The 63,566-nt window shown below is 44.6% G+C and overlaps 3 protein-coding genes across 6 annotated transcripts; all 3 read right to left on the bottom strand.

The window, feature by feature from the left end:
• Positions 1–7,298: 7,298 nt before the first annotated feature.
• On the bottom strand, positions 7,299–19,616 carry reep2 (receptor accessory protein 2). Its single transcript, XM_086158437.1, has 8 exons — positions 19,317–19,616; positions 17,582–17,654; positions 15,359–15,435; positions 14,941–15,061; positions 14,667–14,780; positions 13,622–13,802; positions 11,519–11,682; positions 7,299–9,212 (listed from the first exon to the last, which is right to left on the bottom strand). Exons 1-8 carry the CDS (start codon positions 19,346–19,348, stop codon positions 9,150–9,152), a joined length of 825 nt encoding a protein of 274 aa, XP_086014563.1. The 5' UTR covers positions 19,349–19,616; the 3' UTR covers positions 7,299–9,149.
• Positions 19,617–20,966: 1,350 nt separating this feature from the next.
• On the bottom strand, positions 20,967–44,493 carry kdm3b (lysine (K)-specific demethylase 3B). Of its 4 annotated transcripts, none has more exons than XM_086158441.1 (26): positions 44,012–44,493; positions 37,105–37,269; positions 35,753–35,866; positions 35,178–35,283; positions 33,881–34,005; positions 33,702–33,761; positions 33,521–33,602; positions 32,898–33,124; positions 31,605–32,778; positions 31,299–31,515; positions 30,923–31,137; positions 30,667–30,819; positions 30,442–30,549; positions 30,199–30,326; positions 29,829–30,117; positions 29,060–29,313; positions 28,476–28,748; positions 28,197–28,368; positions 27,999–28,089; positions 27,745–27,875; positions 27,501–27,620; positions 27,059–27,082; positions 25,414–25,553; positions 24,755–24,931; positions 24,503–24,637; positions 20,967–21,931 (listed from the first exon to the last, which is right to left on the bottom strand). In XM_086158441.1, the coding sequence occupies exons 1-26, from the start codon at positions 44,240–44,242 to the stop codon at positions 21,851–21,853; spliced, it is 4,992 nt and encodes a 1,663-aa protein (XP_086014567.1). In that variant the 5' UTR covers positions 44,243–44,493; the 3' UTR covers positions 20,967–21,850. The 4 variants fall into 4 exon arrangements, with proteins under 4 accessions (XP_086014567.1, XP_086014566.1, XP_086014564.1 ...); XM_086158440.1 differs by having other exon boundaries at positions 32,898–33,427; positions 44,012–44,492; XM_086158438.1 differs by having other exon boundaries at positions 32,898–33,602.
• Positions 44,494–44,871: 378 nt separating this feature from the next.
• spon2a (spondin 2a, extracellular matrix protein) lies at positions 44,872–59,441 on the bottom strand. The gene is made up of 6 exons (XM_086158638.1): positions 59,289–59,441; positions 54,839–55,064; positions 53,115–53,335; positions 48,245–48,436; positions 47,291–47,462; positions 44,872–46,728 (listed from the first exon to the last, which is right to left on the bottom strand). Exons 2-6 carry the CDS (start codon positions 55,062–55,064, stop codon positions 46,541–46,543), a joined length of 999 nt encoding a protein of 332 aa, XP_086014764.1. The 5' UTR covers positions 59,289–59,441; the 3' UTR covers positions 44,872–46,540.
• Positions 59,442–63,566: the final 4,125 nt, after the last annotated feature.

Below are 63,566 nucleotides of genomic sequence, written 5' to 3' on the forward strand. Positions count from 1 at the left end.
CTCACTCTGATCCGAGAGGAATATCATCTAGTCGATTTGTCTGAAAGGAGAAAAAGTTATTTTTTAACCCTGTGATTTACCACAGACACTTAAATTCATGCGTTTGTCGCTGCACCACGCGGCTCTGAATAGCTGAGATCTGAACAGTACTGCTCTCAGACAAATAGAATGGCGCGCACGAATAAAATGAAACTGAAATATTCAACTTAAACACAAGTTCAAGTACTGTGATATGTACTTTGTAGAATAATTATCTGTAAAGCAGAGCACAGCCAGCAAATGCTTTTCACAATGTAAGGTCAAGCATCTGAGGGGAGCTTTTATTCACAATATATTTACAATAGTAGGTATTTATTTACCGGATGCAGCGCACCGATATTTGATTCCAGGGCAGCAGATTTTTTTTTTTTTTTTTTACAACATAACTTAGTTTCTGACATGAAGTTGACCATTTTTTTTAAACCAATGCCGGCCATAATGGGGAATGAAGGAAGCAAAGAAGCCGGGAGAAACAGCACCGCTTCCAAAATGCAATTTTTAGTCTCCTTCGGATGGGAATGTGCAGTTACGAAAAAAAAAAAAAAAAAAAAGAAAAAAGTTGGACATAGTTTTGTTTTTTAAAAACGTATCAGAAGAGGTCTGTTTCTTCAGAGCCACATCCCAAAATTGCTTCCGGCACGGAGAAGAGACGGGAACATCGGTGTGGCCCCTTGTTAAACCTCCCCATGTGTAAAGAACTCAAGGGAGGGAGGATATCCTCTTGTCTGCGTGCACACACACTCACACACACACACGTAAGTAGGCATTAAATCAGAACCCAACACCCCACACCACCTCAGCCCCATCACCCGTGGCCAACCTTCCCGAAACCCCCCTAAATCTGTGTCGGTTATGTAAAATGCAGGGTGAGGAGTATGGGAAAGGTCCCTGGAGAGCGACGCTGTCATCATACATTAAACAGCACCCCAGGTCTGACTAAACACCCGCTCATTAATAAATAATGAGTGGAGCGGTTAAAAATAGACCCTCCCTCCGCCCGTTTCTTCTGCTCTGACGGGAGTCTATCCATGTGGAGAGCAGAGTCGGGGCCTTTCCGCCCCCCTCACACACACACACACCCCCGCGCTGGGCTCGGCCATGTCGGGCTCAGCACCATGGAGAGCGCCGCCGTGTGTGTGTGTGTGTGTGTCCGTGTTGACAACTCACCAGGTGGCCTCTCAGCACGAGTTCCTCAGTAAACACAGGCCCCGCTGATGGTAATGATGTCAAGCCCACGTCTCACCTTATCTACCCCCTTCCAGCGCTCTCGTCGCTCCCTCCGTCCCTCCTCTAGTTCTGTGCTGCTTTTAAGTCTCACGCTCACTTTCCTCCCCCCCCCCAGCCCACCTTCCGTTTAGTTTCTGTCCGCCAGACATTTTTTTTTTTTTTTTTTAATCGAGCTCTGCCTTTTTCCCTTCTCCCCCCCATCGACGTGAAGCCAAATCACCAAACATTTAAGACTTCGGCACATCAGTCACCCGCTGAACGCTTTCTGTTTGCAGCGCCCGCTTCTTTCTTCCCTCCTCAGGACTTCTATTAGTTCTTCTGTCTGATTTAAGCTACGGGACTATTTTTTACGCTCTTCCCCTAAAGGGCAGATGGATTTCTTTTCATGAGCCTGGAGAAAAAGAAAGATGAGAGTTTCTCCCTGTTGAGGGATAACGGGGGGAGGGGGGCAGAGGAAGATGTGCAGAACGTATCAAAAACCCTGGCCGACCTCAAGCGAAGGCAGTGACAGCCTCACCTTAGCATGCAATATTTTAAAATCAATTTCATTCAATCAAATTATACATTTTTAAACAGATTTGTGTTTTCCGTTCATCCATTCAGTGGTCTTGCACACGGCGGGGTCACAGCGGGGTGAGCCCGATCCCGGATGGTGTTGGGCGAGAGCCAGGGTGCAGCCCGGATGCTTTGCCAGGAGATTATAGGGTATCGCAACTCTCGCTCACGGGTAACGTACCCCCCCCCCAAAAAAAAAAAACACTCCTCAACATCGCCTCTGTTACAAGTTGGCTAAATTAAATTACTATTATTTCCATCACGTAAACAAAGTAGCCGTTTTGAAATGAAAGCAAAGTACGCCAGTAATTCATCACTGCCACCTGAACGGCACAACGTTTTCCGTTCCTTTCCAGGTAAGCAATCAGATGGATTTGTAGGATCCTGGAGGCTGTGAAGGTCAAAAGCTCCGCCCCTGGTTCGCAGCCAGCTGTCGCTTTGCCCAATCAGGTGGAGCCGAGGGGGAGAGGGGGTCATTTATAATGCCTCTGTTAAAGACAACATGATAGGGAAGTTGCGATGGATGGCAGCAGTTAAGTCAAAGTGGCGGTAAAGAGGCTGACGGGAGGGTATGAAACAGAGAAAGTGCAGCAAAAGTGGGGAGAGGAGGAGGAGGATGACGGGCGGGTGAGACGCAGGGGTGAAGGTGGAGTGGCGGGAGAGGAAAGGAGAAAGGGATGGATGAGGAAGAGTGGCTGGTGGATGATGTTAGGAAGGTGAGCCAATTGTCCTGTTCACTTGACCCCTCCAATTACAACAGCGACGGTTAATTAGCACAGAGGTAAGCTCCGGTAATTACCACATTGTCTCGGACAAGTGGCTGCACGAATAGATCTCTAACAAACACACATATGCACACGCACACGCACACGCATGCATGCATGCATGCACATACACATGTGTGCATCTACAGACACATGCTGACAAGTGTGCACTCACACACAGATATGCACACAATCACTCTTACACTCACTCAGACACACACACACACACACACACTAAAACATGTTGCTATGGATACCTTCAATCCTCTCTATCTCCGTGCTGGAAAACAGACAGAAAGAAGATAGAAATAGATAAAAGAGTTGAGAGGAAATAACAAGAGCAGAAACCGGTAGAGAACAAACAAAAGCGCCACAAAGGCAAAGTAAAAAGTAACAATGTTTAGTTCAGACAGGGTGGTGTGTGTGTGTGTGTGTGTGTGTGTGTGTGTGTGTGTGTGTGGCTGCGTGTCAACCACTTTAACAGCCAACTCTCTGTCAAGGAATGACGGTTGAAAAGGAAAGTTCAGGATCAGTTATCAAGTGTATTAGAATTGAAAGCGGTTGAATGGGTTTCATGTTCCGACTCCAACTGAGCAGACTTTGGCACTTGAAGGTGCAAAACATGTCCAACGGGCTAAAGCAGGAAGCGTTAGCGAGTACAGCACAGTGATAAGTCCAGGTATCAAATATTCTATGACGGGTCCGGGCGGAGGTGAAGAAAAACATAATTCTAACGGAGTGATCCGACACCATCGGCGCCAGCGGTCTACTTGTCGTTTTCTCGGGACGGGCCTTCAGGAAGGCCCCGCTCTCACCTGCATATCCAGATTAAACACTCACACGCTCACTTTGTGTCCTAATGTAAAAAAAAATAAAATAAAATAAAAAATCACGTGGAGCGCTCACATGCAAAAGCAGGACAGATTGGAAGCGACACGCTGACCCAGCTCCTTGCCCCCGTCAACACGTTCCACTCTCGAATACAATACATGTCCTCAAACACACGTGTGCGCGGACACACAAATGTCTCCCCTGTTTAGCTGACATGTTACATAAGCTGTCGAAAAGAATATCTCTCAAAGAGCGAAAAAGAGGGTAGTGGGATGAGCAGCGGCCCCGCTGACACCGTATGTGGCCGTTCACCCCCTCCTCCCGACGAGGAAGCCTCAAGAACCATCGAGGCACGGGAGCGGACCGTGCGAGAGCACGCAACGGAGAGGTAAGATTTGAAAATGGGTAAAAATGCAGCCGCGTTTTCAGTCGGGAGACAATATGAAGGGTCCTCCACAGAGCGATGACACCCTCTTCAGGTCAAACCCGTTTGGCAGTATGTGACGAGGCTTGTGAAACTGTCTCGCCGTGCTTCCTTTTCAGCCTTGGCTGGGCAGATGGTGCCACCAAGTGTTGAAAGCGTGCACAATTTCGGTTTCATTCATACCCTCGTTCATGCATTCTCGATACCGCTTATCTTGCGAGTCAGGGAAGCAGGGGCGAGAGGTGGTGTTTACACCGACGTCTGTCAATCACAGGGTCACACGCAACCAGTCATACAGACATACAACTATCAAGCGCATTAATACTTCATGCCGCAAACTCAACCTCTTCGATGTGATACACGTTTGCTGTGTCACAGGCCTAAAACCAATGCTTGAAACGGATGCCAAAGCTAGCAGAGGGGAAAATAACAGCGATCAGACATGCACGGTTATGATCAAATTTTTTTTTTTTTTTTTTTTTTTCCAATTGATTGATTATCTTTACCTTCTGGTGACGCAGAAATGTGGGAGCCACAAAGGGAAAGTAAACACCAAAGAAATGTCAAATGTGCCTCCATGGGATTTACTGACATCTGGAGTAGAGAATCCTTCCAGACAGCTGGGCAGCTCAGTGGGTCCAGAGGATCCAGCTCGGGAAGGATTTCTGTGTGCACTTTGCATGATTTCATGGGAACCCTCGCCACATATGTGACAAAGGACTATCTTTCTTAGTTCAGTTTAGGCTTGATTTCATGAAAAGACCGAATACTACACACACTCGATACTGGCGACATTTCGGCGCAACCTCAGAGTATGAGGACACTCAAATTCACAAAAACATTACCTTCTAGTACTCTCCAGTGCTTTCCCCTTATTCTTTCCAGTGTCCTTGCCTTTACTGACTCACCATTCTTCCTTCCACATTAGAAATATTTAACGTTTAAAATGAATAGCGGTCGAGCTCAATAAAAGCATTTTCACCCTGAACCCACGAGGAATTCACTATTTGTAAAAATCCAAAGATTCCATTTCTAAGAAGTGATTTAATCACTGTCTAGTAAGCATATATAAATGCATACATTTTACCCCAAATAATTACAACTTATCATTATTACTAACGGTAGCGAGTGAATTACTACTTGTTTAACAATCAGTGGGACGTGAGAAATTGATTATAATAAAAGTTTTGTCGACTCACTGACCTATATGGTCTTTCCTATTCTGATATCCAACTTTTTTTTCTATTGCATTTCAACTCCCTTTATAAATCAAAATCAAACCTGAAAAGTATGAATTGTTAAGAAAAAATTGGTGGAAAGGAATTTCCACTCCAAGTGACATGGAAACCTCTGAGAATGAAAAAAAAAAAAAGAAAAAACAAATGTACCACTGCTTTAACACTAAATATTTTATCCAGAATATGTTGATTAATTTAAAAGCACTTAATTTTGACAGTACAAATCCTGAAATGTGGTGCTTTAAATTTGGATTAAGTTATAACCACTGGGACCAGTCACTTGTACGAACAAGGTTCCACCGGGTGCTCAATAATGAAGCCCGTTTACCGTCATGTTGTAAATTAAGCATCTGTCGCCGCCTTGGCGATGTAATAAAACAGCTACACCGAACACAAATCACAATTTGGACTAAACAAACCCTGTAGATGGGGGGGGGCAAACATACGGCCCCCGGGCCGGAACAGTCCCGCACAGAGGTTCGATCAGGCCCGCAGGCTCATTTGAAAGTGAAAAAATGCATAAAAGACAAGGATTTATGATTTTTAATGAAATGCAATTCAAGAATTTTCCACTAGGGGGCGCACTATTCCGCTTAGGATAGAAAAAAATCCGCATCGCTGAGACGGACCAATCGGCAGACGTTTTCAATGCGCCATCTGCTGCTTGTTACCACATTGTGTCTACGCTGTTCCCGCTACTCCCTCATTAGCCAAAAGGTCATTATCAAAAAAGTAGATAAAGAGTGCAGAATTTTCAAAGAAAAATGGACGACGTCCTATTTATTTACGCAGATGCATGGGAAACCTTTGTGCTTGGCGTGTTTGCAATAAGTTTCGGTATTGCGGCACTATGAGACTCATCACAGCGAAAAATATGACAGCTTGCAAGGACAACTGAGAAGAGATAAGATCAGCAAGTTGCTGGTGGGTCTGAGGAAACAGCGGTCCACTTTCACCCGTAGCTGAGAAATCGGTGAAGCAGCGGTAAAAGCCAGCGAGCTCATTGCTAGTGAAAATGTGCAATTTAATGTTAGTCACCAGCTCCACTACAAAAGATCATGGTGGAATTCTACTGTTCATGCAACTCCATACATTTTCAGTATGTATTGTATGTGTATGCATGTTTCATGGATGAAGTTTACACATTTACAGGACAGGTGAATACTTTCTTCCTTTCACATCTCATAGCGCTCTCTTTCATTTGTAAGGTGTAGGTAGGTATTCAATTTAGATTTCATATGCACATGTGTAAATGGTTTAGAAATCCCTTTCTTCATAAGTAAAGTGCATTACTATATGTTTCAATACCGAATACCAATGTTAAAGTTTTGTGCCTTTGTATGACCAGTGGGATCAGTTGCAATGCATCCATGTGAATGATAAAAGTAAATGACACATTTGTCTAAGGAAATATGTTTCATGAAATGTTTTATAAAAGGATTGTTCCTAATGTCCTTTACTTCTTAACCAAAATATCATGTCTGTCCTGTGTTCTGGTGTAATTTATTGCTGAGTATGCTATCATTTTAATGGTCCGGCCCACTTGACATCTACCAAGGTCGTATGTGGGCCGCCATGAGAAATGAGTTTGACACCCCTGCTGCAGATCATTGATTCTAGATCATCAACAGCACCGGACGTTCCTTTCCGTTTTGGAGATACCGATCCTCACGTCACGACATGTCAAACCGGCTGCTCCCGGCCAGATAATCACAAAACTGGCAGAGATGCCTTTGGCTGTGTTATCGAAATACAACGAGAGCTCTTTATTACTGCAAAATACATGAATCATCCGGATTGCGAGGTGCTTTTCTTAACCTGCGCTCGGAGTCCGGGCGGGTGGTCCGGGCCTGACCCATGTGACACCAGTTCACCTCTACAACCTCTATTTACATGTTAAATAGAGATACAACCGCTTGCTTTTTCATTCACACAGGTGGGCGATCTAGGGTCTTGAATAAACCTACTTCATGATTTGGACTTTGAGGAGACCACAGAACCCTGAGGAAACCCCTGTTGTAATCGAACCCACGAAACTTCTTGCTGTGAGGAGCAAACAACTGTGACACTGGAGCCGCCCGTAAACTTTGTGTGAGCGAAATGATCCTCACCGGATGGTAAACTGCAGGTATTCTACCTGGAGAGGACATACTCTTCTGATGTCTCACTACGTTGTATGATAATGTAAAATCCCTGCTGACGACTGAACAAAAGACATACTGATTTCATTTCCTTTATTAGTCGTTTTGTTACCGTTACATGACCGTGTTAGAAGCCTTTGTCCCAGCACACTCGCTGCTCTGCGTTTAGATGTCGAGGATTGGCACAAAATTACAAACATATCTATGTACAATACTGACTTTTTAACAGAAAGTAACGAAATATCCAAATGACATCAACACAAGATAAAACGCAGCGTTTCATGTAGTTTTGTGAATTTCAGCCAATGGAGAGGTGTGGAAATGTACTAGAACCAGTCTGGACATACTGTCTTAGAAGAGTTGTTAAAAGTAAGCATATTCATTAAAAGCAAAATTGATGTTTTTTTCCCTGGGTGCAAAACACGTGATTTGTCAGGGCAAGAATAAATTAAAAAAAAAAAAAAAAAAAAAAAAAAAACACACGCCAAGTTGGTGAAGAAAAACAAATAAAAGCCCAGCGACTGAATAAGGCAAGCAAGCTCATACTCTATATACACCAAGGTTGCTATTTACATTGTGGTTACATATTGTTACACTCCCGACCAACCAAGGTGGAGTTTGTCTCCCCCTCGCGGTTCACGCTAGCCGTACACTGCAGACATCGGCAGCGAGCTCTCAAGTAGTCTCATGCTTTCAAGTCTCTTTTGCAAAGCTCCAAGAGGAAATCAAACCCAACACAGTCGCTGGCAATTGATAAAGCTCATTCCAAACCAAACATCCAGTGTTTGTTTGCCCAGAAATACCCGCAATCTGTAATAACGCACTTCTGAAACACCGATCGGCTCAATAAATTATCTCTTCTGGTGATTTGGTTTAAAAATTGCGATATTTCACCTCTTTTGTGTGACAGGCGTCGGAGGGCCGAGTAGAATGTCGAGTACGAATACTGTTCGGAAGCCGCAGAAATTAAGAAGAAGAAAAAAAAAAACCAACTCTCAAATCATCTAAGAAACCTGTACTGCATCTACCGGGACAGAGAGCGACCGTCGGTCGGTTTACAGCGTTACCCGAAGAACTCCAACCTCTGCGGATTATTCATATGAGATCGGTGTTGCCAAAGAGATAATGGTTAAGTACAACCTAAAAAGGAAACCTAAAATGACACAATCCACTCCATGCACAGCACCGAGCATGACTTCATCGTCACGTCGAAGCAGCTGCTGTAAGTGGGTCCTGAACTTGGCAGAGCCAGACTCACTCAGAGGTACGTGGAACCAGCTGGACAGTAGTTTCACTCGGAACTTTTCCAGCGGCCTAAATAGTGTTGTCTAAGTAGTGTAAAACAAAAGAGCGCAACAGCTTTGATCAGAAACGTCTCCTTAAGTAAACATGGACTTTGTAATAGAGTAAAAAGGATACAGACCTTTATTACTTAGCAAAGGCCTCACAGGTAACCTCAACCTCGCTGTTATTACCGGGAGCACGTGAGGTAGCCCAGAAGACACGAATGAGACCCAGATCTAGGGAGCTAGGAGCGAAGGTATATTTGTTCGACAATACTTCACCGCTAATCAGCCTAGAGAGGTTGTTTTTTTTTATCTACTATAGACAACATAGCGCACATGCCTGGGGGTTAAAATAACACGTGACTTAAGAACAGTCTAAGCAATATTCCCAAATGCCTAATTTGAGATGAGCTTGCTGTACAGTTGACAAAAAAAAACAAACAAACCCCAGTGCATGTCAAAAAGGAAGATGCAACATATAGCTAAAAATAATTCTTCTCTTTGCTCTAAAATAATCAGTGACACACGTTCAGTGCTTGATATGGAGCGGTTACTTGTGTTTTTGTGGAGACCAAACACAGGAAAGGGGGGCCAGCAGACTGAGGGTGAAGAAAGTGTCGGCAAACGGATGCGGAAAGTTGCCCTCACGGTGGCGTCTCGGCATTAGTCTTTCTCTTTGCTGGCTTCTTCACAGCCTTGGTTTGGGTCTGCGAGAGGAGGGAAACAGACGGGGTGGGGAGAGAAATCAAAAGAGGGGATAAGGAGGAAGAAGAAGGAGAGATGCAGCAGCGAACTTGGTAAATGAAAAATGACTAAAATAGGTAGAGCTGGAAAACTACGCGGGGGGGAAAAAAAATAGCAAGTCGGAAGCCCGTTTTTACCACGCGTGACGTAAATAATAGGGTAGAGAAGCAAACGGCACCTTGAATTTACAACATTTGTGTTCCGCTTTCAATTGAAAAATTCTCAAGATGCTTCTCACAGGCATTTAGTCCGCCACAGTACTACTCCTCACAACTTCAAGGTATTCGAGGGATTAAAAAGCCCATTTTCTAAAATGTTGTTTTTCCCTAATTTCCACTCTTCCTGGCCATTTTCCTGTAACTGTTTTACAAACTTTTCTGATTTCAGGGTGAATTATTTCTGTGGTCAGAAAATCTGTTTCCTACACGGATAACTAAGATGACATTTTGATGATCTCACAGGCAATTATTTCTCAATTCACGTCTCACATTTTCACATACATTCACCAAAAGTACAACAAAAAAAAAAGGCAGTGGAAGTAGAAAGTAGTATTACAGTTTCAATGTCTTGAACATATTTAAAACAACTCATTCTATAATTGTATACGTTTAAGAATGAACTAGGGCTGGGCAGTATATAAGCTTTTACGCAAACAACGATCTCCTCTCGGACGATGGAGACAGCGGCAGATTGATGTCAGATGAATTATCGTGCGCCAAACCCGTGGTTCTTCTTCAAGGCTCTATTGTAGAAGAGAAAACTTCTTTGTCCTCTGTAACGCCCTGAGAGTTCTGACTGCTGTTGAAGGTTTCCATTAAATATTTACTGTCGCATGCATCATATCATTTTTATGGTGGGATGGTATCAACTATGTTTTGAATATATGACCGGGGCAGTCTTAGTTTAATTCCGCCACCATGAATCATGAAATTATCATCATTACAAAGGAAAGACACACATTCTCTTTGTCTCTCTCACACGGACACATGCAAATTCATCAAAACAAAATGTACAATGATGATGTGGAGTATGAGATTAAAAAGAAACTGATTTGCGATCACTGAGAGAAACCACTGAAACCCTCTGAGGTTGCAAATTCAACTGTGGTTCACTCCCTCGCCTGCCAGGACGCATGTGGCTCTGAAATTGTGATTGGCTGTTTCATGACAGACTCGAGGCGCTGTACGAATGTCAAAAAAAAAGTTTTCAGGCAAACATTACGCAGCATGGAGATACTGAGCAGAGACCCACTGGTCCCACAGGGAGGTGTTTCCGCAAAGGTATGGAAGTAGAGAGAAGGCCTCAGCTGCGAAAACCACAAATAGCACTGGGACCACAGGGTGTTGGAACAACCAGCAATCCAGCCGGCTTTAAACAATGATAAGAGTTGGCCAAGATGACCCTGTCGCTACTTCAGCATCCAGCGGGGCAAGGAGAACCCCGAGAGGTCGCTGGGTTCAGTTTGAAGAACGCAACCATCGCAAACGTGGAACAGGCGTGTCTTTCGTGGAATCCATATTTGCACTGCCACAGTATTTCAGAGGGCTGATGGGTATTCCACATCTCGGTTACTTTTCGCACTTGATGGTTTAAGAGTGAGAGAACTACTATTTCCCCTTCTATTTGCGAAACAGCAAGCTGATGAAAAGCATGATTTGTAAACCGCTAGAGACCTCAATGTGTCAAAAATAACTTCAATATAAAACCTGTCTACTTTAACAGACAATGATCCGTGACTGGATAATTCCACCGAAATTTTGCATCATATTAAAAAAATGAATCGAGACAAGAAAGCTGGGAATATATGATAATAATGCCGACGCGACCTCTGTTTCACATGCAAAACAGACGGCGGTGAATTGGAAATGGAACAATGGTCTAAATTGCATTTACAGAGCGCACAGTGTGAGGGGAAGGTGAGGCATTACGCAACCAGTTACAATAACATGTCTCTGGGTTTTTTCTGTTTCAGATCAGAGAGAAACTGTTGGTTTGTTAATGCGCTTATGAAACTCTTATTACTGCAAAGAAAAAACATATCCATGACCTATTAAATGCACTGAACATTATACAGTACTTTGGCGATATTTTCTAAGTGAGCTGTCGATTTTGAAACCATTACTTTTCCACATTTGAGCTTAATTGTTTTTACATATACATATATATATGTATGTATATACACATATATGCATATATGTATATCCCATACAAGGTGTATCAAATTAATGAATCAGCATTCACTCTTTCCATGTGTGTTTACTGGTTCTACCTCCATCTTCGCAGCAGTTTTCTTAGTGGTCTTGACGCTGGTCGCCCTCTTGAGCGCCTTATCCCCCACATCATCGTCAGAATGCTCAGTTCTTGTGTCCGATTGGTCCGAGCTGAGCTGAGATGAGGTTTCGTCGGCGAGAGATGTGGCCGCCATGGAGCGAGCTGGGAGATTAAAGAAAAAAAACAACGTCAGTTGATAAAATGAAAATGTTCCCATTCTGACCTGTAAGAAGTCGCTTTCATCGCTGTTGGAAGACATAATAAGAGCTTTACTGGCAGTCCGGAGCGTTTTTTTACAGTTACCTCATTTGCAATCTTTTAAAAATACAGTTTGTGCTTCCAATAATTTCCTATCTGATTTTTATTCATGAGAAACCCTTGGGCTTACAATAAAAGTCAGATGAAAATGACATGTCGTCCATCAAAGTATAATTACCTAGTCTGGGTAATAAATACTCAGGCAAGACTGCCAGTATGCTATAAACCTCATGGACCTTGGTAAACATTTCGGACTCATTCGAGGAAAGCGAAGAGCAAGAGTAACAGGTCTTCTTCTTTTCCTTTGGGCTGCAAAACATCTCCCTCCACCTAACCCTCTCCACTGCATCCTCTTCTCTCACACCATCTAACATCATGTCCTCTTTCACACCAGCCATCAATCCATCTGGTATTCATCTAGGCTTCGGAATCCTCCACTCAAAATGTTCACTCGCCTTCCTCTGTGCATGTCCAGACCATCTCAATCTGACTTCACAGCCAAAATCATAATAATAATTTATACTTTATTAATCCCTTGTGGGGATATTCGTTCTCCGCAATGAACCCATTATGGATGAACCATGAGCAGTAGGCTGCCGTCCATCAGCGCCAGGGGAGCGGTTAGGGGTTCAGACATTGAGCCTGCGCTGTCCCTCTGATGGACTCATTCCTGGTCCAAGGCATCCTCATTACTGCCAAGGAGAACCTCAAGCTCTTCATCTGTGCTGCTTCCAGCTCTGCGTCCCGTATTCTTCTCAGACAACCAGTGTTTTGGACACCTTTCCTTTCGTCCTGGCTGATACTCTTTCAAATGGGACACTTTTCTCCACCCGTTCTAACCTGCTTGCACATGTTCTTCTCCTCCACACCCTCCAGTGCTCTGGACTGCTGACCTTGGCTACTTGAAATCCTCCACCTTCTTTATCTCCTCTCCCTGGAACCTCACCATTCTACTCGAGTCCCTTTCATTCACACGCCCGTATTGTCTTTCTGCGGCTAACCTTCATTGCCCTCTTTGCGAAGGCATATCTCCGCTTCTAAAGTTTCCTCCGGCTCCTCCCTGTTCTCACCACAGAAGCAAGAATAACAAGTACCATCATAACAAAAAGGAATTGGAATATAAAAATTAAGAAAAGGGACTAAGCCTCTAATATCTGAAAAACATAACCACGAGGATTTACAGGCACAAATGTGAACCCCTGAAAGCAGGACTTAAACTCCGGGCATTTAATGTTGATAAGTCCTAAAAAGCTATCACTAAAACCAAAGTTTTTTTGTGTCTTCCATTTTAAAATTGCCCAGGGTGCAAAATTAAAAATGTGCAACAAACCGAATACAATCAACAATGGTTTTTCTACATTTGCTGGGGTTTTTTGCGAGTGTGTTGGCTTGGCATGGATGGAAATTTGAAATGGGTATTTGAGAGCACCCTCACTGTATATTTTACTCACCCACAAACAAATCAAATAAAAAAAACCTCTTTCACTTCAGCCTGGTCTTCAAAGGTTTCCTTGAATGAACTTTACAAGTTAAAAGAAATGAAACTGTGCCACCCATTGTTCTGCTGGCTCTCTGTATTCAGTTCACAGCTTGTCAGGCCCACACAGCCAGACAGGCAGCAGAGCAGTGAGACACAGAATCCCTCTGAGCCTCTCCTTGAATCACATGCTGCCCGCCCCTTCGCTGTCATCCTGCAGTGCTGTAAATCACATGACTCCGCTCGGCCAAAGCGATAGCGCACAAGGTAGTTATTCATGGATATGTGTTTGAATTCGGGCTCCGGCCACGTGAAAACGTCAGTTAGATAATGTGACGCGTGCGAGTGCATTATCTGTGGCCATACTCTGCCTCGCCGCCATGGTCTTGGCCCTTGGCAATGTGCTGGCCCCCGAGGTCATCTCGTCCATGGGGTCTCGTCTCATGCGGGCCTCTGACGCGTGCAGAGCCAGGTCATCCTCCGCATTAATGAGAGTCAGGTCCTGCATGCTAAAACTCCGTAGCTTGTCTGACAGCACACCCTGTCCCTGAGCATCAAAACAAATCAAATGCGAGACAATGTCAAATCTGTGTCTCGTGAAAGTGAGCGACAAGAAGATAAATCACGCTGGGGGAAATATTACTGATGTTCACTTATATGGGATGGGCACAAGATAAAATATGTTTAATGGAAACATTTACTTTGTTACTTTGTTTACTATGTGGGGATTGACGTTGCGCCAAAACTTTCGAGTCCAGGACCTGCATTTCAATCACTCAAATCCTCTGAGGCCTGTTCTTCCAGGAGTTTTCACCCAACTCCTCCCATCAGGCAGTATTGTGAAGAAATGTCAGTATTACTTTCTGCATGCACACACTCCCGTTGATACGAGAAATAGAACAATCTGAAAAAGGGAAGTGTTGAATAAACTGAACACAATTTTAAAGTGGAATCGAAAAACATTTCCACGGCTGCTTCCCAGAGTTCTGATGAAACCATAGAGTCTAAATTAAAAATGCACGAATAGGAAATTGCAGCATAGGAGACTCTATGCTAATGATTATCTGTGGTAAGATTTAAAGTTCCTCTTTAACCTATATGTTGCTATTGCCCTTTGTTTAAAGGGTAATAAAGGGTTCTTCTCATACATTATTTCTCATACTGCAGCGGTAGCCATATATGACACATATACACCGCAGCAAATTACAGCAAGGTGTTTTATGCATAATTCAAAAAAATATCAACAGCCAGAGTACACACAATTAAAGACCTTGTTTGAATACCAGGATCATCATCATGTTTCTTCATCAACTCTGTGACAGCGGTAAAGATGAGATGAGAAGATGAGAACAACTTTATTTATCCCGAAGGAAATTGTTGTGTTAAATAGAGTTAAAGCGATAAAGCTCACCTTAGTGGCTGCGGTGACGGCAGCATTGGCAGCCAGGTTGAGTCCCCTCTTTCCAAACCTCATCATGGCCTCATAACTTCTGTCTTTGGCCTGTGCTATGTACTCATCTATCTCCTGTGGGTCGGGAGGACAGGACAGTGTTGGGTGAAATGTAAACAATCCATAGAAAACAAGGAAAATAAAGAGTGAGCGGGCTCCTCATATTTCGGCCTTCACAAGCAGCTCAGTTGACGTGGAGAAACTGAGTAAAGGTCTTTAAATTTCATAATTGTACCTTCTCTTTGTTGGACAGGGTTGGGTGGACAAACTTGCGATAGAGAACGCTGGAGCCCTTGGTGTATGGGGACAGGAGCCAGATCACAAAGGCGATCTTCAGCTCAAAATAAAAAGGAAACCTGGGTGAAAAAAGCAGCGTAACAATCAGCGGAGAAAACTGAAAACCACTGAGGTAAACAAAGATGTTATGTCTTTCAATAGAAATACAATATTGTAGAAATACAATAAAGCTACTGAAGCAAACGTTGCGAGACAATACGACATTTAAGACACGACTTTTTTTGTTTTCAATCATAATAATAAGATGAACTGACAAAAACATACTGTGATCTGGAATCACTCATGAATGCTATCGTTGACATTTTACGAGCTGTCGCATATTCTGTTCGGTTGAGCATTGATGGGGCGGATCTTACCAAGATAAAAGCAGGTCTGTGACTGTCTCTGCCGTGGAGAACAGCGCAAATACTATCCAGTACATCATCCACTTCACCTGGAAGCACATGGAAAACAAATGCGACATACACAGAAGGTGAGGAGGGAAAGTATCCCATCTGGTAGGAGCATCCACTCTGTCGTGGCGATAAACGAGAGCTACGCGAACCAATGTAACATATGTTCGAGCCCTGCTAGGATATCAGTTCATATGGATAATTTCCCTGGTTACAATGGAAATGTAGGGCATCGTGTTATGTCAGAAAATTGCTGGAGATAAAGGAAAATCATTTGCGATGATATGAAATGTCACTGATTGAAAAACATCAGTAATCACACAACTTGGCGTACGGGATTTTACCAAATTAGAGAAAAAGGGTGCATGGTGTTGTTTATATATACTAAACAGGTACGTTTTAAACACATGATGTTAGATCCACTGACTCACACAACACGGCAGGAAAAGGGAATGAAAACATCAGTTCTAAAAATGGCGTCCTTCGCTCTCTCCTCTTCTCTCTTACTCGCTCACTGTTTCGGTCACTGTCTACTTGAGTAAAGATGGGGGGGGGGGGGTTGCTATGGTAACCTGTCAGGAGACTATTCTCCAGTGTAAAAACTAGGCGGCAGGCCAGAGCACTGCTATCTGCTCCTCCTTCTGGAGCCCTTGTTTCTCGTCATTGGCAGCGATGAGGTAAGCAAGGGAGGACCCTGTTTATCCAAAGTGAGTCAGACAATGACAGAACGTGGTGTATTTTTAATGAAATTCAAGAGGGGCGAGAGTGGATACACCCCATTTTAGCCAGTTTAGCAAAACGGCCTATGATTTTTAGCTGGGAACACGACCCCGCCACAAACCAGACAAACACCTTGGTGCTTGCGAGTTGCACTTCACGACAGCTTTTCATCATACTGCATTTAATCGGATTTCATAAAAGCGCTTGTATATATGTATTGTCTTTATCTATCTAGATTAAAGATTTTAGCAATTTGGGGAGCATATTTCCATGTTTATAATTTCATTTTAGGGGCTAAAACGTTTAAGTTCCCCTTTACGTAGTAAAACTATGTAATTATCATTTCTATCATCAGTACATAGTCCTAAAAGGGGCTACGGAGATCACGTCAACCTAAACCGGTTACCAAGGGGTGTTTTTAATCGAGGGAAATTCACTTGATTTTGCCAAATATATTGGATGAGTGACATTTTAGTCATTGTGGCGTCACGGGATCCAGTGGGAGTTTGTCTCAGACCACACAGCCCTTGTCCCGATGCGGATTCGGCAGGATGCGTTTGTTGGTACCGAAAAATTGCCGCCTCCACGAAATCTTCGAAGATCATGGGTTATCAATCTGCTGACCTATTTTATGCCCCTTTTGAGTTTGTTTCTAAATCACAAAGTCATCTTTTTAAACACAAGATTTCAACTCAGATTGAGCTTTTCAGATTCATTTGAAATGGGGATTTAAGGACCTGTTTGCATTAATGATGATTTAATCACACGGTGGTTTTAACGCTTTAAAAGCAGTATATGGTGTCGTGAAAGACAAAATTAAAATGTAGATCCACCGGATTTAGACACTTGAACTCAGGAATGGTAGACATTTTCTAATTAAACGATAAAATTCTTTGGATCATCTTACTGCTCTTGGGGAAGCACATAATGCCCATGTAGAATGACGAATGATTACAGCACAAACACTCGCAGGAACCAATTTTTTTTCTATAAGGCTCATTATAATGCCTCAGCGACACAGATTCACGAAAGGTCGTTCTGCTTAAAATAAACCGCGGTTCTCCTGACTTTGCGGGGCAGATTCTGAGCATGGATGATGCCGTCTTTTCTCAGACCACATTATATTTGCATTGAATTACATGCAACTTTAACAAAGGAAATCTTTTGTAAAAGGCAGTGAGCATTTATGCAACTGTTGGTTCAAAGAAAGGCATTTTTTTATGTCTTAAACTAAACTGCATTCTCTCCTGAGACATACAGTATGTCTCCACCAGGTTCTTGGCATGGCATATTATGCTCACAGACAGAGAAATAAACAAATAAATGCAGGTGAAACTATTACCTCCTTGGTGGAGGAAAGAAAAAAAATTGGTGACAAAATCCCAGGGGGGCGGAGAGTCTTAATTTTGAAACCGAGAGGGGGCGAGAAAAATAATATGTGATTTCAAATTACGAGCTGATACTCACATATTCCTTCACATTCTTCGTTTTCACTGCCTTGTATGAAGAGTATGCTGGATAGAGTGTCCCGAAGGCAAGGCTGCAAAAAAAGCAGAGGAGCTTGGGTCACGGAGGGGGTTCAGCCAGAAGATGTTGGGTGCTGACTGACAACTAACAAAATATCATTAGCCACGTTGTCTCTACGCATATATACAAACACGAAAAAGCTTTCAGTGTGTTTGGCTTTCACCGGTCACTCTGGAGGTGGTTTCGATCTGAACATTGATGCCATAGATTTGTTCGGGGGCAGCGGCTTGGAAAAACACTCTATCGTGATAATGGGTAAAAACACAATGGGCAGAAAGGAGTCAGGAAGAAGATCCGCTAGATACAGGGGAAAGCAGTGGAAACACAAACAACAGGGAGTTCACCCCGTGCAAGCCCACGGATAAATCCGTCCGTCAACACACAGAGCTGTGTTTCTGGTGTGCTTTTGGTTGGGTCCTGTGTGACTGAGGAGATTTGTGCTGATTCAACTGGATGTTGAATGAGGGGCGGCAGGGAGCGTACAGTTCAGTCACCGACTGCAGCTCTCACTTTTGCATGCACTCTTACAGTAGGCATTCTATTTATATTTAAGTTTTCTGCAAGCATTTAAATGGGTCTTCTGTCCCAGCATGCACAGACTGCTTGGTCATGTTTACCGCGCCTCACACTGTGTTCAGTACAAGCGGGTGACTCGCTGCAGGCCGTCGGGCCAGAAGACATCTCCTGCAGACGCCCCGTGCCTCTTCAAGTCCTCATCTGAGGCTCGGGTTTACATATTGACACTTCTACTGGTGAGATTATGAACACACATCATCTCAGGTGCATATCTATATATTCGCTGCAAAAATTGTGTCAGATGTGCTGCAGCATGAAGATGCATAATGTTTTATGTAAATATGAGGTGCTCTAATGGGATGGAGGAACTGGCAGCCAATAATACTATGTCTTATGCAACCTGGGAATATTTTTATAGGCATGATAAATCAATGACTGTGAATACACCTGGGCCTTTCGAAGTTGTGTTTGAGCATTGCATCCGCAGAAATACAAAGACAAAATCCTGCCTCCGGGTTGTGATGCACACCAGAAGAGACGCTGCACGCTGACAGCTGCCGGCTTTGGATGAGTCATTGACAGTCGGCTATAATTGGGAATATGCAGGTGGAAGCTGGACATGAAGTCCTGCTGCTGTTTATCTCAGGAGGGTTCTGTGAAGTCACGCTAGCATAATGTCATTAGCTCCGTATTAGCCAAGTTCCACGGCGCAGCTTTGCCAGCGGTACAGCGTGGGTTTAACGCACCGCCGTTACATTTTACTACCCCACGATACCGTATGGTGGCGAGAGGACTCGCACTGACAGTCGTTTTGTGTCATACGGCGGTTTTAAATGAGAATTCCAAATGAATAAATCCATGTTAGCGAAAGATCCGCTGCCAACCATTATTTGTTTGCCTGTCAGGTGGGTTCCGTGACGAGCTAGCAAACATACGTTAGCTACCGACGGGCTAGCAAGCGGCGGATGGAGACAACAACGCATTGAGAAAGACACATTCAGCATCATCCGAGTGCCGTCTTCCTTTTGTAAGGAAAATTAACGACGAGATGTGAGGAGTCTCGCCGGTTGGCGCTCCGATGAATGGAGGTGGGGAACCGCCGGTCGAGCTAACGTCCCTGCCCCGCAACACAGCCCAGCCCAGCCCAGCCCATACTCACACCACCATCCGCGAAATAATCCAGGACACCATCGTGCCGGGGAGGGACCGAAAGCCTTCACTGTTTCGACAATTTCACGTCGCTCCGCTCGGGGACGGGGGTGTTTATATTATTAATATTATTGTTGTTGTTTTGGCTGAGTGGCCCCCATTCCGCTCCGAGACGCGGCGCGCTGCGAAGTGAAGAGCGGGAGGCGCCGCTGTCAGGTGGGTCGTCAGCAGCTGACGACGTACCGCAGTCTGGCTCAGGGCTGCGCTGCCTCTTCCTCCCCTGGAGGGAGAAAAATGAAAAAAAATGTGTCTCTTAAAGTGTCATGCAATAAAAATGCATCATCCTTAGATCATACATGCTCCTCCCTGGGAGTTCAGCTTGCACAAACACATGATCCGACCGAGGGAATTGTAACACAAAGCTGGTAATTCAAGAAGTTGTGCACGGCTTTTGTTGTCCGTCCCCTCTTGCACCTCCACGGGTGGTGCTTTCAAGATCCCCTCCTTGCTTGCCCTGTGGTCGAGAAGTTTATCCGGTGATTACAGTCATAAGAGTGTTTGCATACTTGTAAATCGTTTCAAATCCCATGCACAAAAAATGCCCATATTTCCTTGCCATTTCTATTCGGGGTCACATGTGGAGAATAAGTTGGGTTTCTCGGTCATCCAAGTCAGCTCAATCGTCGTTGGAGTCTAACCTTCCATCCCAGAGGTTTATTTGGTTCAATCGGGCTGTCCGGAGTTTCTGGAAAATAGCTGAGTGATGACCCAATTCAGCCTAATCGCTTCAAAACAACCCATTTATCAGCAGCGCAAATCCACCTAACTTGGACCAACTCCGAACCTCAGCAGTTACATACTGGGACCTCCCCACAGTCTTAGAACAGATAAGACAAGTAGCGTCTTCAAGAAAAAGTCCAGCTGCCATGACACGATGAGACGATTTATCGCAGGGAATATATTTATTCTTCCTCTGTGATGTTTTATGGTGGTTTGCATCCCCGAGGTGCCATTAGCACCTTCCTCGTGTAATTTTCCGGCACTACAAAAACAGGTTATGGCTTCCAGAATCATCTCTCCGTTTCAGTTTGTCTTGTTAAAACTTCACACCTTCATCAGGAACTGTAGTGTTTAAAAGACCTGCATTAGGGATGCCTAATTCAATTGTCTCTGGCCTATTATGTATTTATCTTTAGACAAGGACCCTGACCTCTGACTGGTGTCATTCGCATTCAGATCGGTCTGATTTTAAGGGCCACCTTGGCTGATCTAACCCCAGGTGGTGTTGCACAATTACGATTCTGTGCCACATTCGGATTGGTCATTCAAAAACACGTTAAAGGTTGCTCATTAAGTGTACACGGCCTCGATCTAGGCTAAAGTCAAACGATTGACCAGGCCGAGGCGGCGGGTCCCATTTATAAAAAAAAAAGCCACGAGGGTGTGTTCTTACCCAGGGGAGCGGTGGTCTCGCGGAGAGCCTCCAAGTTTACACCTGGAAAGGAGAAGCTTGCCCGAAATTTTATTCAGGAGGAACAATGTGGGTCCTCGTGGGACGGGCTGGGTACTGAGGGAGCATGAGGTCGTAAGAACAAGCATCTCTGCACAAATGCGTGTAAAAAAAAAAAAAAAAGAACTAGTTCTAAAATAATGCAGACAGTAGTTTTTGTAAACTTTATTGTGAAAAATCAAACAGACTGCTAAGATCAATATATATATTGATACAATGTTAATGGCCAGTAGTTCTGTTCAGCTGCAAATGTGATTCTTGAACATTATTGTTGGAAGTCTGCAGTTCATTCAGCCCATGGGACAGGGATAGGTGACCAAAGAAAAAACCAGCCTTCTCTGAAGTCCTCCTATTCATCACATAAAAAGAAAAGACTTCTTATTCTAAAAGTGAAAACTAAAAATACAAAACTTTGGTCTGCTTCCCTTCACTGGCTGCTTCATAAATTCAGTTCAGCCACAGAGGGCAGAAGCATTCAGCTTTTTAAAAACTGTGAGAACAAAAAAAATCTACAAAAACAGGTTAACGTTGCTCCTATTGAAGAAAAATAATACCAATGTCATCAAAATAGGAAAGTTAGCCCAGTACTCACATTAAATCATTCACTTATATGGTAGCTGAACTTCTGCTCCAAAGGCACGTCAGCTTTTACCTCCCTTACTCTCACATCTTACATATACAATGAAAACGACAAAACAAACACACTGACCTTAAATACAGAGTTAATCAAAACAAATTAAACAAAAAAAAAAAAAATTGGAAAACAACTAGACAAGATTGAGCATACTGTGTAACAGCAATAAAGGATTTCCTTCATCGCAGCACTGACTAGTTCCACACCCTCTCTAATCCCTCCCAAAATCCAAATTCGCCCCTTTGTCAGACGCAGATCTTAACTGCCCCAAAAGTCCTACACTCTTAGTACTCTGCAACTCTGCAGATAGTAGAAACGCAGGTATGTAAAGAACTGTGTAAAAACGCAGCGGAGGGGGTCTCGAGAGGCTGGTTGTCTTGGGACAGTGTTCGGCGACAAACTACGGGCGAGTTAACTTCGGTTCATGGGCCTTCAGTATGCCCACAGCATCCTTCACTGCATGATAGATGATGTTCTTCACCTGAGGAGAACGACAAGAAGCGGACGTGAGCGATCAGACGAAAGACAAATTCACATCCCCCTCGCAGTGGGAGTCAGAATGACAAATGCCAGGACTATACGGTACAAATGATTCAAAACACTGGCTGCCCACATTCGTCTTCCTCCTGGTGACGTTCTTCTGAACAAAATCAAGCTAACCAACTAATCAGTCAGCATCGGGCCTTTGATTTCAGCAAGGCGAAAGACACAGACAGAATCTATTAACTTTTAAATGAGAATTTTAAATCACATAGCAGCATCGCTTTACAGCAGAACCCCTGCTCGGTAACTTGTGCTGAAATCTCCATCCGCTCTGGAGATAACCAAAATCAACAGAAGACCGCTGGGTCCTGACCGATTAATCGACTTCAATATATTTTGTCTAATCTAATACGATCTTATGACTTCAGCGCGTGAAACACTCCATCCAATCTTCTTGGATTTTTTTTCTTCCTTCTGCTGCAATTAATTCTGCATTCGCGTCCCTGTGGTTTGCGCAGTGATTCCGGCCGTACGGTCACTGATTAAAATCACGACGCCTCGGACTTTGTAAAAAGCACACTTGTGACTGGTGATAATACAATTATCAATCAATCCCCACTTGGACTTGGACTGCAACGGTACTAAATGACACACAATAATACATAGAATCAACTCGTTCATTCAATAGAATGCAAGCACCTATTATCATCACACTTGTTCTTAACGGCTTGTCTTCTTGACTAGACTGCAGCTACTAGATATGTCCGTCTTCATACGATCATTCCTACATGTGGCCCGTCGAGTGCAAAGGTTCTCTCATCTTGATAGAAAATCTGGGTTTACGTGACAAGTTAACGATCACTCTTCATCGACCGCATTTCTGCGGTCACTTTGACGATAGTATTTGTTGACGATCGTTTATTTCCAAGGGGGGAAAATATTGTGCCTGATGAGTCGCAAAGATGAATCTCATAACATGATAGATTCACCGCATCAACTGGTTGACAGCTGAATAATCGGGATCAGAATACGTGGTCCGTCACATAAGAGAAGAGATACGGTCAGTGTCAAAGAGACGTCAAGTGTTTTTCCTAAATGTTTCCACCATTCTAGCGGCGTCTTTCAGTTTAAGACACAACAATATTTCTGTCATCCAGATCCGACTCAGATTTAATCTGACAATATTTCAACATTTGGTAAGTGACACAGCAACAAGTTTAAGGAAATGGATAACAAATGTGTGTTTGAAACTAGAGTTCTCACCCAAGTTTAAACCCACAAGTTCACCACGAGTCTGTACCATTCGGTGGATGGGTGTAATTGTTTGAAATGTAAATCTGGAACTTTTTTTTTGCCACTGGAAGTCAGTCGGGCTGCTCACTCCTATCTGGCCGGTCTAATATCTATCAAACAAGGAAATTAGCTTTTTCACATTGAGTTGTCATTCATGTAGAGATTTAAGGGTGATCGACTCTAGTCTGGTGTACATCTGATCTCCAGCCAGTGAATTTCTACTGTTCTGTTCCTCATTCCCTTTTTAAACAGTAACAGTTTTTCTTGACATATTTTTTGTATTCTGGAATGGGCGCATAGATCCCTCCACTTGTTTTTGGGCACCATCCTTGGATCAAATAGGATAAAATTCCTTTTGTGTTTGGCCAAACATTACAAGTGATAAATAGGAATTATTTACATAAAATGTTTTAATGATATGTGGTTATTTTCGTTCACTTTTGTTTCATTCTGTGTGATTCTTTTGTTTTATTAAACAGGGGTTCAGACACACCTGAATATCTTTTCATTTTTCAAAATCCGATTTTGATAAGCATACAGTATACAGTAGCCCCTTGTTCATCACAGGAGCGGTAAACAAAAAATTCCCCAAGTAGCCACCGTGTATTTATTTTATTATTTAAAAACATATTTTAAAGCTTTTTTACTTCCCACGCTCTTGTTAACATTTCCCATACTCTTTACTCAGAGAGACAGTATTGCAGGATGTTACCACCCTCTTTGCAGTCTCGTTAAGACCGTGCTGCTGCTGTCCTTATATTCTTTTCATCCTTCTTTATGTACCCGACTGAAGATTCATTGATGCCATGATGGCGGCCTACGGCGACGAAGTTTCTCCCTTGCTTTAACATGTCGAGAAGTTGCACTTTTTCTACAACGGTTTGCATCTTCCTCTGCTGCTTAGGTTCAGTGATAGACACCTGAGAAGGTCCGGAGTGTTTGGCCGCCATAGTAGGGGCTGACATGAATTCAAAACTTTCACGGATAACTCGCACGGCGATGTAAAACGGACAAAGGGCAAATGCCGAATGCATGCTAAAATGACAGTGGATAAAAAAGTTGCAAATATGCAATACAGTGAGACCGTGAAGGGTGAACCGCAGCATGGCGAGGGACTGTGGTCATTCAAAGTACACGGGTTTTAATGAAACTGATTAGAAGGCCTTGTTGTAATTGCAGTGGTAAATGTAGTTAATTCCCTTAAAGCTTTAATTGTACTTGAAGAAGTCAGAATGTGATAGTTGTGCAACCACAGTAATATATAAAGCACACTGACCTGTAGCTTGTCTTCATGGTTTGTATGAGTGGTGGATAAGTGTCTGAACTCCTGGGTCAGTCTGAAACAGTGCCTCACATGCTCTGGAGACACAAAGTCTTCAGCCACCTTGATGCAGCTGTACAAATTGTGTACCTTAAAGAAGAAGAGAGAAGCCATCCATCAATCCATCGAAAGACCATCAAAAGAAGACATTAATCCGGGGACACCATGTAGTGCACTGGATGATGAGTTTTTCCTGACGATGCTGACCTGGTGTGGCGCTCCGGCGGGGATAAAAACAGCATCTCCCAGGAACTGTACAATTGCCCAGCCCTGAACACCGTATTCCTCATAGAGCCTGCGACGGAGAGTCTGGTCCAAATACCAACTCTGGTCGTGAATAGGGTCGTGGTCTGGAGGGTTCTCTTGGCCCTGCTCCTCGCCCACCTGCACAGAAAACAAAGAGTCTGCTGCTTTGCTCAAGAGGTGCAACACTTCTGCAAGCTAAATGTTAAAATTCTACATTTCATCATGTGCAGTAAATATGTTCATGTGCAATGTTTTGTCTAGGACTGTTGGCAATCTATCGAAAAAATCCCCAACGGATTGGATGGATCGTCATGGTCGTCATGCCATTTGAGTGCGAGTGATATTTTTTGATCATGGTATTAACACATACATTCGAGCTGAATTTTCTACAATCATGCTCTGGTGTGATCAACAAATATTAATCAGCCACTATCAATTACAGCTGTAATGTTATCTGCGTATGTGACGCGTGGCGAGGCTTTCTGTTGTCATCAGGTTTAGGCACTGTAATAAATTACAAATTCTTGTTGAAGAAATTCTGATAAATGGGATACAATACATGCGATACAAGGCAACTGGAGGTATTAGATTAAAGTTAACAGTATCCACTGGCCACAAACCTTACGGAGCAGTTCTCTGATCTTCTCAGCATCCTTGGCAGCATAGATGTGCCACAGCGCTCCCGGTTTCTCTTCCCCCTCATAAATTCTCCTCTTCGTCATTTCGTCCACATCGCCCTCTTCAATAGTAGTCATGACCTCTGAAGGAAAAGAAAAAAAAAAAAAAAAAAATTGTGTGCACAAGGACACCAAAGGGTCCACGGTGTGTTCAAATTCCAATGTTAAACTTAACATATATGATAACCGATGTTTCAACATTACCACATAAGACACCTATATTTTGTTTGGGGTGTAGTTATATATAGCATGTTAAATATTTAAACTTTTTAGTAGGGAAAAGAAAGAATATTTTTTCCACAAATGAATGTCAGAGACCTTTGTCGAATTGCAGCGACAGGCCGACCGGCCAAAAATACATCTTCGATATTTGCAAAAATTAGCCGGAAAAATCGCATGTTTTGGGGGAGACAAATTGCAGGAAAAGGCTGTTCCTAACTGGTGGCTTGTGTAGCTGGTCACCTTTGAGTAGACGGCAGGACCGTGCCCCTACTTAACACTGCCCACAGCATAATTAAGGATTGTTGACTTGCGAGTGCATTTTAATTTCAAAGAACGTATATCGCTATGTTGAAAACCACATCTGAGGTGGCAATTATGAGTTCTAGTTTATGTTTTTCCTCTGACAAGTGTGTGCAAACGGACTATAAATAGATGTTTTCGAAAAACACGACTGCCACGGGCTATTTTTTGTTCTGCTGATCACCTTTTTGTGCAAAAGCTGCATTTAATTTCAACCGTGACCAATGACTAATGTGAATCTTGTGGTTGACCAGCTAAGAGCCTCTGGGAGAGAGAAGCCTAACTCACAGACTGCACAATCACATTAACTGACACAATCTTTACATCCACAATCCAAAGACAGCTCCACAGACAAGACAAGACTGGTGCCTGACTTGCCTCTCATTTCAGCAAATCATTACTAGGGATAGGGAGAGACAAAAGGGAGCAGGACACATCCATCCTCTCTCAGTCCAGTGAGTCTGATCAATTGGCGCTAAGAAATAATGTCCTTTTGCGGACATTGTTATCGGATTATCCAGACGCTTCAATTACTAATTTCAGCAAATACACTGAGTCTGTCAGGTGCACATCTGACGCTGGCTGTAATATGAGTGAGAGGAAGCCTGCCAGGGGATAGGAACGCCAATTCTAAATGCCCTTCATTCAAATATTTCTCCCACTGTGCGTGCATCAGAGCACAACTCACCTTACTATCAAAACTTAAAAACACTTGAGAATAAAACAGAGTCTTCAAATTGACAATGTGCAATAACTTAAAAGTCGGTTCATGAAATTCAAATTGCTGCATTGATTTGTGCGTGCCGTTGGGCCCGAATCAAATTTCAGCAGGAAACAGTGCGCTGTCGAGGGACGAAGAAACAATTTCTGTGTCACTGGATATTCATTTTGGCTGTTAATTAAAAGCAGGTTGGGGTATCCCATGCCACAGTTGGAACTGTCAGGTTGGTAAGGTGCTCTGGCACAGTGCACAGATAAAAAGAGAAAGATAGGGTGGAGACGTGAAGGGGAGTTAGTCAGGAAGAAGGGCATGCTACTGGAGTGATACAATCGAAAAACTACAGACCTTTGCGTCCACAGATATCTCCCTCTGTGAAGGAAAAATTTTGCCACAATGTAAAATGACTGTTACCCATGGAACTCTCTTTTCAGGGTCCTGTCCAAACCAATGAGTTGCAATGGAAGTTACTTTTAAATGAAAGCTAGCATCAGAGCGTACATATTGAAAAGAATCCTCTGGCTTAGGGATGACCTCAATCAGGATGCCAAACATTCATGATTTGTATTCACATTTTGGATAATCCAAGGCATATTGCACACAACACATTGATTTTGTTGGGACAATTCTTTTAAAGCAGCTGTGAGAACAACTGGGAAGCGGTGCTTTTGATTAGATTTCACAACTTGATAAATGTCATCATATCAGAGTAATGTTTGAAGGTGGCATGCCAAGTAATAGGCAGCACCTTGCAGGAAGTGCATTTGTGAATGTATCCAACTGCACTGACCTTTCTCCTGGTCTCCATCTCCTTGAGGTATTCCTACATAGACCATGACGTTGACAGCATCAGACACGTCAAGATGGAGGTTAGTCGTGCCCACCTTTCTGTCTTCAGTTGAGATCAACCCTGAGGGGAAACGCAGGAAGGTGTTGGAGAAGTGGCTCGAGATCATATCTCAAATGTTGCGGAGCGAGGGGGAGAAAAACGTGGCATCTCAACAGGCCGCTAAAAGTCAGCTATTTCTTCTCACCATAGGCATTGTACATTTTGGGCCCCAAATCGGGACGCACAAAGAAGTTGGGAAGACGGGCAGCAAGGTTGAGACGGCCATCTCTTTTAGTGTACTCGGGTAAGGGAAGGTTGTCCATCAAATCATCAAACCTGGAACAAATAATCGATAGAGCTGACGATCAACTTTCACAAATCAATTGTTTCGCATCTAATCGTGATGATGACGATCAGTGATTTTGTTTGGAGTTGGTTATGTTTTTTGGGGTCGATTACCGTGTGGGCATCATGTCCCTGAAATCTTCACCTGGAGGCCAATCCTTTAATTTCAGGACAATGGGCTGCCCCTCGCTATCTTGTAGTCGCTCTGCATTCAGAACATCAGCAGATAAGTTACCAAATCAATGAAGAGGCACATACAGCATCTGAAATAAAAGTTGTGCCTATGTGAGCGACGAAAGGTAAGGCACTTACTGGAGATGACCTGGAATCCGTCCCAGAAGTCCCGCACCTTCACATCAGAAATGATAGCACAGTTTCTGCAGTTGACCAGGTCCACATCCTGGTCTCCAAACTCTTCACTGAAGGCCTCAGGACGCCACAAGTTGGATTTTAATTTTTTGTGTATCCCCGACACCAATACGGGCTGGTTGGAAGAAAGAGAGAATTTAAACGTCGCCAGCGCAAACAAATGTGGAGCATTTCAATCAACGAGTAACAATCCACGAAACTTATGACTACTGTTGCTCGTACTTGTCCTTGTTTCCAGCACTCCCTGAAGATCTTCCAGTTGTTAGTGTTGCTTGGATCTTGAAGGCAAAGTAGTCGTCCGTCACAGAGCCAAGAGTGTGAGGTATGTGGTTCTAAAACACTAAGGCCCATTACTCCATCCTTGCGGCCTCCCAACACACTAAGCTCGGCTCCCTCCGAGGCCCCAGTCCGACGGCCTTCTGCCTTCTTTGTCTCGACAACCGAGGCGATGATGTGATCCAGGAAGTTTGGAAGGCTGCTCTTCAGCTTGTCATTCTGTCAGACACACACCAAAAATTTGCTTAAGTGTGTGGAGTCCAGTTTCTTCCACAACCGATCTTTTTTTCTCAGATGAACCAAAACCAAAAAAAAAAAAAAAAACATGTGTATGGTTTTGTGTTGTGTTTTGAACTGGCGCGATAAATTATGTTTTTATTTCTTTTTTTAAGTCTTCATAACAAATCCACATTACATAAAATACATTCGATGAAAGACCGATCTTCATTCAAATTATTCACAATTTATACTGAAACAAAACTCCACGATAATGAGCGTTTTAGCGGGAGCAAAGAAAAGTTTATACATACGCCTGTTGAGGTAAAGACAGAGGGGAATGGAACCCCGCTCTCTCCTGGACCCTGGGGAAGTTTGCCCGGTCCAGAATTGAGGAGGTCCCGTAGACTGGACCCTTCAGGTTTAGACTGTGTCATGCTGGGGCCCAGCAGCAGGCTGTTAAATAGCTTAGGGCTGGAAGCTGAAGGCTTTGACAGGGCACTGAGTGAATCCAGGCCAAAAGGAGGCCGACTGTCTCGACTCATGATTGAGCGAAGTGAACCAGACTCTGCGGGGAAAACGACAAGTAAACTGTGATGCAACTTCCAAACTTCCAAAATGCTGCACTGAGATTTTATCTGTACATGCTGGAGACCCACCAGATCAAACAACATCTGGAGGCGCATTGTTACTGACTGACTTTCCGAGACAGAGCCTCTTGCTTTCGCCTGGACTGTATTCAAAACAAACTCTCATTTTACGGCTAAGCGGGAAACTGTAATGTGTGTTGTTTTATTTGAGGCAGGAAACCGGCAGTGCAGTCATACTAAACTATTAAGTTTTATGGTTTGTGACAATTCTTTTATGCCTTTTATTTTCAATAATTAAAAAAAAAAAAACACGGTTCTTTTACAGAGTACAGGTTATGACGATGCAAACTAAGATATGCAAACTAAGATAGATAAACGCCGAAAACAACTCCACATTCATTACGCACCACATAGTCAATTCACCTCCTGCTAAGGACAAAATAAATAGCACCAACACGTGCTTCCCTATTATGTTTGTTTCTTTCATTCTTACCCTTCGTGTCATCCTTGGCTTTCTGTGTCGCTAAATCTGCTAGCCAGTGCAGAGCAGAGCTGTTACCCTCTCCCGATGAACGTGACTCCTTGGCTGTAGACTGTGTGAGGTTACAGGGGGAGGATGTACCGCTGGTCGAGTTACTTGTACTGCCCACACTTTCCCCACCCCCACCATCTGATGCTGCTGCTGTTTGTGCACTTTCTGTTTTGATAGTTGATATTTCTCCTTCTGACTTTGGAGTGGCGGAAGCTACGGCTCCGGGACCCCCGCCGCTGTTTGTTGTAGACTAAACAAGAAAAGACAAATGTAAAAATCGCATGCAGTGCTCTCAAGAGAAATAAGAGGTGATAATGATGGCCGACGGTACCTGTGAAATCCCATTAGGAGCACTTGGGCGCACCAGAGGCTTGGTATGTCGACTAGCACAGGGACAATTAGCCTTAATACCCCACTTGCCCCTTGCTGAGTGAACCATATCGCCTATGTTGTAGAGTGCTAAAGGAGAAACGCAATCAAATCCAGTGTCTATTTAATAAATGATGTTTTAAAGTCAAAAGCATAGAGTTCCAATTTCATTGCAATATATGTCAAGGATGACCAGAGAATGTACCTGTTCCTGGTATAATTTGTGTAGGCATTAGGTTCTGTGGCTCGTGAGGCTGGCCTTTGGCACACTTTAACCAAGAGAAAACCTCGTCTTCTGGACCTTCATCTACATCTGATAATGAGACCAAATGTTTTCATGATGGTTCCCAAAATATTCAGTTATTTAGACTTGACTTTATTGTGCTGTGGGAAAATATATAGAAGCACAGAGCGAAGGATGAGCGCTTACCCTCCCGCGGTCTGTTTCTGCGAAGCCGATAGCAGTCCAGACACACTCCAAAGCCACACTTGCGACACACCCAATGAATGTTAAACAGGGTTGTCTCACACACATCACACATTTCCCTAACTCCTCGTACAGCGCGTTTCCACGCTACTTTCTCTGAAAAACGGGGAAAAAAATGAACGAAAGATCAAATATTCAGATTGAAAAAAACAAAACAAAACAATGAAATCGTCAAAGAATCAGCTCGGTTGACACTTACGGTGAGGTTCCACCATCATCATGGCCTCCTTCTCAGACATGACTAATTGACAGAACTGGTCTCCAACATTAGCCAGAATGTACTTGGATGTATCGAGGTCGAGACCCTCCTGTACGGCTGGCGCAGGTAGCCACAGACCCATGGCCATGGAATCGCTCTGTTGTGGACTCAGGAAGCCTTCAACGCGCAAAACACCTTTACGGGTAAAAGCCAACCTGGTCAAAGGCAACAAAACTCAATTTAGTAAAAAGTCTCGGTGTGAAATACAAAGTTTCGGCTTCTTCAATTCTGATTACGTCTCCCTTTGACGCTGCAAAATGTATAACACTGGAAATACCTGAACTTATTACAAAAGAACCAGCATAGAAGGACACACCTTCTGAAGTGAAAGAATCGACAGGCCACATTTGGATCATCATCTTCATCGCTGTCTTCGTCCGTATTGCGATATTTTCGGTAACGCTCGAGACGGCATTCGCGGCATTTGTGCAAGTGAGGAGCCACATTGATGCAAGAGCCGTCCTGGAGGAAGGACTCGCCAGACTGCTTCAGTCGGCGCACCTTGCTCTGGTCTTTTAGGACAGATTGGCCCACTGGAGGAGAAAACCGCGTGTTACCTCTGGTAATCGGTTTGAATCAACAGAAAATGTTTTAAGCCTAGTAAAAGTCAAATCAACACTACCTTTAAAAGGCTTGTTGCGGGGACGGCCCTTGGCAGCCCCTTGAACTTTTGTTTTCTGTAGCATGGCTCCGTCCTTTGCAGAGTGTGGTTGTCCTCCTGGCAAAGGGCCTTTCTCTAGGCCCTCCTCGTTCTCACTTAGGTCTGACAGGTCACTGTTACTGCTAAAGTCAGAGTCACGCTTAGATGACTGGCCTCTTTCCTCTAAACTAAACTTCTGACTCTGGCTGGGATCAAAAGACACAGGCACTTCGTCCAGTCCACCAGGGCAAGTGCTCGAAAACAAAGAACAGCCCGAGGTGGAAGTCGGCATCTCTTCGACTTCGTTCTCCTCTTTTTTCGGAGACCCTTCGCTCTGTGACATCTGAGATGAGGCTGGTGTTGGAGAAGAGGAAGAACTGGGTAAAGAAGCTGATGTAAGTGCTGGGAAAGCGGAAGACAGAATCCCCTTAGGTGGCTCTGCCATAGTGAACAGGTTCGGCTTACTCTCTGAAGCAGAACCAAGAGCCGGTGCCTCAGATCCCGAGAGGCCGGCAAAAGATGTGTGCGATGTTTTGTCACCATATGCCAAAAACGGATTCGCTGGTTCTTTGGAGGCTTGCAGAAAAAGGTTCTGGTGACTGTCTGAGCTGTTAAAACTTGACTGTTGCCCCCCTGCTCCGTTATTACTATTCTTCTTCGATGAATTTTGAGCTCCAGATGGTGGTGCCAAGCCTCCAGCACCTCTCGCTCCCCACGAGCCAGCCATGCCCTGGAAGGTTGTCGACGAAGACGTGTTAAGCACACCGTTTCCGGTCGGATGCGCGTCAGGCAACTTGGCCGCCAGTTCAACCTTTTTCTGCCCATCGGAGGGTTTGAAAAGGCTCGGGGGCTCTTTGTTCAGGCTTTCGGACACCGCCGTAAAATAATTGGTGTCCTTGGACTGTGTTGAAGCAGCTGCAAGGCCTGGGCTGGGACTGGGGTTCTGGGTCATGCACTGGATAAACAGGTTTTGGTCTGGCTGGGACTGGGCCTCATTCTTTGCAGCACCAAAGCCAAAACCAAAGGGCCTGGGAGTGTCTTGGGAGGTTGTAGTAGTGGTCGGAGCTCCGTTTATTTGAGAGGTTACCTCTCCAAATACAGCAGCGGTACTCCCAGCAGACGGCAAACGGAAACCTCCCAATGCGGTCTTAGTGCCCTAAGAAACAATATAAAAGCAGGGTCCCATTGTGAGCGATTTGAATCAATATTTAGTGGCCAGCATGCCTTTAGATTGATTACAGGATGTTTGAAAATGGAGAATACCAATGCTCTTACCTCAGTCTGGCTTCCCCAGGTGGGAGCCTTAGGACTAAAACCCACAGAAGCAGAGAGTGCCACACTGGGACTGCTGTCATGAGAAGACCAAGAAATGGTGACAGGCCCAGGAGAAACAAGAGCCGCTGTTTTGGAGTAAGCTGACTGAGAGACCTCCTCTCTGTCTGGCTGTGGGGATGGGGAGGACTTGGGGACAGGAGCTCCAGGAACCAGGCTTGGCATCTGGCCTAGTGAGGGGAAAGATGTAGTGGAAAAGGGAGAGGGAGCTGGTTTGAGGGGAGGGGGGGTGGGGGTATGAGTTACTGGAGTGGTGGAATCTGCTGCCCCTTGCGTGGGGACTGCCCGACCATTTTCTTTGACATGGACAGAAAAACGAGGTGAAGTAGCATTTGACTGGTCCATCTGGAGTGATGAATTGGTGTTGGGGGATGACACTCTGCCATGAGGAATGGTACCATCTGAAGAACTTCCATTTTTGGTTGTGCTGCTTACTCTGTCACCAGAGTCTTCACACCACATGGCTGTCCCTTCTGCCACAGTTTTGTTGGATTGGTTACAGTTTTCCCCATCATCTCCCAAGTCTCCTGCTCCTTTGAATCGTTTTAAGTTCGTGTCATCCTCACCTTCGGAGGCAGTCCTTCTTCTGCGGCCAGTATCACTCTTCACTGTTTCACTGTCCTTCTTTCGCCGCCCATTTTTACCATGCTGCATAAATGACAGCGATTCACATCCATTTTAAAGAGCTCTGCGAAACACACCCATCACATGCAACAGCTAAGTTCATTTGGAGTGAAGAAATCCTACCTCTTCCTCTGCCAGCATGACATGGATCACTCGAGGGTCAACCATCTGATTTTCTTCACTCTAAAAAATAGGGGACGTAATTTAGGGATAATATTTTGACACCGAGGGCAGAAGGTATTTTTTTGAGGTCAGACGTCAGCCTTAAACTCGACAACAACTTGTAACAACATAACTGCTACCTTGTCCAATGTAATCTCCATTATGTGTGAGATGGGGTCATGCTGGGAAACGAGTCCCGAGGCCCAGCACTCCTCAAATTCTGGCTGGTATACGCATACTCTGCGTCCTTGAATTGTGTATGACCCTGAGAACAGAAGTTAAATGAAAAGTTACATCGTAGCACATTTACTTGAATATGTGGAATGCAGGATGAAAAGAAAGATATTTTAAGGGGGACATCATGAGCAAATATACTTATTTAACTTCCTTCCACTCAAGTGGGAGTAGTTTGAAGCCCTGATATGTTAGAAAAGCAGGCGTATCAAAAGGCCAAAAAGAACTTTCAAATATGCAGCAACAGTCAATCCCCTGAAATCCCTTTCTGTGAATGGCTACTGAGTTGACTGAATCGGTACCTTCCGCGGGATCTGCTTTCGCTACTTTCATGAGTGCTGGTGTTTTTCTCTTGGCAGAGTAGCCTTATTTGATCTGATCCTGATGAGCCTGTATCTCCTTGCAGTCAAATATGTGGTGACTACATTTAGTTTCAATCGGAAGCCATCGCATTTGCGGGACAGCGTGCATTAATCGATCAGGCCAAACATGCTACGGTGTGACAGAAACAAACAGTCGTGAAGATTTAGCCGTGCCTCCCCTATGAGCGCACGCAGAAACCTACACAGCTGACGATGTGTTTACATGAGGGAAGTTGAGATCTAATGGACCACTGAAGTATTACAATACGAGAGCAAGACAATTTCAAAGTTCTAGGTTAGGTCAGGACACGGAGGAGGGAAGCCACTGACAGCTTTCTGTTACTTATTTCCTGGCAGAGTTAGTAGTTCAATGCAGGCCACTTTGTTTGCATTGAAAAGAGACAGGGCTAAGTTGATTTTTCCTTCCCAATGCCAACATATAATGCAAAGGTAATAGACTAAAGGAAACATTCATGGAATTTGTCAAAAAGTGAATGGATTGAAAATGACACACTCGTTTTAGTACAAGGTTTAATTTTGTTTGAAAATCTAAAAAAATCTGATTTTTCTAAAACAACCTATGCCCACCCCCAGGTGCTTCACCATATTTTAATGGCTGAACAACTCATAAGCAGTAAAAAAATCACATTTGCACACAAGCTATTGGAGTGCAAATGACACAAAATCACCGATAAATCCCACAAAAGGGGACACAAAGAAGAAGAAAGGAAACTACCCATGGCCTGTGAAGACACAGACAAATGACATAAAATTGGGTGAAAGTTTCAATTTTTCACCTCCACCTCTCAAACACAAAAGTCTGGTAGCATCTGAATCTCACCCTTTCTGAAGATCTCCTGCAGTTCAAAGTCACTACGCCAGCTGGAGATGGCAGTCTGGAGGGAGGGCTGCTCCAACAGCAAAGGGTGTCTGATGTCTTTATCAACCTAAATAAGAAAAAACACAATGCCCTGATGAGGAGCTACCCAAGAAACAACATTTTTTCTTTGTTAAATTCAATAGCACTTCAAGAAAGCAAGCAATAGGCACTTTTATAATGTTACGGAATAATAATAAGATCACACTGAATAATATCCCATTTATCAACAATTGCAGTGTCCTAAAATACTTCTCAATACTGTCTCAAAATTCTAATTATACTAATTTCAAGTGGAATTAGACATGGTAAATCGGCTGTAGCTGCAACAAATATAGATTTTCAAGGACCAGAAAACACTAAATGACAAAAACATCATGGTACAAGAGGGCATTCATGAGCTTTAGAAGATATCTGGAAGAACTAAAAATCTGATATGGGCATTAGGGAGCTGTGTGTGCGCTGTTCTGAAACATGTTAAATCTGCAACCCGCCTTTTTCTTTAGGGGTGTCTTGAATGACAGTAACACGAAATGTACCTCAAATCTCTGGACAGACTTATTATCTGGCAGGAACTCAAAATCTTTGTTTCCAAAATACTCCACTGGAACAGACGATCCCAGACCAACTCTGTCCACCAGGGACCGAAAGATCTGAGGGGAAAAAAATTGATATCATATAAATGTTGGACCTTAAGGAAGAGCGAAGTGGCAACAAAGAAAAGGGCACGTTAATACAGCGTTGAATTTCAAAAATAAACCAGGGCAACTCCCATACCCAGATCACAATTGAAAGAAGGCACAATCAAGACCAAATAATTCCGTCAAGAAGGAGCATCTGGGTTGACTGGCTAGTGTTTCAAGACCAGGATGTGAGCCAGGACAGTCAAAAATTGTCTGCTAGATTGCTTATTATTTTCCTCTGTCTCAGTGAATAACAAATAATTTGGGTTCTGAATTGACGTTCAGCTTTAACATTTTGTGTTTCTTTAATACTGTAGAGAAAAACCCTGACTGTTTGCAAGAACTTATATAGGCGTCTGCCTTGAGCTGTTTATGTGACTACGGAAAGAATCAACACAACAGCATGCAATGTGTTAAAGAACGCAACGACAGTTAACCTGCAGAGACGCCTTATAGAGTTAGAAAGGAAAACCAAATACCAAAGTGTCACGAACATGGGAGGCTAATTAGATACTTGTCAGGTTACAAGTGAGTTCTGACCAAAATTTTAACAAGGTACATTATTCATCTTTAAGAGGGAATGGCATTTGATGTCTTTCATTTTCTAAGCGTCTCATCATCTGTCATAGCTGGAAGCAGCCCACTAGCAAGTCCTGCATTGTCACACCCTGATTAGATGCCCCACACTATAATCAGTGGAGATAAAGGGATATGGGACCCAAGAATAATGTCTTGATTGGCATAATGCAGTAACATTATGTGTTTTGAAAGAACCGAATCTCCACAAATAACTGTGTTTACAGAGTAAATCAAAACCTTTTCTTCAGCTAATGATCGCTGCTCACACAGCGACCAACGTATTCAAGTTGAGTTTCTATACCCTTCTTTTAGAAGCTGAAGGAATAATGAGCAGTAGTGTGACTTTCTAATTGTCACGGATTGTTCAATGTAAAAACGCACAGCTATCACATAAAAGGCTAAATGGTATTTTGTAAAAGGTTCAGGCATTGCCTTAAAAAAGAAAGGCATATATATATATATATATATATATATATATATATACATATACATATACATATATATGTGTGTGTGTGTTTGTGTATATATAAATATTATATTATTTGGCCCGTCTCCCTTTTATTTTGGAATATAAATTAGGAAAAAATTGTATCAAGACTCAGACATCTACAACCTAGCTTTGTACTGACCAGAGCAGGCCAGGCTTTGGCCGATCCAGTGTCTCCAGCAGTCCCAGTGCTGCCACTTCTGTTTGCCCAAACAATGGAGTCTTCCACCAGCACAGCTTTCACTCCATCATCATAGACTTGCACCCAAGAACATCGCTGCAAGGCATTCTCAAACTCCACAAATACCTGGAGGGGAAAAGAAAGGAAAAATACCTCAACATTATGATAAACAAAAACACAGAATGCAACAGAGTCAAATTCGGGAGTCATTAACATATTGAAATGCACACTATGACTTTAAAAAGTACTGTATTTTCATGACTATAAGGCACACATAAGTCTTAGATTTACTTCGAAATGTGCGGCGCGCCCTTTAGTGCAGTGCGCCCTGTGTGCGTAGCAGAGAACACCATGAGAATGTTATAGGGGGAGGTGTTGGCGTTAATTGTATATGAAAGAAAGGGTATGTGCATTATGCAGAACATTGTTGTTTTAACAACCCTGAAAACATTGCCGACAAACACATCCAGCCCAGCCACATCATCAACATGGACGAGGTGCCGCTCACTTTCGACATCCCGGTGAGTCACACTGTGGAGATGAAGGGGACCAGAATGGTAGCGATACGCACAACGGGGTACGAAAAGTCTTCTTGGAGACCAAAGTTTCACAAAGAGTGAAAGGCAGCGCCGGGTGAGTTACGCCACAATTTGCGAATGGATAGTAGATGCTTGGGCTAACGTGTCTGCTAGCACGGTTGTTTGAGCTTTCGCAAAAGCCGGCATCGTTTCCGAGGAGCTCCACGGCACGGAAAGCGACTCTGACAGTGCAGAAAGTGAACCTAGCATGTTTGATGGAGATTTAGCGCAGCTGTTCAAATCAGAAACAGAGGATGAGTACTTTGATGGGTTTGATTGATGACGATTACCGCTTAAAAATGTGAATAACAAACTCAGTTTAGCTCCCGCTTTATCTTTTTAACATGCACACTTGTATGCTTGTGTGTGTACGCTTGTATGCTTGTGTGTGCTGTAAGTTGAACCTAGTAGAGGACACCGTGAGAACGTTAAAGGGGGAAGTGTGGGCGTGGATTGTACATAAAACCCACGCCCTAAAATCAGGTCCGCCTTCTGTGAGTGTTAAATACAGTAATGGCACACGTAACTGAGACTGCGCCTTTTATTGCGGTGCGCCTTATGGTCGAGAAAATACGGTATGTTAGACTGGTATAAAAGTATGTAGATTTTAAATGAAATCTCTGTTTTCAATCCAGTAAGGTGTAGATTTGTGAATTTAATGGCCAAAACTATAGGTTATGATCGAAAAAGGTAATTTCAATTGGTGTGCCAAAATTGCAATATGCAAGAACCTGCAGAGAATGGTGGTTTGGTAAAAAAAAAACTTGGTGTTTGGCTCGTGTATAACAAGATATCAAGTGAAGGAGAATTGTGACACACTTAAGTATTCCTACTTAATCCACTCTCTTAAGAATGGAAAGCCGACTATTGAGAGTATTCTCAGAAAGGATATATTGATGGCTGGGGCATATGTAGCCTTGAACAGTTTGGTTGAAAAGAGGAGGGTTGAGCAATCTTCCTCTCCCATTTTCAAACTTGTAACATGGATCCTCAACAGATACTGCCTACATAAGTAGAGCTCGAGCAAAAGATAAGACTTTAGTGAGCATTTTTCATAGCCTTAAATAAGATCAGCATAGCTGGGAAAGAACGTGTGGAAAATAACATTGTCTACAAAACACAACTGGTTCAAAACAACCCTTTTCTTCCTTAGATGTATTTAAGCTGTCTTGGGTATGTCAAAGTTCAGGTCCGACGACTTTGAGCACACTGGTTGCATGCATGCGTTCACACGTGCACACAAACACATCAGCATAAATGTATACAGAACCACCTGGAAACACATAAACTTCACATGGACACCATGCTGAGGGAATCCAATGTGCATCTAATCTTTTTCTTCTATTGCAGGGGAACTTGAAAGTTGACCTTAGATGCAATGAACATTCAGGGAACAGATAAATTGAAGGCAACAGTTACAACAGGATTGTTCCAAACTACTGCAAAATCTCAGAGAAAAATAAGATTATAATAAATCAACAAACCATGCTACTTCTTGTCAGCTTTTTACTCCCAGAGGTTCATGTGGTGGGATCACAAGGAGTCCTTTTTAATAATTTAATCGCACACCTTTTTAGACAAGCAAGTGGAACATTACTTTATTTACACTAAAAACAAGGCAACGTTAGCGACACGATTCAATCTAAAATAATAAGCAGCCTTTCAAAAAAAATGTACGCATCCGCATTGTTTAAGTGGCCAGTATTTCCAGAACAGGGAGGTGAACAAGAATGAGAAAATAAGTTTTACTACAATCAATAATACATGACAGAGGGTGTTCTTGGTTAAATGATAGAGCCTGCACTTGGATTCTAATATCTCCCTTTTCTCCCCCACGCATATCCATTTTTTAATTGGCCTCATGAGTGCAGTTGCTGGCTGACACCTGTTCCTTTAAAAAAAAAAAAAAAAAACAATAATTAAAAAAAAAAAAAAGTCATCTGGCTGTGGAATTGGAGCTTCATGAAGACAGCTACAGGAAGAACATATGGCAGACTGATATGACTGCAGTAGGTAACCTGACATGTTTGTCAAATTCTTTATTGACCAATCTCAGTGTCTTACACAAAACATTGTTGACAAATGATGCGTATGCTACTACTTCGACAGAGAACATTAAAAGGATAGCAAACGGTTGACGAGCAACCGTGGCTTGATTAAAGCTTGCTATGCTTTCTACCACAGGAGAGCGAAATGTCCCTGTTTGAAGTGGGAGCGCTGCACGGGTCTTGTAAAGATATGCCATTTTTACAATTATTTTGTACGACTTCTTTTTATAGCTTGGTTGTAAATAGCCTACATTTTGAAAAGCTTAAAACATTAATACCCGGATAATTGACTGTAAATATACCCAGGGACAAACTGCCAAAATCTACGACAGTTTCGAACAATTTATACAAAACAAGTCACTGCTTACCCAATTTTGATGTAGCCTAAACAAGTTAGCAAAACATTAGGTGGCAAATATATGGTCTTTGTTTGCCTTGATTGAATGATGATGTGACTTTAGCAAAGTCACACACTGGAATTGAGCCTGGTGCTTAAATCTCCTTTCATTCCCTCTTTCATTTACCCACAGGTTGTGTTGGAAAATAGTAAACAAAGGGAGACAGAGGGCGTCTCCTCTGGGATCTGCTGCCTTCTGTAGTCACTTCTGCAAGTTGCTTACAGGTTATTCACAGAAACTGCAGCGCAGACATCCCCCAACTCTGTTTCTTACAGGGACAGACAGTTAGTCTCTTTGCATCTCTTCCAATAGCCATATACACCATTGTCTTGGCACTCAACACTCTTTTCAAACAAGACTCAAGTTATGTAAATTTAGAGGTTTGTTTTTTCATCTGTTTACCGTTCGTCTTATTTGTAAACGGCTGTATTTTTCAGCCTGTTTTTATTCACCTTGCCATAGTTTAAAAACTGTTCTTTAGATTGTTCGTGTACAAGGTCAACAGTTTAATTTGTGGTAATTTTATCAGACCTGTTGAATAAATGAATTATAAACCCCTAGTAATTAATTATAACATGTGTTTTACCATCTACAGAAAGAAAAACACTTCAAATGTCCAACTGAAGAACGATGACATTGTTTCCTTAGGAAATGCTGTGGCTCGGTATAAAAAAAAGGTGGTTTACAATTGAAACAACTTGATGTACTGATAGAATAAGACATCGGGAAGAAAGAAAAAAAAACACAATAAAGTTTTTTATTATGAAACATAATAAACTACAAAAATTATTTTATAAGCAAAACTACAATCTTGACTACAGAACGCTGAACAGTGATTTACATTTTTTTGAGGGAGCAACACCAGGAAGTTGCAAGTGGACTTTTGGTCATAAACCTCAAAATTTGTGAAATGACAAATGAAACTACCATGATTTGATTGGTCAGATGGAATATCACAAGACTAAAGGAGCTATAAGATCTATTCGTCGTAGCACTGGGGATAATGACAGTAGTCCATGGTCTGCTTGTTCACGTACACACAATCTCAAACTAAAACATTGAAAAAGTGCAAAACACATTTGATGCCTATTTTATACCTCTTTGAAAGTCCTCTATCAGTGTGTAAATCCATACGACTTTTTCTCTCAGCCCCAAAAGCGCAACTAAACTTGACAGAATTTGCAAAGACTGTGAGAATGAGAACTTAACAGACTGACTAAAAGGCAAGTATGATGGAATAAGGAGCGAGGCAGTCAACTGTGTATTGACCTCCTTCAGCAGGAACCTAAAGATATGACCGGTGATAAAAGGAGTCATGGTTTTGTGTAAATTATCATATAAAATGAATGAATGAGATCCCGTGGGAGGCTCATATCTATAATGTCACTGAAATTTTCTTTTCACAATGAAGCAATTTTGGATAATGGTCAATTATTTAAAAAAAAAAAACAACTTTGTATTGAGATATTCCAGACACGCTAACGTCACACACAACCAATCCACCGACGTGTTCCGACAACAACCAAAGTGTGTGTTCATGTGAGTGACAGATGCAGAAGGTTATACGGAAAACTAGACCGGGTATGTGAAAATGGACTTTCATTTTCCTATATGTTATAGCAATTTAATGCTTGTTTTTTTCAGTGTTTGTTTCTTTAGTTTTACATATGACAAAAGCTACAAAGTTGCACAAAGATGAATAGATCTACTGTGAAAAAAAAAATCTTTGCACCGTGGGCTTTAGCAACTATAAGCTATTCCCAAGGCCAAAGTAGAAGCTGTCAATAAATTAAGATAGAGGCAATCTGCTAGGGCAGTCACTAACACAACAGCTGAGTCGAGTGGGAGTGCTGTAACCAACTTTTGTTCTCCCAAATTGCCCCCCAATCTACATTCCAGACAAAATAGTGGTCAATTAAATGGTGAAGTTACTTTATCATACATACCGAGCACTTCACTTCAGTTTTAGATATCATAAGTCCTACTTACAGATATAAAAACATTGTTTGGTTGAAAAGGTCGCTGCTGGACCTGGATAGCCAAGAGGTAGCAAAACTTAATTCTTGCCAACTGTGCTCTTATCACCGAGTGCAGATCCAGTTTTATTGGGCAACATTGGCGACTATGCCATCTCATTTAAATAACTCCTGCATTTGTGTTCTTCAGAGATTCTTCTCAAATAGGGACAAAGATTATACACTGAAAATGTGATAGTTTTATGAGTCTCATCCTGGGCAGACAGGTCGTCATTTAGTTGAAAACTGAAATCCTCTAAGTCTTAGCTGACGACCGAGGAACTTGTATAATCTTCTACTGTCTCCAACATTAGATGGCTGTAGTATTTCACCCTTGAAGAAAACATTTTATGCCAAGCGGCAGGGTTATTGAAGATTGTCACAGAGTAGGACGTGGCAAAGAGAGTGTGAATGAGGGAATCACATTCATGCAGAACAGCTGGAATTGTCCAGTGTGATACCTTAGCTCCCATTTAAAAGGACAGCTGTGTAAAAATTGTAATTTCCTCTCCATCTTGCAAAGAGAGCCATCAGTTTGAACTTTGAGACCCACGATAAGAAAAAGCTATAGATTACCAAGTGATAGAGCACAAGAGAGGAAGACTCGAGGGGAGTGGGATGAACTTTTATGCCCTTTTCGGCAGCCATCCCTGACCCTTTACTGTGGGGTAACAGACCCACTCGTTAACCTCCCGGCAGGAAAGTGGTGTGAGGAAGAAGGCACCCTACTTACGGTATGTGTAATAAAACAACGGTGTGGGTCATGTGCAAGAGTGCAGACTCTACTCAATTTGACTACAGAAATGACAGGTCTCCAATCCCAGAGTGTTCATACGGCCTGTGGAAGTTGGGAAATTACATATATGTTCTATCGACACCAAGGAACACCTGGTTTTGTTTGACAAGCGAATGAAATGTTAAGATTGACACGGTGTTCACTCCAGTGTTTAGTTTGTCTGCACATTCAAATAGATTTCTGGCTTCATCCTGTTCTCCTGGAACTAACAAAGCTTCGTATGTTTTCGGCCGTGATAAGGCAACAAGACCGCGCTTGTATTTGCGTATAATTCGGTCACATTCGATGGCGCAAACATGAAGATCCGACCAACATGTTCATATCAAATCTAAATAGTTTGGATTTTATTCCAATGAAGTGTGTCAAATTATGTAGGTCAACCCAACTCCGTCTAAATCTTCGCCAAGCTGTTAACTGTCTCTGAACTGAAATTTCACTGCCTTGCGCAACGTAGGCTGGGCGAGAAGTTGTAAACACAAGTTGCACGTAAAAGTGATATCTTCCTCATCGACACGCTGAAAGTTTTAAAGTGTAAAAGAAGATGCGTCTCCGTCCAGTCGAAAGAATTCGTGTTTCATTCGTGTCTCAACTTGCGAGGCCTTTTAACCGGATCAACATTAGCTTGAGCGCGGCTCTTGTCAAGCTAATGCTACCCCGTCCCTGCGGCCGGGCACAACACCGCCGCCGTTTGAGGCAGCCCGGCTCGGACTGAGCTTTGCGAACAGCTGCCGAGACCGACCGAGCGAACCCGCGTCGGGTGAATGTCCCTCTTTAAATAGACAGTGAGCGATAACAGTGGAGGGCCAGAAAATCCTCGGCGTCGAGTTTAGCCTCGCCTGGCTGCCTGCGACTTCCAGTTAGCTAATACGCGCACAGGCTAACGTTACCAGCCGACAAAATGCAGAAATGTTGACGGCTCAAAACTCTCGCTGACGAGGGGCGTATCGCCGTTAGCATCGGGTTAGTTTCGTAAAGACCAGTTCGGCAGGCATTTCGAAGAGAACTACGCGACCATTAGTATGTAAACACTGACCGTCAGTCCTGCAGCAGTGGCTGTTGTTGTCGCCTCTCCCCCGCTAACCTCCGGGGCGGCGAGGCCAATGACGCTGACTGCCCGCACGGTTCCCCGTAGCCAGTCCCGGGCCCAAGCAGCCTGGTCCGACTCCGGTCCGTTAGCAGTCCTGCCGTCGTCAAGGAGCAAGAGCAGCCGCTTCCCAATCAATTCAAGAGAGTCCCCCATGGTTTGCTCATAAGCTAGCTGCATCTATTGATCCACCATGAACGGTGTTAACTTCTTCGGTGGGGATGAGAACTCAAAAACGCTAAAAAAGAGGAGCCGCGAATAGCAACAGCGACCTTCGTCGTTGATGCGCAACAGACCGTGCTCGAAACGTTGCACCCGTGGGCACGATGCGGCGGACTCGGTCACGCCGGGATTCCTCACAGTCAGGATGTTATTGTCCTCGGTTGCTTTACGCGACTATCCCACTATGTCCGCCATTGAGCCCTGCAACAATCAAACGCACTCCTCGTAGACAAGCAGCACTGCAGAGACGGGGAAGAGCGGCCGCGGTGAAACAGCGCCCCCTTGCGAGCAACGGGGGAACAGCACCCCCCCTGACTGCAGAAATGGAACGGAGGCTCCGTCTCTTCGCGGAGATGCCATTGCAGCCTGCAATTCGGTATACTTTATTTCAATAAAAACACTGCAAACACGCGAAGCTCTTTGGTCGTTATCACAGAAAAAAAAACCTACGCCAAATAGCCCCCCTTTAAAAAAACAAAAGAGACAGATGATGAGTTTGTCCACAGTCACACAAATGGTTTTACTCTTGCATCGGGAAAACAATTGCTGATACTCCCGGCGATGAATGAAAAGAATGCGAAGTGGCTCAAACAATATATTCTTTTCCAGAATTACTGCAATATTCCATTAATTGCCCAAGGTTGGAAATGTGCATTGGTCATGTTTTTTCTTTGTTGTTGTTAATATCTAGAGCCACTAGAGGGGGCTGCACGGTCACAAACTCGTAATGTCACCGGTGCCCATTTGACTCTGCTAAAGAAATAATCAAAAGTAATCGTGTACTTTCACAATGCAGCATTGCTGAAAATGCCATAAGGCGGTTTTCGGTTTTAAATTGGTATCAGTAGAATAGGCCATTGCCAAAACAACGGTTTCATATGGACGAAATGCAGCTCCTGAAAAGACAAACAAGCATGAAATTTGAAGTGGCCTCATCGGTTCGAAGACAGAAGGCCTCGAAGAAAGTGGCAACACCTGCGGTGCGTCTTAGAGCTGAGCTGAGACTTGGAATTTAAAGATGACCGTGGGATTTTGGGATACAAAATTCAGCCATTGCACCACCTGGCAAACCCGAGATGAGTTCAACTGAATACGCGGAGATTGACGATACCTTCGGTAATGAAACGTGGCAAAGTCCGGAATATACTTGTGCAGGGCTTTCCCTCATCCGCCGCATATTAACTTTGGCCACCGAATGGACGTACTCGGTAGCCAAGTGGGGGCCAGTGCTTAAAAATATTAGTGTCTCTCCTCGATATCATAACCTTTTCTGGCTGCGATATTTCTGGATGTGTATTTTTACATTTAGGCTGTGAGTTCTTTGGACACAAAAAAAGACGTGTCGATACTGTTAAAGTTATGTTCTGGCAAACACAAATCGGTTGACTTCATTGTGTATAACTGGAGCGGGGCAGATGTCTGGTTCGGCTATTTAGTTTTGCATACCGCCGCATTCTAAATTGAAAGCACCAGGGAGAAGGACTTTATGTCGAAGTTTTCAATTTGAAAAACACTCCCTCCATATTTATTCATGAGTTGTACAAGTCACGATACATTATACAGTATATACAAAATGTCCACGTCAAAATATCAAAAGAGATTATCATACAAATATTAATTCTTTCTTTCGAAAAAAAAAAAAAATCAGCATGTCGTTATAAAGCCGACCGGTTTATTTTGAGCACCGTGAGTCTTCAAGTGTGCCATTATTTGTTTCGTGTGAAAGCTGATATTCATAAATTGGGTTGTGAGGTTATTTTAAAAGAGCTTTGTGTGCCAAGCGTGTATAGGTTACCTACGAAATGCTCCTGTGCCTGAAAAAGTCTGCGCAAGCAATTCTGTATTCCCACGTACGAGTGTGTGTTTCTGATCTTGTCTCTGATATCGAGAGGTTTGCCGGCGGTGTCGATTGCATGGTCTAATAATGAACACTTATTGTCATATAGTAGTTTCATGGAACAAAGTTGTGATTATTTATACCTCAACACATGACAAAGTGTAACATCCAAATTGTGCCACACTTCAGCACAATTTTGCCCTTTTTTTTTTTTCCTGAAATTTCCACTAAAACGCACCCGGAGCGGTGCGAAACCCGTGGGCTGAACGAGTCATGCAGTCTTACGCTTCTACCAGGTTGAAGTGAGAAGAAAATATCTTGAGCCGTATTACGGAAATGTTCGCGGTGAGGCAACAATTCTCAGTCCAGCAGTAATAAGATGAGTCCCAGTGTTCAATACTGGCAGTATTTGTGCTTCATTAGTGGCGTTTCATACAGCTCTGTGGGACGCATTCAGCTTGCTCTTCAAGCTCGGGACAAGGGGCGCCGGCATTGGCCGGCCGCAGGAGGATGTAGCGGGTGCGATGTCGAACTCCACCTTTCGCACAGGGACCGAGACACAACCCCCAAGATGACCAGAGGGACACTTCGCAGTCGAGCGGTGTCACTATATTGAGTGGATAAATAAGAAGCCGTTAGTGGACTGCGGACAATAATAGAAATGCTGGTCCTGTAGGTTTGTCATCTTTGACTCACTGACCTAAGTTTGAATTAAAATGGAAAAAAACGGAGATATCACAGTGTGATTTTCTCTACAACTGAGCGTACAGAACGGGAAAAGAAGTCAGTTCCACACATGAATAAGAACACATGAAGTTGGTTTTCAGTTTTTCTTTGACGGATACATCCCGATTGCATCGAACCAGCCCGTTTCGCTTCAGTTGTGAGTCGAATGTTATTACCACACCCCTTATTTTGACTATCAGTTCTTAAAGTGAGCAACAAGCAGAACAGTATCCAGAGTAATCACGTTTCGCATGAGGGGATCGCACGTTGACTTGGCAACGGTGAAAACCGTCCGCATTCTGTTGTATATTGTGTCTGTCAATCAAATGATACTAGAAATAATTTCCTCAATTTTGATGTAACCTGTAACAGCTCAAAATTGAAAGTAGAACACCATTGGCTCATAATAGCAATTTGATTTCTTGAATTACCTGCGGTCTTACCTGAGAATCGCTGAGGGCTGACGGAGTTTGGCAGGATGTGATTGGACATGGGGGTTTGACGGTCCGGCGATCTGTTCTGCCGTATGATCTTTATACTGGCGAGCGGCGGGAGCTCCTTTAGCCGTGGGTAGTAGAAGGAGTTGGCTGGGTGGTTTGGCATCTGAGAGGTGATCTGAAGAGCACAGAAAAGAGCAGCGGGGTGTAACTGGTCCAGGGGTTGCACACATTCATAAATAAAAATTCAACACAGCTCAGTTTAAGGGACAAACGAGGAAAGGCTCGGATGCTATTACTTGAGAGAGGCCTATTTTCTTCAAATCTCCTTGGGTCAAGCATGCTCTGTCAAGCCATGACTTAAATAGAAACGACTTCGTACCATCAGCCATTCCCGTGTTATATAAAGCAATCGGAGGAATAAAAAGGGAGACATCCGCTTGTCTCGGTGCGCACGGGAACCGGTCACATGTTCGTGCGTGATTTCAACAACAGACATATTTGACCTGTGGAAGCAGGAAAAAGGTTCAGGTCAAACTGACAGGCAGAGAAATGGCCACAATCACTCTCCTTGATCCAAGTCCAGAGGTCTGGTATTGTGCATGCTCACTTCCTGGAAAATTAATTGAAACGCGCAACTGTTCATATGAGCGTGGCGCCCGATCGTTTCCTTCTTTTTGCTGAAAATTTTGCTGTGACGGGAACCCGTGTTTTTTTTTTTCTTTCTGCCTGTGCCTTCTTCCATTACACTGGAATGAAAAGACGCGTGACAGGGTTTTTGGCAGAAATGCTCTACCTCCACTTGTATATCCTTTCTTGGAAACAAAAAAAAAAAAGAAGAAGGAAAGGTAACGTATTTAAATGCGGAGAAAAAAACAATGCACCAAATATATTTTTCCCAGACGAGCAAATAAATGAGCGAATGAAAAATAAATTGTGTTCTTTTTTTCATCGACTCACCTTTGTGATGTTCTCCTGCGGGCTGGTGGGAAAGTTAGGAGAAGAAAAAGTGAATCCGCTGTCCGTCCCCGCATCGTACGGCCAGAGGTCGACGGTAACATCCTGTTTCCAGCGGCCGCTCTCGCAAAGGTCGAGGCTGTCCACGCCGACGAACCAGTCGGGGCTGGGGATCATCTTTACCATCAAAGACAGCTGGGGAGGAGGCAAAACAAATGTGTATTAGCGAACATAACCGGGATTCACTGATAGGATTATTTTTTTAGATTGATCAAGGAATCTAAGTTTCCTCTACCCTGCCTCGTCACATCCAGGACTGGACTGGAATCAGCGCCTTAAAGTTTGTAGACGCACCTTGGGCTCAACTCCTGCTGCCTTATATTGCCTACCGTCTTTGCCTCGGTCGACATGAGGCAGATTGGTTGGTTGATAGCATATCAATAGAAAAATGACGTCGTCATTTTTTCGAATGTCATTTTCCGAGAGGACGTTTAACACCTTAACGCATTTCCTCACTGCTCGCCCTGAATCCCAGGAGGCTTGTCTGACGAGCATTTTCTACGTCCAATTTTTTGACTCTTTGAGTGCGACCGAGATGTCTATTCTATCCTGTTGTAATTGAATAAAAAGCAGATGTCTCTTTGGCTGACATATTCATCCAGTTGGATAGCGATGCAGAAAAGAGTAAAAGACCGTTATATGTTGTCTTTTATCGTGCAGCAGACTTTTAAACGAATGGATCTCAAACCGCCCTCTGAAAGTGTGGACTGGAGGCAAAAAAAGAATCCTCAATGGGCCTCACAGAGCCGCCTGCCATCTCTGTTGTGTGTATGTGTGTGGGTGTGTGTGTGTCTGATATACACACCCACACACACAACAACCTTGAAAAGAGAAACTCTCAATATGACGTCATTAATGTTACATCAATAATTTGACATTACTGCAGTGCCACAAACAAGAAGGACCCCTCAAAAGTCACAAGTAGCGTGTCACAAACTGATTATTCAATGTCCATAGAGTCAGTGTATTCATAGAAATGTCAGTCGCTGATGTCAGGGCTTGTAAACTTTGCAAAACAGCATGTTGCGCATTCACGCACCGGCTGGGTTTCCTGCGCAGTTAGTCTGTGTCTCCTTTGTGAAAGATGTTTCCCGAGAGCCTGTGACCTCATACAGGAAGTGGCCCGGGGGTCGGCACATGGCGAAGTGGCAGACTACCAGTGTGCAGCAAAAATCCCGCCGCTGCGGGCTGACACTCGAGGAGCTGAGCTGACGAGAGCTCGGAATACGACGGGTGGGATTGCAAGGAAACGATGAGCTGGACCGGAGGAGAGAGGCCTGGATCAGACATCCGCACCGGGACAGGGGGTGGGGGAGTGTCAGCACGGCACACCCGGGTCTGTTTCTGGCCGGTGACATACAGCAAGAAACACGGCAACCAAATCAAAAACAGTTCTCTGAAATCCCTTTTTATGTTTTCCTTCCTTCCTCCGACCCGAATCCCTCCCATAGTCGCCTCTTACGCAGCGGAACTTCCAAGAAACCATCCTGGAATATCCATTTGACCGCTCAGCCCCGATGTCAACGCGAGGGTATCCCTCGGTCGGCACGATCGGCCCTATCGGCCCGTGGGCATGCCGGCCAGGAACTACACATAGAGCCCAGACAGTTACTCACAGCTCCCATGAACCATCTCCATTTTATTTCCATCACAGCAAGTCGGCGTCGCCGGATCTCAAAAAAAAAAAAAAAAAAAAAAAAAAAAAATTCGACATTTTCATCGTGCCGTTGGCTCAGACGTCACTGACCAGACAGCTCGGGCTGTAATAGAAAAATACCCAATCTTCTTGGAAAGGCTTGGAACGATCACACATTTAACAGAAATAGCAGGAACCTCAAGATGAATATAGAGCTAAGAACCAATGCTATTTGGGATTTTTGCGGCATTCTAAATGTGAGGAAGGGATGAGAGCAAGAGAAACAGACAGGAAGTCTGAATAACAGATCAAGCTGTAAATAGATTGTTATTATTCTGTCATGTTCTACATGTGGTTTTTTTCTCATCGCAAAAAAAAAAAAAAAGATAAGTTGAACCAATTAATGGCAAACGCAGATGTCAGACACAAAGATGACGAGCGGTGAAGCTGCTGTCCATCTCCAAGATGCCCTCCTGCAGGATTGTTTGGGATTTTCTCCAGGGCTCTTGGGTTCAGGCCGGTGAAAAGAAGCAATAAACAAATGTAGGTCACCAGACATCCAGGGCAGGCACACACCTATTCCTAACACCGCCCATCCTCCAGATTCATCTGTTACAAAGTTTACATTTTAAGGAATCGCTGCTTTTGTATCCCGGAGTCCACGAGCGGCGTTATTTTTCAATAGCCTCATTGTTCATCCCCACCTTGAGTCCTGCGCCGCAAACTTTCAAAACTAAAACACATCCGGTCGTGACCTTTGCCCTCGCCATTCAGCGGGAGTTCACCTTGCATCAGTGCAGGCAAGCTGGAAACACAGTTTGCATTCATCAAACCTGGATCTATAATTAAAACAAGCCGGAATGACATTTCGCAGAACTACAGCTCAATAAACCGGCGTTTGAATGATCCAGTTCGGGCCAAAAGATCAAAACGAATTTGTTCTATTTCCTCTTCATAATGCTAGCTCGGAGGTAAAACTACAAGGAACGGTAAATGTGTGACGCTAACACTTCCTTTTCCAGGAACCGCATCGATTTGATTTAAAATACATGCTCCGGATCGCTGCAAATAAAAAATGATGAGCACTCGTCATCATCATCACCCTCATATATAACCTACGTAGTTCTTGAGGACCAACGTCAATACAAAGTAGCAGTAAGAAGCTGCAGATGCCTGAGGTAGCACTTCACTAAATGCTTATTGTGCCAGTAATATATAATAATAATAATAATAATACATGGGATTTTTATAGCGCTTTTCATTTATATATTTACACACACATATATATATATATACACACACACACACACACACACACACACACACACGCACACACACACATATATATATATACTGCTCAAACAAATAAAGGGAACAGTTAGCGCATGAGGTAGAGCAGTTGTCTATGGAACTGAACATTTGACTGAACATTTGATTTCCATTGATCGTTTTAGTGTGATTTTGTTGTCAACACATTCAACTGTGTAAAGAACAAAGTATTTAACAAGATTATTTCATTCATTCAGATCTAGGATGAGCTATTTAAGTGTTCCCTTTATTTTTTTGAGCAGCGTATATATATATATATATGTATTTACTGTGCAATATTTCATCTCATAACAGCTACACTGTGCAATATTTCATCTCATCTCATAAGAGCTACACTACAATTTTCACTACAATTTCCCCTTCTATCATACTATTGTGCACTCCTTACCTCACTTGTTACTAAGACACTTATAGTTTTATCACTGTTTACTAAGACACTTTATAGTTTCACTGAGACACTTTATAGTTTATAGTTTATTTTTATTTCTAATTCTGCCTTTTCTTTTATTATTTATTACTGTTATATTTTCTGTAACTCTGGCACAGCAATTTCCTTCGGGATTAATAAAGTTGTTTTTATTCTTATTCTTATTCTTATTCTTATTCTTCTGACCCTAGGTGACGTTGGGTGTATTGTCGAGTGTCGGTTGATATTTTGATGTTGGAAACCAAACATATCAGGTCATCAAATGTATGTTTCTCCAAGCAGAGTTTTCACCTTAAAAATCCGCTCCCAACAAAAGTACCCCTTCAGGTCCATATTTCTACGATCGAGATGGGGACGACTCACTAGATTCACCACTACAACCGGCAGCACAGTTTGTTCCATACACGCATCTACACAGGCCAACCGTTTCTCCTCCGGTTCAGGAGACCGACCGCTGAGATCGGCATGATGTCTGGCGAATGTTCTGGCTTCTCGGCAAGAGAGGACGGGGTCCCGACCGGTTTGAGTCTGTTTTGGAGGAAAAAAGCGGCCGAATTTACGTGCCGCCCTGTCCATCTTGCATCTGACGTAATCTCTTGCTCAGAACGACCTTCACTCGGCAGCGCTCGGTTTTGTTCCAGCTGCAGTTCATGCAAGGCTGCGGCGGCCAAGTCTCTTTTAAATGCAAAATGTTCCCCTTCGGTTCCTGAGCTGAAGCGGCATAATATTAACACGAGTTGGATCTCAGCTGTGAGGTGATTTTCACATCCTCCCCACAGACTCATTCCTCGGGTCTGATGGAGCGGAGCGGCCATGACCATAATAATAGCATTGTTCTTAAAGTAGATGTTTGCTTCTAAGTGTTGTGTCAAGAGAGTTAGTACGGTAAAGCCTACGCGTGACTTTTGAACGGTTGGGCCGGCCGGCACGGAGTACAGGCTTTGTCTTCATACTCACCCTGAGAGCGCCGCCCCTCTTTTCCCATTCATTCAGTGTCCAAGTGTGACTTTAGCGTCGGAGGTATTTCGCACGGAAGTGGCCATCTATCTTTATCTGAGACTCGGCAAGATAGAAAATCGAAATATTTGAAAGGTGAAATCCGGATGCCCCTAACCCGTAATAAACTCCGTCGGAGGTCTTTCTCCTGAGCTGAGACAGTTCGGCGGGTCAGGTAGCGGACGAACTGCAGACGCGCACATGATGGATGTGGGCGTTTGCGGCCGCGGGGCTTCCGGGGCAGGCTTCGGCTAAATATAATCTGATTGGATAGTGGAAAGCAGCGGTGACGTGCGAAAGCAAAAGGACAACATTAGGGGGAGGCTCGGGTGCCCGGATGACCGAGCAGACTCCGACGGACAGTTTTTGTGAGTAACCGCCGTCCGACCATGTGTGCGGGTTTGTCGGCGTGACGCTTTTACTACCAGTGAGTTCCGGGGTTGCATCAGCAGCTCGGTGGAGCTGTGCCCGACGCCAGTGGGAACGCCGGCTGTTCGGTACATGGCACCGACGGTGCGTCCCCTCCTCGCGTCTTTGGCCGCCTTCATCAGCTCCACCGTGACCCCGAGTTCGGCGAAGCTCCGCACTCCCGCGCCGGCCGGCGCTCCCTCCTCCCACAGCCGAAAACGGTGATTATGGCTCACCGCTAACAGGGGAGAGAAACACGAGAAAGAGACGAGGACGGGAGTGAGATTCTCCTTCGCTAGGAATGCGTATCGATGTCAGCGAAGTACCACAGAGCTTCGTCCAGACAGTGAGCTCATTTCCATCGTGGAGCCCGTATGGATTTCGATGGCTGCCTCCTGCTCTCTGCACTTGAACCTATAATTCTGAAAATATGCCCGTACACATGTCTCTGGCATGATCGCGCGGCAAAGGTTACGGCATTTCTCTCCATCTATCACTTCATGAAACCGCGAATGTCGCTCGTGCTGCCAAGAGATAGGTCAGTCTCTCAGAAGCAGCAACCAGATGGAGGGTAAAAACGTGAGAACAAACAAACAAACCCTCATCAGTTCCTCTTTCCGCCCCCACCCCTTCAGGCCAGCAGACTCATTTGCCTCACATTCTCATATTTTAGCTTTGCTTATCTCTGAAATCCGCAGGACTCATATTCAGGTTCGACCGGAGCCGCGTACTGTAAGCCGCAGAGCCACTGGCCGGCTGCCGGCGGTTTCAAGGCCGCGGGTTAGCCGCCCGGTGAGCCAGACGCATGCCGTCAAACGCTCTGAAGACTCCCGCCTCGCCTCGCCTCGCCTCGCCTCGCCTCGCCTCTCCGAGTGACACACGCCGCCCGGCGGTCACGCCGAAACGCTCTTGACGCGTGTATTAGCGCGCACGCGGCGCCACGCTCCGCGCGCCTCGCACACGATCTGGTTTCCCCTCAAGCCGTCCTTCCTCGCGCACTTGATTGCATTTCCATCCAAACTCGATTTCCCGCAGGACCTTGAACGCATCGCGTTCAAGTCCCACCAAGGAAGAACCACTTCCCCGTCCCTGCGTCTTCATAGTACTCATTACTCTTCATATGTCTTTTCTTTGGCCCGGATCAACTTCTGTCTCGGAGTCCCGTCCTCGGTCCTTCGAGCCTCGTTTCCACCGAAACGCCAGACGACAGCGCGACGGGGGTTTCCTCTGTCGAGCTTTTAGACACGACAGCGCCACCGGGATAAAGCCGCTAAAATAACGAATGTTGACACACACGCGCACGAACGTAAACATCTGTAATCGATCACTTTTCCATGATTTGGGGGGCCCAAATCCGGTCGCACCGCACGCCCAACTCTCATCCCTGCTGTCATTACCCGCCGTCACTTAACGCCCGAACCTTTGCCGCTCGCAGAAACCGCCGAGAGATATAAAAGATATGGCCGGACAGAAGCTGGAAGAAAAAGAAAGAGAGAGGAAAAGCCATCTGGTTGCATTTAGACTGTCGTTCCTGCCGCTCTCTCCTTCCCATCGCTCTGCTAATGGACGTTTCTCGCCCCGACATGTGTTTCCGCGCACACGTGTGTGCCGACAATGAGGCCGTAAACCTTGAGGAGGGGAGAACGATAACATACATTCGAGCTCGAGGAAAACGTCAAGACGTGACTTTCCGTCGATTTTTTTTTTTTTTTTCTCGGTTGATTTTTTTTTTCCCCCTTACCTACAAGTTTGGACCACTGAGCGGGGGGGCGGAACAGCGGGTACTGCTTGGGGAAGGCCTGCGGGCTCCAGTGACCTGTAAAGACCAGTATGAAGGAAGCGGGACCCTTGGCGGCGCACGTGGTCTCGTTGACGGGTCGCACGGGGCCGGCGACGGCGAAGCAGAGCTTCAGGAGGACCAGAAGCCTCCGCAGCCAGACGCGGGTCAGGTGGTTCGATGACATCATCTGGAAGAAGCGGAGGGGAAATGCGTTGACGTTTCTCAGTCATTGACTCGATGTCCTTGACCCACTTGTTGAATAAGACGCGCGAGCTATCGCATCTGGAGGAAGCCACTTTTCGGGGGGAAACTTTGGTGCGAATTAAAACTGTTAAAGTCATTCATTTTCTTTCTTTTTAATTTAGAATCAGGCATCATGTCTACAGAAGCAGACGATTTTCCTCCGGAATCTCGCTCACTTTTCGCTTTTGTCGTTCCTTATTCAGAATTTCCAGGCCCACGCCTACGTTATATATTTATACACGCCCGTAAAAGTTTTTTCACAGCGATGTTGCTTGTAAACTGCGATGGCAAGGTGGAAGCGTCCTCACGGAGCGAAAAAAAAAGGCAGCTTCATTGTTTCCTTCTGCCGATCGAGGCGCGGCTACAGATGAACAAAAAACATTTCTACTTTGCCCTCAGAAAAACACTTTGCAGATATTTTCACAATTGTAAAAATAGCGATTACCTTGCAGATATTGATAAGCTGGATGATGCAGAGGGATAAAAAGCAAGGTGGCATCCTGCAGGTACAAATCTCACAACCTCCCTACCTCACCCATTCTTATCTTATCCTTGTTGGTCCTGTACTTGTTTTATTTTTGTCATGGCTATTGTCACTCTGTCTATGCCGTTGTTTAGTTTTTCCTCCATTCAGTTGTGCATGTTGTTATTGTTTTTCTCTCCGCTGTCTATTTATTTGTGGACGTCTCTCACGTGTCTTCTATTTGTCTCCCTCTGGTTATATTGCCACGATGAGCCGCCCTATGGGGATCGATAAAGTTTATCTCGAAAACCAGAATTGTGGCCATTTTGGCCTCACGGCTGCCTGCGGGAACGGAGGCCAAACATATTTAGGTTGCGCTTCGCGAGTGAGAAAGCGAGAAAAAGAAACATAAATCTTAAATCGGTGAGGAGGGTTGTTTTTCTTGAGAAGACAATAAAGTGTGCACACGCACAACCACGACCGTATGAAGAAGAGACCACGTGAAATGATCTGGGTTTGTCCCGGATAGCGAGGGGTGTGTGGTGCACATTAAAATCACAGAGCGCTTTGGCGTGTAATCTCTGTCCGCTGGCAAACAAATGAAAGGATGTCATCATGAAAATGGAGGAAACCGAGCCCAGACAACACTGGAGTAGGAGTGGAAATTCCACATCCGCGGCATCGAATCGCAACGCGTCCGTTCCATCGAGGAGCAAAGCTTGTCGAACCCGCCGACCCCTCTCGCCTTTTGATTTAGAAAGTATCGGGCGTCGGTCCGAGACCAGACGCTCATCGCTGTCGTAGTTCTGTCGCGGAGGCCGTCCCTAAAAATAAACAACAAAGATGACCTCTCGGAGGATAAATGCAAATCCTGTCTGCCCCTGCCGCGTTGGTGACCTCACCGACTGACCATCCACTGACCGCCGCTTGTGTCAGACTTTACAAGGAAGGGCGGGAGAGAGAGCAGAGCATGCGAAAGTTCACTTTCGGCTGAATACGTCACGTTTCAGCCGGAGCCGGGGCGGAGATTTTCCCCTGTGTTTGCGCACCTGTGAGGGGTTTCTGTTTTTCCCCGACACGACTCTCGGCAACGCGCTCCAGGAAATGAATGGAGCTTCGCTTCGCCTCGCCTCGCCTCGCCTCCCCTTTGCGTTGCCCTTTCGCACCGGTTCATCCAGACTCCTCTCCTCTCCCTCCCGACTCCCGACATTTCTTTCCGGTCCTCTCCACCCGAGAAACTAATCCCCTCTCTGCTCTCCCACCCTGCAGCCGCCGCCGCCGCCGCACCTGCCGGGAGTCCTGAGCGTGCACCGAAACAAAAGCGTAGACCCGCATCTCCGCATCTTTTTAATCGGAAAAATACTTTCGAAAGCCGCACGGCCTTATTGAACATTTTTTTTCGAGCGCCGCTCCGGGGAGGGGAAAACCGTGACGTCGTTTCACCCTATTTTTCTATATTGCGCGCAGATGTTTCGCTTTTGGTATGACTTTTTATGACGTGACGATGGATTTCGTTTTGTTTTTCTGCTTTGCGAGAGTCCGTATCGCAGGAGGGATGAGGCCGGCAACGAGTGGCCTGCCGTGTTTCTCCGGGCTACTACACAAGACCTCCGAGCAGCTGCAGAATGTAGAGAGTTAAATCCGGGCACATAAACAAACACGCATGCGTTTACACATAACTCACTCCTGTCCCGCCGCATGTTGACCCTGAAGTCTATTTCCAGAGGTCAGATAGTGTTTCTCTGATACTCCTCCGATGCGTCTCTGGCCGCGGCCTGATATGTCACGGAGCCTTTTATCGATTCTCCTCCTTCGTTAAATGTATATCGTAGCGCGGCGTCGTTTAACAGTCGGCTATAAAAATACCTTCGGCGCAGAGGAGAAAAAAAAAGAAAAGCCCAGCTTTGATCGTGAGATCATCTTACCGCTTAAAACGCTGATGCTTTGCAGGAGACAATAAACCTCAAGGAGATGCTGAACTATGACACAAGCTTTCTGTTGGGACTCATGACATGGTATTATTATTTTTTTTTTTTTTTTTTTTTTAATAACAACCTTCTGACTTGGAGTCGAAGCACTTTGGGTTAATGGAAGGTCACCTCCTGACGCTGGGTGGAGGTGGAGATGGAGATGGGGGGGCTTTTAACATCAGTATGCGATTTTAACTGCTCCACTGTGTTTAGTACAGAAAAGGAGGTCAGTCCTTTCACGGACTTTTAGGCATTTGCGGCCGTTTAACCGCTTGAAAGGCAAAAACATACACACACACACACACACACACACGCATGTGATAGCGATTGCGACGGTTTGACTGGAATATAAGTCTGGTTAGACGATCGGTGACCTCCGCAGCAATCAGACATGTGACCTCATCATATTGCGAGCCGTGGGTCCCTTCAGGCTGACACCGTGACACGCCTGAGAAATGTTTTTTGAGTTTCAACACATTGAACTTCATCGACGTAGCGCAGACGGCGTGCAAAGCATCCGGAGACACGTCACCGCGCCGTCAACAGCCGTCTGACCGCACGACGCATCGGTAATCGGACACGCGCACCTATCGTCGGCCGTCGTGAATTCAACGCACACCGAAGGCCGCTCTCGTCGGGCAGCCGAGCAGATACGCGTCAGTCTGCCCGCCTGTAAGACACGAGACGTAATAAAAACGAGGGGATGTGGCGCGGGGCCAAACGCGCCGCCCCGCAGGCACCTCCACTGCATAATTACGGCCGACTCACGCAGAGATAATACACACATTTGCCTCTGCTCATATACACAGGCATGCACTTATGCACGCACAAGCGCAGATTTTTGCAAACGCGTTCGCTTTTAGCGAGAAGATGTCGCGTTGGCAGGATTTTCCTCAAAATTCTGCCGTTCCCTACTGAAACGGAGGGTCCCGGCGGGATACGCCTGGATTCACTTCAAGAGTCTTTCTAGATTTGCGCGCACACTCAAGGACTACCCTCCCCCTCACCCCCGCCGCCGTCGTCGCAGAAAAACGGACGGAGAGAGCGGATCTGGCATCCATCACAACGGGGATAAGGGACTCGGCCGTCTCGTGCGGGCGGAGGGGAAACCATCACGGCACGGGCAGCGGTTCAGCGGGGAAAATGAGAAGAGCGCGGGTCTTGGTGCTCGAGATCGTCTAAAGAGCTCAGCTGAAACCGCACAGCTTTGCACAGAAGCCAGGAGAAAGAAAAAAAAAGAATGCACACTGTTCGCATCGCCGGGGACTGAATCCAAAGTGCACCGATCGAGGGTTTGTATGAAATCTTATCAGAGGGCGTGTGTTCAGTCGGACGCGTCCGGGAGGTTTCGGTGTGTTCACTTGGCCGAAATGAAAGGACGCATTTCCAAAAAGGGGGGACATGTGAGCGTACTGCTGCTGTGGTTTGAGATCCCGTTAATATTTCCATTACTGTCCAGCCCAAAAGATAGCAAACGGATGAAAACATGAATGATAAACATCTGGTAGCAGAACAGGTAGACTAAGACACAGATTGGACACAAATTCATTTTTTTTTTTTTGCATGTTTCTTTAAGCACTTTTCATGAACTTTTGAAAGTTCAGAATGAGGAAAAAAAAAAAAAAAAGGAGAGCAGGTTATTTTTCCAGGTTCCCCCGAATCACACGTGGCTCCGACGGCTTTTGAGTGGCGTCTCTTTCTCTCCCGAGTGAATGAATGGAGGTACGAGACCTACCTGCCCCGGTCGATCGGTCTGTCGTCGTCGGAGACGCTGCGGGGGAATCGCAAGCTGCAGCTCCACTCACTTGCGGCCGGTCGTCTCGTGCAGCCTTATCAATTTTTATCCCTCTATCCCGTCTTTATCTTTCAAAATTTCTCTCCTCCCTTCTCCCACTCTCATGGTATCTCCTCCTGCTGCCCTCCTCTCTCTCTCTCTCTCTCTCTCTCTCTCTCTCTCTCATTGACCCATGCTTTTCTCCTCCCCCTCCATCGCTTTTCTCCCCCTGCTTCTCCTTGTATGGAATGGAGGTTAACGGTCTTCTCCTCCGCAGTCCCTCTCCTCCTCTCCCTCTATCGTTCTTTCTCCCGGCTCGCTTTCTTTCTCTCCCGGTGGCTGCGTAAACTCAGCAACCTCGCCGCTGACAAGCTAATCAACACCACATTGGTCTTCCTGAGCATAGATCGCTCCGGATCCTCGGCTTTCGGAGTTGCCCTCGAGAGGCGCGGAGGAGATGTAGGATTTCCTCCCAGATATGCATCTTCGATAACGGGAAAGTTCAAACAAAGGCGCAGGCTTTTCTGTCTGCAGGTGATTCGCCGGCGGGAGTCGCGGGGGAATCGAAAAAGGGGGTTTCGAGTTTCTCTCGTCATCTCCCTTTCAAACGTCTGCGGGATCCCTCGGGTCGGGGCGCGCAGACGTTTGCGTGAACGCCTCGGAGACGTGAGGTCGCAGCTCGCCACGGCCGCAGCTGCCTCGCACATGGAGGTTTATGTTCGCGGCCGGTCATCGCCGATCAACGTGTCAAGGCGAGGTGCGCTTTGTGTGTGTGAGACGCCTCTTTGTAAGAATAATAGATCAATAAAAACATGATGATGATACTTCAGGTCACTTCTACTGCACTCGGGGTCACGGGGGTCGGGGTGCCAGGTGCCTGTCGGACTGATATGCCGACATTGATAGTACTTTTTATGCCAAATGCATACATACCTCTATGTGCGTGTGCACGGCATGTACCAACGCACGTACGATTTATAACACACGTTCGTTTGATATATATGTATGTGGTTCATATAAATATATATATATGTGTGTGTGTTTATTATGAAATACAAATGAGCATTCGGCACAAGTCACACCATCATCATCATCATCATTTTCTGAGTGTTTGTCCTGCGTGGCTGCAGGGTCGACTTACAGTATTACACTGTGTATATATACACATACTGCATATGCTATATATTTACACCAGAAAAGTGTTTCCTCGCATCTGGAGAATGTCATCTGTCAGCCATTCTTCATTAAGAACGGTATGCGGCGACGCATCTCACCTTGATCGTTAATTCTCGGCCCGATTGCAGTTTCGGTGCTAATTACTCGGCCCCCGTTTCAACCGAAAGACCGAGCCAGTATCGACATTTAGGCGGCGGCCCAGTTCGGTCATCGAGGAACTCCTCCCAGAAACAGCGGTTACAGCGACGGAATAGGTGCGGGGTTGCCTGACGGCGGCGAACGTCCAAGACGACCGGCGGTTCTCGCTCCCATCAATCACGTGCGCGCATGCCAAGTGAGCGCAGAAATGAGAAGAAAACCATGAGCCAATCAAGGTGCGTTGGGACGGCGCCATACGAGCTCCAGTGTCCTGGCTTGAATGCTGCACCATCTGGACAGAGACAGACACATAATCATTAAGAACAGATGGATATTTGCAATATTGAAGATGTGATATTGTTTACAGGCCGGTATGGGGGGAAACTTCACGGGGCGTTGCAAAATAAATACAATTTAAAGTATTTGTACGCATCGGCGGACGGGATCTGGGGTATTTGTGACGCTACTGATCGCAAGCCTTACCTCACCCGCGCTCTTTGTATTCTCTGACATAACCGCGGCGAGTAAATCGACAAAGTTACGCCTCGACGGGGGCCTGCGCGTCAATAAACAGTGATTAGATTTTGTTTGGTCTCCACGGTAACGTAACATCGCCAACAAGCAATGTCTCTTTTTGCTTTTGTTTGATGTTTGGAATTGATATCGTCGCCTTCTTTCTTCAGAAAACACAAAGAAAGGAAACATTTGCTGGATAAGGTAGGCAAAAGAAGTTGTTTTATTTATTCGGTCTCCGATAGAGATCGTAATCGGGAACTTTAACCTTTAAATCAAATCGGGAGTTCTTTTATACTGAATGAATCTGGTCATTTTAGATAAATAGCGTGGATCCCTGGGCCATGAATCTTTCCAGTGAGGTCGTTCCTCCATAGGAACATCAGCCGGCTGACAGTTTAGCAGATTCATGGACGGGCTTTCGGCCTGCTACAAATCCGCCGTTATTCTCGGACGGCGAAGGATGAAGGACGGTGAACAAAGTGTATATCGAAAAATGCTCGTACGTCGTGACGGACGTTGAGCCGCGTCAACGCACGACGGGAAACTGCGGTTGTGTAAATGTTCGCCGCTACTAAAGCGAAACAGCTACGGTAATCTCTCATTGTGAAAACTGTCAAATTGACTCAGGTATCCACTGTTGCCGTGACGATATATCAAATATCCTCTCGTCGCTCGCGTCGGCCTCGCTGTTATCGTCTTTCCCGTCTTGACAGCCAAAAGTGTCAGTCAAAAGTGTCTTCGCTTGACTTTTTCTTTCTTTTTACAAAAGACAGTGAGAGAAATACAGCGGGCAGTCAATGGTAAAGTATTCAGTGTGTGTGTGTGTGTGTGTGTGTGTGTGTGTGTGTGTGTGTGCACGCACGAGCGCAGTGTCACGACTCACAGGCCTCAACATTTCCACTCTGATGGAAAACATACTTATGCAATCTGCGCAAAATGCACTTGTCCTTGGTAAAACTTTTGCAGATCCTGGATATTCTGAACATTCCTCTATGACACAGTGTCCTGGGAGCGCAGCTGTCTGCAGGTTTCCTCGCTCCAGGTGAAATTCCCTCTGCTCCGAGGGCCCCAAAGGAATTGGCGGCCAGTAGATGGAAAGCGACCCGAGCCCTTGTTTATGTCAGATGCTTCGCTGCGACATCCCAACGTGGTAATAGTCGCACAAAAGCCTTTCGGAAGGATCATTTATAGAGAGGAAAATTGCGGCTGGAACCAACCCGTGCCAGTCCATCTTATCTCATAGTACCAATATTATTCATTTGTGCGGCGCAAATGTCCTTTCTGGCCGTAACGCATGGATTCATTGTGGCGCCGAGCGAATCGGATAAGGTGGAGTTCGAGCGCCAGTAAACTGGATCAACATCCAAAACCAGCAACCCTATGCGTGACCAATGGAAACAATGGTGTCATGTTTATGGATTTTCTCAGTTAGTGGCACACACTTCTGGTCTGCACAGCACGAGAGACCAACGCCACTAACGCTTGTTTTGCAAATTAAGAGAATTTGTGTAGTTCAGTGCAATTAGTGGAAAAGCTGTTAACAACGTTAATACAGTCGACTATACGGGCGTGTCTTGCTGTCTCCTGTCTTCTCTCCATTTCTATTTATTTCCTTTTTTTGGACATAAAAACCGGTATACTGCTATAACAAAGGAATTTCCCCGATGGGGATCCACAAAGTTTATCTTATTCATATTGCGTGATATAATGTAAATATTTTCTTTCCGCAGGGTTAGAACACAGGACATAACTGAATGAATCAACCTTTGTGATTTTCACACTTTGTTCTCTTCTCAACACTCACTCTTAGTTCTCTTTGAGGGAATTATTCTACGACAAGGAAGCAGTGTTGTTGTGACGCAGTGGAAGTGTGAACATTAAAGCTGAGCGCTGAGGAAATCTGAAATTTAGGAGCCGCATGTCGAACCCACGTTACAATACCATATAAATATTAACCAAACTTATTCTAAAAGTTCATTTCAATCCAAATGACTTGAATAAGTAGTTTGCACCTGTGAATGTCAGCGTGAAAGAATCATACAATATATACGGAACAAAATATTTTTAGCAATCGGGAGCACTTGGACAGACGCCCGCTCTATCAACTCAAGGCACGTGGACGACACTATGACTAAAATGAATCCTTGTTAGTTTCTGCCTTTTCTCAAAGCCAGATAGTCATTTTGCTTTGCTTTTTAAGTCTTCAATGGAGAAACAACGCGATCACTTGTGATCAGATCGTCAATTGTCCGGGAAAATAACGCAAGTCTGAAAGTGATGCAGCTTCTGAGTCATTCGGAAGCTGGAATAATATTTGATCGCTCCAAAAATCCAAAGACACCAAACCTCCAAGAACGACCAAAGGCAAATATCTATCTCTTCGGCTTTGGGGTTACGATCCCTCCGAGC

This window comes from Fistularia commersonii, chromosome 13 (genome assembly GCF_037954325.1).
Source record: "Fistularia commersonii isolate RoL2024-O1a breed Wild chromosome 13, RoL_Fcom_v1.0, whole genome shotgun sequence".
Taxonomy (NCBI): Eukaryota; Metazoa; Chordata; class Actinopteri; order Syngnathiformes; family Fistulariidae; genus Fistularia; species Fistularia commersonii.

What these genes read in the sequence shown, in the direction of transcription:
- reep2 (XM_086158437.1), bottom strand. Translation starts at nt 19,348, where the DNA reads ATGGTGTCCTGGATTATTTCGCGGATGGTGGT. An exon ending in CGAAGAATGTGAAGGAATAT is followed by an intron (nt 15,436 to 17,581) that starts GTGAGTATCAGC and finishes ATGTGCTTCCAG; the next exon opens with GTGAAGTGGATGATGTACTG. An exon ending in GACCATGGCGGCGAGGCAGA is followed by an intron (nt 11,683 to 13,621) that starts GTATGGCCACAG and finishes TTAATCTCCCAG; the next exon opens with CTCGCTCCATGGCGGCCACA.
- kdm3b (XM_086158438.1), bottom strand. Translation starts at nt 44,242, where the DNA reads ATGCAGCTAGCTTATGAGCAAACCATGGGGGACTCTCTTGAATTGATT. An exon ending in CGATTCTTTCACTTCAGAAG is followed by an intron (nt 31,138 to 31,298) that starts GTGTGTCCTTCT and finishes GCCTTTGACCAG; the next exon opens with GTTGGCTTTTACCCGTAAAG. An exon ending in AGATGGAGACCAGGAGAAAG is followed by an intron (nt 27,083 to 27,500) that starts GTCAGTGCAGTT and finishes TTTCCTTCACAG; the next exon opens with AGGGAGATATCTGTGGACGC.
- spon2a (XM_086158638.1), bottom strand. Translation starts at nt 55,064, where the DNA reads ATGATGTCATCGAACCACCTGACCCGCGTCTGGCTGCGGAGGCTTCTG. An exon ending in TCAGTGGTCCAAACTTGTAG is followed by an intron (nt 53,336 to 54,838) that starts GTAAGGGGGAAA and finishes CTCCCCTGTTAG; the next exon opens with CGGTGAGCCATAATCACCGT. An exon ending in TGCAACCCCGGAACTCACTG is followed by an intron (nt 48,437 to 53,114) that starts GTAGTAAAAGCG and finishes CCTCCTCCCCAG; the next exon opens with CTGTCTTTGATGGTAAAGAT.